The sequence below is a fragment of the Lycium ferocissimum genome, chromosome 3 (assembly GCF_029784015.1).
Source record: "Lycium ferocissimum isolate CSIRO_LF1 chromosome 3, AGI_CSIRO_Lferr_CH_V1, whole genome shotgun sequence".
Taxonomy (NCBI): domain Eukaryota; kingdom Viridiplantae; phylum Streptophyta; class Magnoliopsida; order Solanales; family Solanaceae; genus Lycium; species Lycium ferocissimum.
In genome coordinates, this window is record NC_081344.1 from 71,341,320 (window position 1) to 71,412,775 (window position 71,456).

General features: G+C 35.6%; 6 protein-coding genes across 11 annotated transcripts in view; 3 read left to right on the forward strand and 3 right to left on the reverse strand.

The window, feature by feature from the left end:
* The first annotated feature begins 1,707 nt into the window (after positions 1-1,707).
* On the forward strand, positions 1,708-13,154 carry LOC132050671 (elongation factor Tu, mitochondrial-like). 2 transcript variants are annotated; one of them, XM_059442038.1, is made up of 13 exons: positions 1,708-1,800; positions 4,291-4,393; positions 6,581-6,656; positions 6,780-6,872; positions 6,944-7,018; positions 9,550-9,654; positions 9,750-9,840; positions 9,946-10,151; positions 10,413-10,496; positions 11,008-11,070; positions 11,163-11,225; positions 11,627-11,867; positions 12,787-13,154. In XM_059442038.1, the coding sequence occupies exons 1-13, from the start codon at positions 1,752-1,754 to the stop codon at positions 12,855-12,857; spliced, it is 1,320 nt and encodes a 439-aa protein (XP_059298021.1). In that variant the 5' UTR covers positions 1,708-1,751; the 3' UTR covers positions 12,858-13,154. The 2 variants fall into 2 exon arrangements, with proteins under 2 accessions (XP_059298021.1, XP_059298020.1); XM_059442037.1 differs by lacking the exon at positions 1,708-1,800 and having other exon boundaries at positions 4,202-4,393.
* Positions 13,155-13,806: 652 nt separating this feature from the next.
* On the forward strand, positions 13,807-16,402 carry LOC132051252 (heavy metal-associated isoprenylated plant protein 32-like). The gene is made up of 3 exons (XM_059442494.1): positions 13,807-14,973; positions 15,237-15,312; positions 15,764-16,402. The coding sequence occupies exons 1-3, from the start codon at positions 14,953-14,955 to the stop codon at positions 16,198-16,200; spliced, it is 534 nt and encodes a 177-aa protein (XP_059298477.1). The 5' UTR covers positions 13,807-14,952; the 3' UTR covers positions 16,201-16,402.
* Positions 16,403-20,443: 4,041 nt separating this feature from the next.
* Positions 20,444-33,443, forward strand: LOC132050672 (mediator of RNA polymerase II transcription subunit 33A-like). Of its 5 annotated transcripts, none has more exons than XM_059442039.1 (12): positions 20,444-20,836; positions 24,085-24,195; positions 25,307-25,654; positions 25,785-26,104; positions 26,179-26,270; positions 26,635-26,971; positions 27,342-27,552; positions 28,356-28,470; positions 29,445-29,606; positions 30,203-30,860; positions 31,430-31,636; positions 32,148-33,443. In XM_059442039.1, the coding sequence occupies exons 1-12, from the start codon at positions 20,559-20,561 to the stop codon at positions 33,281-33,283; spliced, it is 3,975 nt and encodes a 1,324-aa protein (XP_059298022.1). In that variant the 5' UTR covers positions 20,444-20,558; the 3' UTR covers positions 33,284-33,443. The 5 variants fall into 5 exon arrangements, with proteins under 5 accessions (XP_059298022.1, XP_059298023.1, XP_059298024.1 ...); XM_059442040.1 differs by lacking the exon at positions 20,444-20,836 and adding an exon at positions 22,822-23,102; XM_059442041.1 differs by lacking the exon at positions 20,444-20,836 and adding an exon at positions 23,286-23,484.
* A 7,466-nt stretch (positions 33,444-40,909) lies between these two features.
* LOC132049068 (probable aspartic proteinase GIP1) lies at positions 40,910-47,422 on the reverse strand. Its single transcript, XM_059439727.1, has 7 exons — positions 47,397-47,422; positions 45,223-45,442; positions 44,911-45,071; positions 44,175-44,540; positions 43,119-43,305; positions 42,336-42,568; positions 40,910-41,048 (listed from the first exon to the last, which is right to left on the reverse strand). The coding sequence occupies exons 1-7, from the start codon at positions 47,420-47,422 to the stop codon at positions 40,910-40,912; spliced, it is 1,332 nt and encodes a 443-aa protein (XP_059295710.1).
* LOC132049069 (probable 6-phosphogluconolactonase 4, chloroplastic) lies at positions 47,358-59,930 on the reverse strand. Its single transcript, XM_059439728.1, is given in 6 exon segments — positions 47,358-47,725; positions 47,918-48,185; positions 48,187-48,249; positions 58,661-58,796; positions 58,885-59,006; positions 59,832-59,930. Coding segments are annotated over 6 exon segments (822 nt in total). The 3' UTR covers positions 47,358-47,591.
* A 4,006-nt stretch (positions 59,931-63,936) lies between these two features.
* The window catches only part of LOC132050673 (general transcription and DNA repair factor IIH helicase subunit XPD), a 9,119-nt gene continuing 1,599 nt past the window's right edge, over positions 63,937-71,456 (reverse strand). The window contains exons 2-12 of the mRNA XM_059442044.1: positions 70,145-70,425; positions 69,619-69,695; positions 69,130-69,533; positions 68,146-68,339; positions 67,805-67,985; positions 67,566-67,690; positions 66,909-66,998; positions 66,454-66,532; positions 66,296-66,372; positions 65,275-65,383; positions 63,937-64,638 (exon numbers count right to left, since the gene is read on the reverse strand). Of these exons, the coding sequence (XP_059298027.1) occupies positions 64,519-64,638; positions 65,275-65,383; positions 66,296-66,372; positions 66,454-66,532; positions 66,909-66,998; positions 67,566-67,690; positions 67,805-67,985; positions 68,146-68,339; positions 69,130-69,533; positions 69,619-69,695; positions 70,145-70,425 (1,737 nt within the window). The 3' untranslated portion in view covers positions 63,937-64,518. The remainder of the gene's footprint in view (positions 64,639-65,274; positions 65,384-66,295; positions 66,373-66,453; positions 66,533-66,908; positions 66,999-67,565; positions 67,691-67,804; positions 67,986-68,145; positions 68,340-69,129; positions 69,534-69,618; positions 69,696-70,144; positions 70,426-71,456) is intronic.

The window sequence follows — 71,456 nt, forward strand, 5'->3', positions numbered from 1 at the left end:
TTAAGGGTGTGCTAAATTACATATATACTAATAATAGCTAACATTTAACCTATGTAAACCTCGTAATTTCAGGCGAAGAGTGTGCACTGGACCACCCTTCGCCTAAGGTGGCTCGGTCCATGGTTGAACTCGAGACTTCTGATTAAGGAAGGAGCAACCCCATCCTTACACCACATCCTTAGGTGGGACAACTGAGTTAATATACGAGTTTGGATTTAATTGTATATATCATTTGAGTTATTTTGTATCAGAATAACAACATTTTAAATAATGTGTTGTTGAAATAACTTTAACTATTAAGCAATGAGAGAAAAACATTTGTCTTCATTGATAAATTACAATGTTTCAATTGCCTGACATTGTGGGATTGGTCAAGTGAAATTCAAGAAGAGTTCCTTTTTTTTTTTTTTTTTGAACCAAGAAGAGTTTGGATAGAAGTTAAAATATATTCATTTTTTTTACTACTATCTAAAAAAGTGCAATCCAAAAGTTTTTTTTTTAAGTTACCCTATGTTTGAAGTGGTCTAAAATGGCGAAAACTTAAAAAGTGGTCCGAAGTGGTATTTGTGAACTTAGCCACCACGGGGTCATTCGCACAAATGCCTTATTCGGGGTGGTCTTTAATTTTTGTCCCTTATATTGTTAGTCTTTAATTTTCTTTCGGCTCTTTAAGACTTTGCTGCCTAAAATATATTTTCCCCGCTTTTTTAGGCCTATTTGAAAAAAGTTAGGCATTAAAAATTGTAAAGACCAACAATTATGAAGGCATAAAAAATTAAGACCAGTTATGCCTTATGAAGGCACAATCCTTGTTCGACATAAAAAAAGTTATGCCTTATAAGGCCTAATGTACATAACTAAGTTAGACCTTATATAAGGCCTAACTTTCGTGAAATCCTTAAATTATTTTTAGATCGAACCCGAACCTCGGGATATTTCTTTTTAGTGAAAAAAATTTAAAGACGCGAATTTGAGGGAAAAAAATTCCTTCAAAAAAATGGCCAACATGGACCTATTAAACTAAATACGGTTCAAAAAATTCGGATTGTTAATTTTGCCCCTCAAATTGCTGGTCTTTAATTTTTGTCCCTATTTCTCATTTAATAAAAAAATGTGGGCAAAAGTACCCTTATTCGCAAGTCTATGAAACCAGAGATTATGGGTTCAAACCCAGCAGAGTAAAAAAAAAAAAAAAAATTTGCAAGACAAGGTTTTCATAGAAACTATATCTTAAGGCATAATTATGTAGGATAGCTTAAATCTACAGAACTGTGCCGGACAAGGCATAGTTTCTATGTAACTACATAGACTATGCTTTGTTCGGCTAGTTTGTAAAATTAAGTTATGCTACAAAATTATCTTTGGAAAAAGCATATTACAGAACTATGCCTTAAGGCATAATTTTGCCTGAATAGACATATTTTCTATGAAAACTTTGCCTTACGAAATTGTTTTTTTTTTTTTTTTACTCTGCTGGAGTTCGAATCCAAAATTTCAAAGGTATTTTTGGCCATTTTTTTATTACTTAAAGTGCCGAGGGTCAAAATTAAAAACCAACGATTTGAGGGACCAAAATTAAAGACCACCCCGAAATAGGAAATTTGTGCGAAGGCTCCATTTAACTAAACCCAGCCCAAAATCTCAAACGCCGTCGTTTTCGTCCTCCCCTAAAACCCTAAACCCCTGTAAAAAATTGCAAAACATTTTCCACTTTCTGTTCTTCATTTTTCTCAGTTCTGTGTCTTTCTTCAATGGCGTCAGTTGTTTCTAGAAACTCAAATTCAAAGCGATTGCTTGCAGGTGCACCAAAATTATACCATGGACCTCATAGAAAATCCCCGAGTTAATTCCCTGGATGGTCACTTAAGTTTAGGGAATTTCCTATAAAAATCATTTTTGTTTCATTTAGGATAATAAAGTCACTCAAGTATCACTACTTTCCTCTAAAAGTACCTAAACACCTCAAAGTCTCATTCTCTCCTAGTTGGCATGCCATGTCATTAGAGCCCCATATTTTTTAAATAATAGACTTGTTTAACTCATCAAACTCATTTAATCAAATTCATATTTTATATCCAATCTAACATGAACCAGATTAAAAACGGCCAAGGAACAAACTAGCATGCAATCCAAATGAATTAGAATTAAAAGATGAATTCTTTAAATCTATAAATAAGTTTTAGAAATGAAAATGAAAATTAAAAAAATTGAATTTGAGTTACTCTAGAGCTTTAGTTTATATACTCTAGAGCTTTAGTTTATATATTGCTAGACATTAACATGACAAGTCGGAATATCTATATCATAACATGTAATAAATTAAGAATATATTATATTTCATATAAGACTAATAATATAATATTTCAAAATAAAAAATAAGAATAATAATATAATATTTTAAAACAAGTATTATAGTAATGAAAATTCTGAGAAATAAAAAGATCTCGAGGTATGGAAGGGAGATGCCAAAAATTATACACTACATACATAAAAATAAATAACTAAAAATAAAGAGGAAAAATTTGCATTGGATTTATTTTTAAAAATATACGATTTTATTAGATTTTTTAAAAGTTAAACCGATACGAATGTAATCTTTGTGTTATCTGTGTAATTCTATTTTAGTCTGGAAAGAATTTGTTGTTTAATGTGGAAAAACTATGCTATTTAAAAAAACTTGAATTTGAATAGAAAAATTAAATTACTTGCATTTTAATTTAAATTGAAAGATAATATATTTGAATCGGAATTTAAAGAAAACTTAGATTTGAAAAAGTGGCTTAATAGAAGTATAGTTTGATTCTTTTGCCGCTTTTTAACCAGGTCATATTTAATTGGGTATAAAATATAAATTTGATTGAATGAGTTTGATGAGTTAAATATGTCTATTATTAAAAAAAAATGGGGCTTTAGTGATATGGCATGCCAACTAGGAGAGAAGGAGACTTTTGAGGTGTTTAGGTACTTTTTAGGGAAAGTAGTGATACATGAGTGACCTTATTGTCCTAAATGAAACAAAAGTGACTTTTGTAGGAAATTTTCTAAACTTGAATGACCATCCAAGGAATTAACTCGAAATTCCCATTTTTTAATTTTTAAATATAAGGAAAACTTAAGCGACTTGGCAAATATTCAGACTGTATTTACATACATATCTATAATTTAAAAAAATTACGAAATGTAGCTTCATTTTGGATTCTATAGTAAATAAACAATACACGCATAAACAATCATGAAATAAGAATTTCATCCCTTGTTTGGTTACTAATCTCGAGATAAGTTATATAAGGATTAGAAATGGTGCCATGACAAGCTATTCCTGTCAGATAGTGGAATAATAGTATCAAGATCATTTGTTATACCCGGATAAATAAACAAGATGACAAAAATACCACGAGGTCTTTCAAACCCTTTTTCTACTAAATTAGGTGGAACATCTTCTTGCAAACGAACAATTCCTTCTTAGAAATTATGCAATACATGTCACTATTTTTTAATACAACAAACGAAATAGTCAATAAGATATAATACTAGGATGACTAATCCCATCATAACTAATCTCAATATAACTACCCTCAGCATGACCAATCCCAAACTTAACTTGTTTTCAAACCAAACAACCCCTGACAATGATCCCAAAATCGAATATTTTTAAAAAGGGAAAAGGGTCAAAAATGTCCCTCTACTTTGGGAAAAGGGCTAAAAATATCTTCCGTTACAAATTTGGGTCAAAAATACCCCTTTCATCATTAAAGTTTTCAAATATATCCCTATCTTAATGGAAATCCCCAAATTCCCCAAAATAACCCGATTTCATTTTTAAATCCGCTCCATTTAAACCCGACCCAACTACATAAAAAACCTATATGCGACCAACTTGTTCCCGAGTCCTACATCTATAGCCACTAGGCATAGAAGCGGTTAACCCATATGGGTTTTTTATCTAGTTGAGTCTGATTTAAATGAAGCGGGTTTGAAAATGAAATCAGGTTAGTTAGTGATTTCTGTTAACACAAGGGTATATTTGAAAACTTTAATAATGGGAGCGATATTTTTGATCTAAATTTGTAATGGAAGATATAAAACAAAAACAAATGCAGCCCAATTTAACTAAACCCGGCCCACAAGCTCCAATTAAGGTCATCCAAAACGCTGTCGTTCCTGTACTCACCTAAAACCCTAAACCTCAGTAAAATCCAAAACATTTTCCACTTTGCATTCTTCATTTTAGTCTTTCATCAATGGCGTCAGTTGTTTTAAGAAACTCAAATTCTAAGAGATTGTTTGCAGGTGCACCACAATTATACTACTCCTGTTGTAGAGGATCAGTGCCCCAAACCATAAATGGAAATGATCATCCGTGGTGGAGATCCATGGCTACATTCACTCGAACGTAAGATTAATGTTTTTTTTATTGTTTAGTGATTTGTAATTATTTAAGAATATATAGAAATTGTAGTTTAAGGGTGTGTTTGGGATGACGAGAAAATGTTTTCTCGGAAAATAAGTGATTTTACTACTCATTTTCTTGTGTTTGGTACGCAAGTTGAAAAATGTCATTTTAAGAGCATTTGCATATAAAGAAAAACAACTATGAGATTTTTGAATTCGGTGAGTAACTTCTGGTGGTGGAGTAGCCGGGGGGGGGGGTAGGCGGGGTGGGTGTAGGTGGGAATGGGGGCAGTCAGGTGGTGTGGTAAGGGGTGGGGTAGGTGGTGTGGTAAGGGGTGGGGGTAGGTAGTGGTAGGCGGGGGAATGGGGGGTGGGTGGGGTATGATAGTGCGGGGTGGGTTGCGGATGCGATGGTGTGTTTTTATTGATGCAAAAAATGTTTTCCCTCAAACTTTTAAGGAAATTTTTTCTCATATTTGGAGGAAAATACTTTCCTGCCTACAAAAAGCAGGGGATTTGCCTTCTGGGTCGAGCTCGTCGCACGGGGCTTGCCTAGTGCGGGTTATCTCTTCTGTGTGGTTTGCTAGCTATTGCACAGAAGCGGGGTTTACCCTGTGCGCACCCGAAAGGTAGCGGCTGCGGGTTCCCTTGTCATAAAAAAAAGGATATTTAGTGCAACCAAACAAGGGTAAATAGGAAAATATTTTCCGTCATACCAAACACACCCTAAAAGGCAACATTATGTTGTGTTAGGATGAAAGGAAGTTCGAATAGAGGAGAAGGAGAATGTATATAGATGATTGATATGCCCAACCTTGGCTAGCTTCGAATTGAGTAGATGCACAAGGGATAAACCGTTGCCCAAGTATTTGAGACCATTGTGGTCTCAAATACTTGGGCAATTGTTTATCCCTTGTGTTACAGGTGCCTTCACTCGGATGTAAGATTAGATTTTTATTATTGCAATGATATGCATTTATAAAAAACCAACAATAACAACCACATACACAGTGTAATCGCACAAGTGGAGTCTGGGGAGGGTAGTGTGTACACAGATCTTGCCCCTACCTTGGGAGGTAGAAAGGTTGTTTCCGATAGAGTAAAAGCATTTCAAAGCAGTTCGAAAAAAGAAAACAAGGGCAGTGAGGGAGCTATATACATTTATAAAAAACACTTTTTAAAGGCAAAACTTGTGTTAGAATAAAATGAAGTCTGAATAGAGGAGAATGTATATAGATGATTGATATGCCCAATCTTGGCTCGCTTCGAGTTGACGTGTAGTTGATTGATTGATCAGAGTATGCGAGCACTCATTTTAATAGTTTGCTTGTTGGTCCATGGCTACTTTCAGTTGAATGTAAGATTGAAATTTTATTGTTTAGAGATTTGTAACTGTTGTGGAAACAGCCTCTTGCAGAAATGCAGGTTAAGGCTGCGTACAATAGACCCTTGTGGTCCGGCTCTTCCCTGGACCCTCCCGCATAGCGATAGCTTAGAAACTTGTGGCTTGACCTCTTTGCAGAAATGCGGAGTTCTGCGTACAATCAGGACCCTTGTGGTCCTGGCTCCCCGGACCGCATAGCGATAGCTTAGGGCTGCCCTTTTTTTTAATTTTATTTTTTATAGAGATTTGTAAGTTGTAACAGTTAGGATCGGGCTACTCAGCAATAACGATACACATTTATGAAAACCGCCTTTGTAAAGGCAAAGCTATGTTGGTTAATAAAAAAAACTATCTTGTGTTAGAATAAAATGAAATTCGAATAGAGCAGAATGTATATAGATGATTGGTTGGCTAGCTTTGGATTGAGGTGTAGTTGATTGATTGATTAAAGTATGCAAGAAGTCGTTTTAATAATTCAGTTTGTTGAAAGGATTCTTCTTTAATTCCATTTAAATGATATATATTGTTCATGAAATATGGAGATTTGTGGGTTTCTCTTTTCTGGTTCGATAGAAATATGAATATCAAGGAGAAATGCCAAGTCGTCACGTAAACAATTAACAAATTACGTATCAATCCTTAAGTAGGTGGGGTTCAGCTATATGAGTCCGTGATACCTGTTCTGCTCTACTTGGGCCCATATTTCTGTTCCATCTGTTTTCAGTTGACTATGCCAAACTGAGATTGAAAATTGCACCAGGCGATTTCTGTTCTCATCTAATAACATCTTTTGGATTCCTGCAGAAAACCTCATGTTAATGTGGGAACTATCGGCCATGTTGATCATGGAAAGACTACTTTAACAGCCGCAATTACAAAGGTAAGGTTGGTTAGTCTTGGTATTTGTTATTTTGCCCTCCCTCTGTTTGCGACAATTTTCCTTTTCTCCTCATTCAGTTATCTAATCAATCCGTGACACGAGAAGAACCTGTCCCTTGTCTAGGTCCTAGCAGAAGAAGGAAAAGCAAAGGCTGTTGCTTTTGATGAAATTGATAAAGCTCCTGAAGAGAAAAAGAGAGGAATCACTATTGCTACGGTAGGGATGTTACACCATTTTATTGACATCCTCTCTTTAATTCTTTCTTTTGACACTGGAACTGATTGTAGGCCCATGTGGAGTATGAGACGGCTAAAAGGCACTATGCTCATGTCGATTGCCCCGGACACGCTGACTATGTTAAAGTAAGATGCATTACCTACCTATTTTGATGCGATTCTCTCATTTATTGTACTTTGTAATTTTAATTGCATATTGCATAGATCTTTTTGTTACTTATTAAAGTTAGTGCTTATTATGTAGGGAATACTTAGTAATGGCAATCTAGGAAATACTTAATATCAAGCTTATCTAAGCTTAAAAAAAACAATGTGTATGCAATTAATTCTGTATCACGGGTCGTTTCTTTTAACGGATTATGATGGTCTATAACAATAATCATTAAAGGAAGACTGTAATTGGTTTCCCAAGATTTAAGTTGTAAGGTTTGAGCAGAAAGATAGCACTCGTAGATTCAAATTAGTTAACACATTGAAAGTGGTCATTTTCTCTATCTGCGGTGGAAAACTAGTATAGAAGGTATAATCCTTAGATCTTCTTTGTCTAGAAAACTACTTTTAAAAGCACTTTTTATTGTTGCTCCCCTACCCGACACTAGCTGTAGGGTAATCCCCTTTTAAATGCTCTTACACAATGGAGTTAGTGGTACATTCTTTACCATTAGAAGATAAAAAGTAGTAACTACAACAACAACAACAAACCCAGTGTGGTCCTACAAGTGGGGTCTGGGGAGGATAGGATGTACACAGACCTTATCTCTACCTTTGTGAGGTAGAGAGGCTATTTCCAGTAGACCCTCGGCTCAGAAAAAGTACCTGGAACAATAATATCAGAAAGAGATAGCAAAATAACAAGATATAGAGAGACATATGGCAACATATAGTAATGCACATCCAGGAATAAGAGATTGCGTGATACTGATATATTACTACTAAAAGGAAAAGAGGAGAGGAGGAGACCCGCCCCCTCTCTCCCCACACAGAAGTCGACAACACTTAGCTACCTTCTAACCTTCTACCCTAATCTTCGACCTCCATACCTTCCTATCTTGGGTCATGTCCTCAATCAGCTGAAGTTGTGCCATGTCCTGTCTAATCACCTCCCCCAGTTCTTCTTCGGCCTACCTCTACCTCTCCTAACTCCTGCTACCTCCAACCTCTTGCACCTCCTTTTCACATGCCCGAACCACCTCAGCCTCGCTTCCCTCATCTTGTCTACCACTCCCACTTTGTCCCGTATAACTTTATTTCCAATCAAACCTCTCTGAGTATGACCACACATCCATCTGAGCATCCTCATCTCAGCTACCTTCATCTTCTGGATGTGGGCATTCTTGACTGGCCAGCACTCTGCCCCATACAACAATCTTTGGTCTAACCTCCGCTTTGTATATTTTGATATTGGTATGCTTTTCAAGATAGTTTCAATTTGATTGAAAAGGTTTGGTTTGATGTGATTAACTTTTAAGCACATACATGGAGCTTACTTTGTATAAACAATTACTACTAGTGTTTAAATGTGGCATGTTATTCTTAGTGTGCAGATTTCAAAAGCAATTATCCATTTGTTTCTATGTATTAATTTGACCAACTTTTGAAATAAAATTCTATGATGTTTGATTCTCTTAAAGATAAAACTTGTAGGTTTTGGAAGTATATGAAAAGTACAAGTTGAGAACTTCTGCAGTTCGAATCATAAAGGGATCTTAACTAGTCCTTAGTCAAGAGAAGGGGTGGTCTAGTAGAAGACACCCTCCATTGTTATCTATAAGATCGAGAGTTCCAGTCACGAAGAGGAAAAAGGGGCAATCCATTGTTGGATCCTGGGGAGGTTTTTTTTGGAGGGGTGGGATTTACCGTATCCCCTTAAAAGTAGTAAAAAATCAGAAAATGGAATTAGTTTGGCTCTTAAGAAGCTAAAAGTCACATTTTTTTGGAGTCTTAGGCTGTCCTGACTCAACAGAATTTACAAAGGTGACGGATGAGTCTTTGCAGTAGATGCCTGCTGTGTGAAAAGAGCGAAAAGGAAACTAGTGTTGTTTTTCCTCTGTAGCTTTGCTACTCAGATATGGAACCTGTTCCTTAATCTCTTCCAGGTCAGTTGGGTTATGCCGAGAACCATTAAACAACTGCTACAGATCTGGACTGGAAGGGCATAGGGAACGGGAAGAGGAAGATATGGGAGACCATCCCTGCATGTGTTTGGCGGGTGATTTGGAATGAGAGGAAGCAAATATGATAATATTTACACTCTGAAATACTGATTTGTTTCCTTTTTGGGGTTTTGGTGTAGACTAGAAGATGTTAATACAGTCGATAGGATGATATATTTTGTCAGCTTCCTCCAGTAATTGTAAAGGATCTAGTCTTTACGTAATTTTTGACACAATCTTTGTGCTTCATTTATACAACCTTACCATTCTAAAAAAAGTAACTATCTTTTGGGACAGTGTGTGATAGTTAAAGCATGCCAGCTAGTAATGCATCCGTTTGAACTACCTCTTTAGATAATTTTGTCCGATATTGTGGGTTATGCTTGTCAATGTAAAAAACTTGATTTCCAATACAAGATAATAATTCCCTTTTTCCTAATACAAACTCCCATTTTATCCTCTCATAATTTCTTTTCCACCCTCTCATAATTTCTTTTTCCACAGAATATGATTACTGGAGCTGCCCAGATGGATGGTGGTATTCTAGTCGTATCTGCTCCTGATGGACCCATGCCACAAACAAAAGAGCATATTCTGCTTGCACGCCAGGTGGATATGTGTCAGCTTGTGGATGGATAGACTAGTCAAATAACTGAAAGCTCCATGCCGTGATTCTAATTTTACTCTGTGCCTACATTTCACAGGTAGGTGTACCATCACTTGTGTGCTTCTTAAACAAGTGTGATGCTGTTGACGATCCAGAACTCCTGGAACTTGTGGAATTGGAACTCCGAGGTAATCAGCTTTGACGACACTTGTGAATTTTATTGCATTTTGAAATCTTGTAACTGCCTTAATATCTTTGCTAAATTTCCTTACAAGAGTTTTCCTTTTCTGCAGAGCTGCTTAGTTTTTACAAATTTCCTGGTGATGACATCCCTATCATTCGTGGCTCAGCTCTGTCTGCACTACAGAGTACAAATGAAGAACTTGGGAAAAAAGCTATTCTGAAGTTGATGGAGGCTGTAGATGAATATATCCCTGATCCAGTGCGTCAGCTTGATAAACCATTCTTAATGCCAATAGAAGATGTATTTTCGATTCAGGTATTTAGATGTTCTTTAACTTTGTGGTTTTCAAGAGTTCTTTTTCAGAACCATCTTTTAAACTTCAACTTCGCTTTCAAGTTTCTAATTTTCTTATTTTATGTTTTCAAAGCTTAAACAAATTCTTTGCTGCAAAACTAAGGGGAGAAAAAGAAAAAATATCTGCTGGAATCAGAAAAGCAAATTAATGCTTCTTCAGTGCTTGGCTCTGGTATTCATTATTAGTATTTTTTTTGTTGATTGTTTCCTCTTTATGTTTAGGGACGTGGAACTGTTGCTACTGGCCGTGTGGAACAAGGAACCATAAAAGTTGGAGAGGATGTGGAGATTTTAGGGCTGATGCAGGTAACATGTAATCCTTTTGTTTTTATGTTTCATCTGGGATGGGAGGCAATGGCTATTTCATAATTTGACTATTATTTTCCAGGGGCAGTTATCTGGATTATATCTGCTTGTTCTCCCTGTTTGGGTTGAAATTGTCGAGGACAAAAATAACATGATTGTCATCACCTGATTAATAACCAAATAACTTTTGCTTTATCTCATTGGCATTATGGGCTATTGGATAGGATTCTACGCATCTTACTGTTAAAACTTAAAAGTAAAAGCCAATGGATTAGATAGGTTGTACTATATAATTATCAGGTTTGACGACCTGCTCTAGTCATGGGTTTGGCAGTTTGGCTGAGGTTGTCTGCTTTTCTGATGGTTAAGATGCTTGACCCAAATGGCAATCTTAGCTGGCTTTGAAGTTTTAACAGCTCTGATTCCTTTGTTAAATATCTGGTACATGATAAAGTATGTAATTCTGCTCTTTGTAACACATGCTCCTAATACCATTTTTTTTTTTTTGTAGGGAAATTTAAAATCTACAGTTACAGGTGTTGAAATGTTCAAGAAGAGCTTGGATCATGGACAAGTAAAAATCTGAACTGATCTTTATCACTTTTCTAAGAGTTTCTTACCGCATTAATTGATCTTTCTTCCTATTTTTTAAAATATTCTTATTAGGCTGGTGATAATGTTGGCCTTCTTCTTCGTGGCTTGAAAAGAGACGACATTATGCGAGGAATGGTACGTTTGAAATTCCATTTCCACTAGTTGGACTTTTTGTGGCCAGTTTGTGGCGAGCTGCTGTGACTTTCTTCATAGAACTTCTTACCTGTCTTCATCTTTATTTTCCATTTATTCTAGCCCTACAGTTGTAGAATTCATGTTATATTCCTATCGTTTGAAATTTATTAATATCAGTCTGGAATCGGGTTCCTTTTTGCAATTTTAGTTGCAATTTCTTGGCTCAGTTTTCCACCTTAACGACAGAAAGTGGGAGTAATCAAATTCTATTTAATCTTGTGGTGATTGTTTCAAGTATGTACTGTAATTTATGATGAAGTTGGAGTCTGAAGTCCTACAAAAATAATGACTTACTTTTACGTACATATTTTGCAAAAGTTTATAGGCCTTTTGCTTTATAGGTGATTGCAAAGCCTGGAAGTGTGAAAACATGCAAGAGATTTGAGGCAGAGATATATGTACTTACAAAGGATGAAGGCGGCCGACACACTGCCTTCTTCTCAAATTATATGCCTCAGTTTTACATGAGGACGGCTGACATCACTGGAAAAGTAGAGTTGCCTGAAAATGTCAAGATGGTTATGCCCGGGGATAATGTTACTGCTACTTTTGAGCTCATGTCTCCAGTTCCCCTTGATGCAGGTGAGTAAATTCTTCAGGCTTTTGGTTTTCTATTGAAGCAATTATTTTGTAGAATTTTCTGATTATACTAGACTTATTTTGCCCCTTTGAAACAATGATATATTCAAAAAGTCCATTATGATTAGAGAATTACAATTCGTTCTAGTGGCAGAAGAGATAATCTTTACAAATCACCTTGCTTGGGCTGATGGTGTTGCTTTTACAAGGGATTTGCCTTCACCGATTGTTACGGTCTCACTACTGATTTGATAATCATATTCTCAAATTAATTGGATTCATGATTTTCACAAACTTCGTGCCCACCGTTATGCTTCTATTACATCTAGATTAACATGGTACCGCCTCACTGGCCCAATACCGTGCAAGATAACGGGGTTGATGAATTTGATTATCTGATAATTTGGGGACTTGGGGATTCTTTGATGCACTTGTGACTGACTGATGACTAGGTCAGGCAAGAAATAGTTTTCTGCATTGTAAAGCCAATTTTTTAATGTTAACCATGGTGTAACTCAGTTTGCTTGCGCCTCGAATAATTCGACGGGGTACCCGCTACTTCCACCAGAATAGTACTGAGTAACTCTGTCCAACAAGGCTGGACAGATGGAAAGAGATAGCCTATTGTTTCTCCGGTGTTTGCATTTGAAAAGAATGAAATAGGTGTTGGGTGTTCAATGTCTCTGATGTTACGGGGTATATATGATACTTTTAGGCAGCTTACAAAATGTTTTTCTTTCTGTCAATTGTATCCTAACATGCTCTTGGAAAGTAGTATGAATATATGCTTCTCAATTAGGCTGTGTTATCCCAGTCTAGTGATTTATATTTTAGACATGATACTCAGTTTACGTGTTTTTTTAATCTCGTATCATGGAACAATTCTGATTGTTTCGATGCTATTTTATGCACAAATTTGCAGGACAAAGATTTGCTTTGAGAGAAGGAGGCAGAACAGTTGGCGCCGGGGTTGTTTCAAAAGTTCTAAGCTGAGGATTCATGATTTAGGTGATTTTAGGTTCACTCTGGTTTTCTCCCTAGACAGATTGATGAAGGAAGACTTAATTGGTTAATTGTGGAAATACAAGACTTGAAAATTGCTGATGTAGTATTTCATTTGATGCAAATATTTTTTATTGAAGTGTCAAAAGAATCCAAGTTTTGTCAATTGAATATACCAGAAAAGGAGTCCACCTTGTCTTACCTCATAAGTCATCAGATTAAACTTGTGCTTATAAATCAGATTTTTTGGTATTAATAATAATATAAGCTCTTTGCATTTATTTGGAATTCCTTGCTAATTTCTTGAAGGAGTTAATTTGCTTTTTGTTATTCAACTGTGTTGTATATGATCTGATTAATTAGTGCAAGGGGTGATTTCAATACTTTTCCTTCACATTTACTCATGATAGCACTCTCTTACAATTATTAGTTGTTTACGTGCACTTCGACTAATCTGCCCAGTACTTGTTACTACTTCTCACCAGAACAAGTATGAAATAACTGTCTACCAAAACTCATATGACAAGAAATCAGCTAGTTGGTTTTTCCTTTTTTTGCTTTTGCTGAGACTTGAATTGTGATTTTGACCTTTGACTGCTAAGATGCCTAGGCCACACCCTTGGGTGCTTCTATAAATTAAGCAATAGATATGTATTAGACCGTCTTTTGGATGTGCTAATATTGAGAATTGAACGTTTCTTTTTGATAGTATATCATAACGTTTTCAATTTGTTAAATCAAGAGTCATCGAGACATGAATTATTTACACTGACAAAAGGGTAAGATATGAATGCCCAAGTGTTCCGTATAAGTGATAACATCGTGCACACCCGGGATTTTCGCTGGCTCAAAATTCCTTAAGGGGGTTCAAGGCGCATATATAAAAAAATTTAAAAAACAATTTTTTTTCCTTCGGATGAACATGAGCCCGACTTATAAGGTTCTTATCACTAAACACGTTATACTGTACTTTTAAAGTTATTAGTTTTTAAATAATATTTGTTGAAATTTTAATTGTTTTCACATATAGATCTGTTTTCAAATGAATCTATAATCAGCATGTTGCATTTGCCCTAATCATCGGGCATCTTCTATTATGTACTTAAATGAGAAAAACAAACTTATGACAAAATCGGCCTGAGACACGTCCTGGTTGGTATGTATTGATAGTGTAAAAGAATTTTCGCAATTAGTATAATTTAATCTATTTTTAGTATCTTTTGCCTTAAATATATACTTATAAAAGGTAATTACCTATAACTATCTTTAAAATAATTTGATAGCATAATTTATTAGGGATATCGTGAGTGCATAGAATCTTAATTTCGCATAGGATATCACACGTCTTATTTGTTCCCCTTGACACAATTCTATTTAAGTTAACAATATCTCCTAAGTAACTCTTTAATGAGTAGAAACTCTCATGTAAGAAACAAATTTGAAAAGTAATAAACGTAATATACTGATAAGATATTTGATTTCTTCTTTTAATTTCCACATTAATGAATTTCCATTGTGAAATGATCTCTAAAAGGACCAAATCTTCACTTACCATTACTTACCATAGATAAAATCTTTGAAATTATATTCATGGGTTTGCATAATCTCATTATAAAAAAACCTAGCACTCCTCTTCATCATAATCTCTCTTTAATTTCTTCCTTTCTTCCATTTGCAATTTCAATATATTCTGAGGTTAGTTTTCTCCACATATATTCGAATATCCCCTTGATTCCTTTAGAAAGGTGAGCCAGAATTTGAAGTTTATGGATTAGGGATTTTAGTGTTTTTAAGTTGCTGAGTTTTAAATTAATAATTTGTACATATTTAATGATTTCTTAAGACATACGGGACAAAAGTTACAGAGTCCGATTGACCTGCAAACAATACTCTAGCTCCGCCCCTATTCCCATGCATTTTTTAATTGTGAACTAATTGTAAATCCATTTTACATAATCATTATGCATGCAGCAAGCAAGAAAAAGATTCTTGAATGTTTTAATTATTAATAGTATGTATATATCGTTATTCTCGCTGATCTTGTTTTTATACTTACCAGTTGTTTAGACACCAGCAAATAATTTCAATGGAGCCCTTTGCAGACGTGGTAAGAAAAGAAACTTTTCTAATCTTTAGTTTTTTCTCTTGTATATTTGTAGTTAATTGTAAACCGTCTATACTATCTAAATGTACCGTTCTTAAACTCCATTTCACGAAAAATATTTTTCTAAATAAGGAGATTTTGGAAGTTTGGTCCAACAGACTCTAATATTGAAGGGTGCCAATGTACACCCTCCAAGAGTCTACGTGCTTTCATTGATTTTTTATTTCTATTTTATGTTTGGCATTTATTTTCATTTTTGTATGTAGAGTTGCAATTTGAAAGTCAACATCCATTGCGATTCCTGCAAGATGAAGATGATGGAAGTGCTACACTCTATACGAGGTAATTAGTGTAAATTTGTTTAATGTAGTCTACCATGTTAATGTTATATAGGTTGGTTATCAATTTTATTATGTTTTCGAGTTACTAATTAGACTAGGTTCCCAATCTATCATAGAGATTTACATGTTTTATGTTGTAAATGACCTAATTATATATTAACGCATAAAACTTAAACTCTTTACAAATATGTTTGACATGAAAGAATGGAGTTGATTCTAGCGATTTAGATCGAGGTTTTGAAATATCATGAAGAATATTAAGAACAGAGGTGAATGCACGCATTTGTCATGACAAGTGCCTTCATGAGTTATATATGTAAAGTATAAAATCTCTTTAAAATATTTATTCACGCTTTTTACTAAGTATTCACTTAATGTCACAAAATAAGTTAAAGTATAATCATATTTCGTACCCGATTGGCTCTTGATTCTGAATTCGCCTCTGTTTACAGGAGTGTATGCATTGACAATAGATGCAGAAACAGGAATAGCAAATGTTTGTGGAGAGGTGGATCCAAACAGATTGTTAGCAGCATTGGCAAGGTCAGGGCAACATGCAGAACTAATAAATGTGAAATTGAAGCATCCTGCTCTTAGTAATCCAAGAAGTCAATATGGACACAATAATTATGACCATGGCCATGGCTATAATAACTACAATAATGCACTTGATGGACCCTATGGCTCCAACCATTCAAATGCATTGGATGAGCCAAGCTCTTACTATCCTACTAGAAGAGCCATGGTTGATCAACCTTACTATGGTTCGAGCTATCGCAACTCTTCTCCTCATGCTGAGTACTATGGATCGTCGTCGTACCTGAACCAACCTCTGATCGTGGATCATGTCATAAGAGAAGAACCGATGAACTGGTGCAGTATTATGTGATGAGGAGGTGGATCTTAGATGTAGACTTAACGAGTTTAACATTTAAGGTTTTAGCACTGAACTCGTTGTACTTTTAAAAAGACGGTTCAGAATCTACTGTTTATTGAAATTTTAGCACTGAACTCATTGTATTTTTGAAATGTTGGTTCAGAATCTATTGTTTGTTGAAATTTTGGTGTTTTTTCATATGTATATCTATGTTATGTGTCTGAAATAATGTGTCAGTCGGACCCAATGCCTGGTTTATTTAATGTTTGCACATATGGTCTTTGAGGGGTTTAACATTTAAGTTTTTTAGCATTGCACTCATTGTACTTTTGGAATTATGAATTCAGAATCCGTTGGTTGTTGAAATTTTAGCGATTTTTTCATATGTATATCTATGTTATGTGTCCGAAATAATGTGTTCGGTTGGACGCGATGAACCGTTTATTTAACAATTTGCAGCGGCCTTCTCTTATGCTAGTTCTTCTAATTTCCGTTTTATTAAATATATCTTTCAAGAACTGATCAATCGGATGATTTGAAAGATTTAAAACATTGCACACATGGCTATCTCTTGAGAATATATATGAACTTCTCACATTCTTCTTTTTGGTACTTTGATGAGCAGCTCCGGTGCTCGATCTTGTGTTTGAGGTATGAGTAGAATCATGATAAAAAAAGGTATGGTGGTTGTATAATTTTCAAGCGGAAAGTCTACCATTTTTAAAATAGATTGAGGTACAGAAGCCACTGAAATCACTGACCATTTGAATTACAAGGTTCGAATTTGTATTTGTACATATTTAGGGAGAATTTTAAAAATATAAAATTACTGAATTCAGCCGAATCCGTAAGCGCATCCGTCCCTGTTCTTCTTAAGTCAAAAGAAAACCAAACAAGAATCTCATGGATGTATTATTTTGTATGTCGGTGTTATCTCTATAGAGTCATTTTCAGTTTGCTCGGATGTAATTCATTGCAAGTTTTTAAGTTTGCACGCAATTGACAATTTAGCCTCTTTATTTCTAGATAAATCTAAAATGAGATAGGCAATTGATCTATTTAAGTACTACTCCTAGCATTATCACTAGTATTATCTTAGTCAAGTAGTAGTTGCATATCTGATTTTAATATGCGTCTAATTCATCAAAGGTCAAAGGTTATGCGTAGTACACACGCTTAAATAGGACGTGTTTATAAGAATAACTTTTTAAGTATAATAGTTATGCGATGGATACTCTAATCTATTTTATACTTATAAAAGATAAAGTGATGAGGTCCATAGAACTTCCACTAAAGTATACATTTATAACCAACTAATACGTTGGTAATTTTTCCCATTAATTTGTGTTTCATATAGAGCAATATAATAATTGTGCATTAATCCGAAGCAAAACGGAGTTGGTTATATAAATCCTCATATTCTGTGACGTACCATTTAAAGCATGTCTTTTGTTCAATCTTCTTTATAAAAAAGAGCACATCCTAAATATATTTTAAGGATTCACCATAAGTTGATTAGTTGTATACTAGTTGCCAACTATCGCAACTCTCTCTTGCTTAAACTCATCGCATTTTATTTTCCTCTAATTTAATTGAAGCTACATGCATCTTATCTATTTACGAGGTCAGTAATATGAAGTTCACACAAATAAATTTTTGTTTCATATAGCCAAACATTAAAATAGAGTAAAAGAAAGAGATAAGGGTGAAAAACACACCTAAACTATCACTATATAGTTAGCAAAACACACCTAGACGGCACAGGGGCGGCTTAAGAATATTAGGGGCCTAAAGCTAAACTTCAATAAAATGGCTTATTAAAAAAAAATAAAAAATTGAGTAACTTGATTCATATTGACATACTTGAATTTTGATACTGATTAAAAAATAATATTGCTATACTATTATGAGGTAAAAATTTAAATTTTTTAAAATTTAAAGAAAACGATAGTAGTAAGTTGATAACTTGATATCAAAATAAAATTCTATTGTTTCAGTTTAAACTTTAAACTATTATTTTATCTTTACCGAGATGATTTATAACAACACAAATATTTACGGCTTGTTTTATATCACAATTTTTTTTAAAAAAAATCTTTCTTAAATTTCATATCAAGTTAAATTATATCACATAAAATAAAACGTAGAGGATATTAACTTAAAAAGGGGCCCTAAAAAATTGGGGGCCTCAAGCCATGGCTTGACTTGCTTGGTCCTTGAGCCGGCACTAGCTGACTGTGACTAAATGTTCGAACTCAATCTCCAAAACGCGAGTGAAGCTTATTTTTCCCCAAAAAATTCGTCCATTTGGCATATGTAATGGATATATGAGCTGACTCATTATTTTTTCTATTTTTTTTTAATTTTTCAATTAATTATCTAAAACCCTAAGCTCTCCCCCTTCTTCTTCTTCTTCTTCTTCTTCTTCTTCTTCATCATCATTTCAACTATTTTTCTTCATTTTTTTTATCTGGTGTAGATGTTCTCGTTTATTTCTTCTTCATTTATCAGCCTTCTTCTTCATTTTCTTCTTTTGTAAGGGCGAATCAAAAGAACCCTAACTTTTCTTTTTTAGAAAATTGGCAACTAATATGGAATTCATGACGAAATTAGAGCTTAATGGGGGAAAGCAAGACACCAACCATGGCTGAGACGAGACCACTGTCGGAGAAGAAGAGAATCTCCTGCGAGAATTTTACAAACAACTGAGACCCATTAATTTTTACAATGACCCGTGTTTTTTAATTTTACCCAAATATATTACCCCTTAACTTTTAACCTTTATTTATCCATGTGGAATTAACTTCTGCCACAGTGGGATTATTTATCCACGTGGAGTGCCACATGGCACGATTTTTAAAACACAAAAAGAGAGTGCAGTACACGCACCAACATATATAAGTCCAGGTATCACTACAAAAAATTGGGTAATTTGCGGAGGTTAAAAGTTACAATTTGCGGAGGTTTTAGCCTCCACTATTTGCTAGCGGAAGTTAAAAACTCCACGAATTGCAATTTTCAACCTCCGCAAATTACCCATTTTTTTGTTGTGTATGTTTTGCTAACTATATAGTGATAGTTTCGGTGTGTTTTGCTCACTTTAGATAGTTCAACTCCTGTGTTTTCTCCGTAAGTTACTTATGCTCACTTATCTTTAAAAACTCAGAATTTCCATTTTTAATAAACATTTGGTGTTCGAAATTCATTAACTTAATTAATTCAAAATTTTCGCTATGACTTTGCTCCGTATGAGGAGCTTTTCACAATAGGCTTAACACATAGGTAGCCTCTTAAAATTAGATATTTCATTAAGACATTCACTCTGTTCTAATTGAACACCTCAACACCTAATAAAATGTTTCAATTAGATATTTTGGTTTAAATTTTAATTGTTTTTACGTGTGTTTTGATTCGTTTATTAGGTAGTTAAGTTAACCACATAAAATATTTAGTCTCTTTTAATTATTCGCATTCGCCTCAATAAGCCGTAGAATTTTAAATATTTTCTACTTGAGGTTGATGCGTATAACTAAAGGAGATGAAATATTTTATGTGGTTAACTCCGCTATTTAATAGACGAATGAAAATACATGCAAACGTTCTTTTAATATTTGAACCGGAAGTGCCAAATTGGAACACTTTATTAAATGTTGAATTGTTCAATTGAAACAAAGCTTAGTTCGAGTATTTAATGAATTATTCTGTTACGTCTAAGGACTAATTATGTATTAAGCGAAAAAAGTATATATAGACCCGCCACTATTTTTCTTCAGTGCACACAAGCTCCCACATAAATTGGGAACTTGAGAAGTGTTTATACTACTTATTTTACTAAAATGGGAATTTGGAAAGTGTTTACACTGCTTATTTTCTTACGTTGTTATTATATTTCTCAGAAATTCAATCCTCTTTACCCTCCAAAAGACAAAAAAAATATTAAAAAGAACAACGGCAAAACTGTCTCATTTCGAATAGTTCAAGGACAAAATTGATCTATTTTTCCTTGTCATAGAGCAACCGTTGGTACAAAAGGTATTTTAAAACTATTTTGCTAGCTAGAGGACATTTTTGAGCCGAAAACATAACAACTAGAGCATTTTGAGACAAAAATATTAATAGGAAGGGTATTTTTGACCTACTAGTTGGAAGACATTTTTTAGTCAAAAACTAACGACGACGTTATTTATTTTTAGAAGAAAACGTAATTTGAAAGATTATATTAACCTTATTATAAATAGTTCAGAGGGTATTTAAGTCCTTTTATCTAATAATAAAATTTTGTTTCTATAAACGCTCCACTGTTTTCTTCAGATCATACTCCCAACGTAAACTGCCGGCAGCCGGAATCCAATTTTCCGGCCGGCGAAACCATGGAAACAACAAGCATGCAGTCAATCCAATATGACAAAGTAATAGAGCTAACAAAATTAGCTCAGGAAAGAAACACCGATCCATTAATCTACGCCATGCAACTTTCCTCCAGCCTCAACTCTGCCGGAATCTCTTTACCGTCTATCGAAGTAGGAGAACTTCTCGTATCGCATATTTGTTGGAATAATAATGTTCCTAATGCTTGGAAGCTTCTAGAAAAAGCTTTGACCATTAGAATTGTTCCTCCTCTGTTTGTTCTCTCCCTTCTCTCCACTAGGTATTTTGTGTTTTTACTTTACATTTTGACTTTAGGCCATTAATTTTATTGAGACGCCCTTGTTGTCACCATCAATTACTGTTTCTATGGATTCGGGTGTGCGGTTAATGTTTCCATGGATTTACCGGTTGGAAAAATGGCTGAGGAAAGAAACATTGATCCTTGATATGGGCAATGCAACTTTCCTAGGGTTTCAACTCTGCCGGCGTATCTCTACCGTTTATCGACGTGGCTGAAATTCTCGTATCTCATGTATGTTGGTCGAATAATGTTTCTAATGCTTGGAAGCTTCTAGAGAAAGCTTTCGTTCTCGCCTTTCTCTCCCCTAGGTCAATTTTTTCCCCCCTTCATTTTTCTTAAATTTTGTGCTTTTATTTTACCTGAATTTATTTTAGCTTTAGACCACTAATTTTATTGAGCCGCCATCTGCCGTCTATAATTTTAGCTTTAGGCCACTAATTTTATTGATTCAAGTGTGTGGTTACCGTTTCCATGGATTTGTTGGCTAAGGAAAGAATCATTGATATGGGCAATGCAACTTTCCTCCGGCCTCAACACCACCGGCATATCTCTACCGTCGATTGACGTTGCCGAACTTCTACTATCTCATATATGTTGGTCGAATAGTGTTCCTATTGCTTGGAAGCTTCTAGAGAAAGCTTTGACGGTTAGAATTGTACCTCCTCTGTTTGTTCTCGCCCTTCTCTCCACTAGGTAATTTTCAAATTTTGTGCTTTTATTTCACGAAATTGATATTGGCTTTAGGCCATTAATTTCATCGAGCCATCCTTGATGTCAGTCATCAACCTAATGCAACTATCATTTCCATTGATTCGAGTGTGCGGTTACCGTTTCCATGGAAACTATAACCTTACACTCGAGCCAATGGGACAAAGTGAGAGCTACAAAATTAGCTCAGGAAAGAAACACCGATCCATTAATTTGTGTAGTTATCGTTTTCATGGATTTGCTGGTCGGATATCTTTACTGTCGATCGATGAAAGAAATTCTCGTATCCTTTGATTAGACTAATAACGTTCCTAATGCTTGGAACTTCTAGAGAAAGCTTTGACGGTTAGAATTGTACCTCATATGTTCGTTCTCGCCCTTCTCTCCACTAGTTATGTTTCAAATTTTCTCGTTTTCTATATATGTTGGAATAATTTTAACGTTCCTAATGATGTGGATTATTGCTTCTATGGATTTGAGTGTTTGATCCATTATAGAATTGTACCTCCTCAACTTCATTCTCGGCGCTATCTCTTCCGGTAGACTTGGGAGAACTTTCTTCCTTCAATTTTCAAATTTTAATGCTTTAGTTTACTTTGAAATTGACTTGTTCTCCTTTGTTTTTGTTCCCTTCTTTAGGATCGGTTATTTTCTTCCCCTTCAATTTTTCAATTGATTTTGGCTTTAGGCCACTAATTTTATTAAGCCGCCTCGATGCCTCTCTACCTCAATTGATTTTGGTTTAAGGCCACTAATTTTATTGAGTCACCCATCAACCTAATGCAATTACCGTTTCCATGGATTCGAGTGTGTGGTTATCGTTTTCATGGATTTGCTGGTCGGAAAATTGGCTTAGGAAAGAAACACCTATCCTTTGATTGCAACATTCCTCCAGCCTCAACTCCGACGGCATATCTCTTCCGTCGTCCTACATCGGAGAAATTCTCGTATCTCATATATGTTGGAATAATAACGTTCCTAATGCATGGAAGCTTCTAGAGAAAGCTTTGACATTTAGAATTGTACCTCCTCCGTTCATTCTTGCCCTTCTCTCCACTAGGTCATTTTCTTCCCCTTCAATTTTCAAATTTTGTGCTTTTAGTTTAAGAAATTGATTTTGGCCTGAATTTTAGGCCACTAATTTTTTATTGAGCCGCTGGTGATGCCACCCGGGTTTGTTGTTGTTGATGATGTCGGCCTGAATTGATTTCGACTTCAGGCCACTAATTTTATTGAGCAGCTAGCCATCAACTAATGCAATTACCGTTTCCATGGATTCGGGTGTGCGACTACCGTTTCTATGGATTTTGGAAAATTGGCTTGAGGAAAGAAACATTGATCCTTTGATACGGTCAATGCAACTTTCCTCTAGCCTCAACTCCGCCGGCATCTCTCTTCCATCCACCGACGTTGGAGAACTTCTGGTATCTCATATTTGTTGGTCTAATAATGTTCCTATTGCTTGGAAGCTTCTAGAGAAAGCTTTGACGGTTAGAATTGTTCCTCCTTTGTTCGTTCTCTCCCTTCTCTCCACTAGGTCATTCTCTAACCCTCCAATTTTTTAAATTTTATGCTTTTATTTTACCTAATTGATTTTAGCTTTAGGCCACTAATTTATTGAGCCGCTTTTGATGCCACCCATTTAACTCTCCATGGATTAGTGTTCGAGTGTCATTTTCTTCCATCAATTTTTGGAAAATTGGCTGAGGAAAGAAACATTGATCCTTGATATGGGCCATGCAACTTTCCTCCAACCTCAATTGTGCCGGCATATCTCTGCCGTCAATTGACATCGGAGAAATTCTCGCATCTCATATATGTTGGTCGAATAATGTTCCTAATGCTTGGAAGCTTTTAGAGAAAGCTTTGATGGTTAGAATTGTTCCTCCTCTGTTCGTTCTCGCCCTTCTGTCCACTAGGTATTTTTCAATTCTGTGTTTGAAAGCTTCTAGAGAAAGCTTTGAGGGTTAGAACTGTACCTTCTCTGTTGGTTCTCGCGCTTCTCCCCACTAGGTCATTTTCTTCTCAATTTTTCAAATTTTAGTGCTTTTATTTTACGAAATTGACTTCGGCTTGAATAAAAAAAGGAGAATTGCATTAGGTGGATTTTGCCATTCTGCTGTCGAAATACCTGTTTTCACACCAAATCACTCAAAAAAAAAAAATTTAACATTTTTCCAAGTTGTATTCATGTCCAACCACAACTCCAATTTCCAAATATCATTTTTCAACTCCTTTCCAAATACTATTTGTTTTCCAAATTTCACATTGTTTATGCATAAACATCCACTAAGTTTGATCACCAATTTAAAATTTTGTGCTTCTATTTTACGGAATTGATCTCGGCCTGAATAAGAAAAGGAGAATTGCATTAGGTTGATGGCTGGCATTTGATCACCATTTGAAATGGAGTTGAATAGAGCTGAACAGATATAGGGGGATTTGAGGCATAATTATTTGATTGATTCATTGAGTCTTTTTTATTGCATTAATTGACTTTATCTTTCCTTGTATTACAGAGTAATTCCTGCACGAAGGAGCTATCCGATGGCATACAGGCTGTATATGGAACTTCTAAAAAGATATGCTTTTTCATTACCTTCTCTAGTTAATGGTCCAAATTATCAAAAGTACGTTTCATTCTCCTGTTTTAAGTGGTTTCTTGTATTCTCTTTAGTTTGATCCATAAGAACTTTTTTTTTTCCCTTTTGTTAGCTGCTTTAGGCAAATTATTTGTTGCCAGAATCACTGTTTTGATGTCCTGCAAAAGCCTTATTTTCTCGTTTTCCTGTTCAGAAAAAAAAAAAAACCCTTCTTTTGTACCGAGGATTCATGGTTCATCTCGGTCCTACTATCAAGTGCTATATGATGTCCCAAAAACTAAAAAATGCAGTTTTGTGTAATGCTACTATTCCAACTCAACACCATCGAGTGGAAGGAACTGATGGATTGCATTTCACTACTCAACTGGATTACAAAGGAAATAGAGAATCAATGGAACAGTAAAGAAGGGGGATAAGAGGAACAAATTGAGAAGGGGGATGAGGAGACATAAGAAAATCACATAAAACTCAGCATACTACATTTTTACTGCTACTTCATATTTATAGCTAGGTCTTGCTTCTTCCAGATCCATATTCACTCTTCACGCACTCCTTATCCAGGTTACCAATATGAAATCAGTTAGAGCTGTTGGAGGTTTGCGTATTCTCGTGCTTCACTTTAAACCTATAACCTGACTGCTGACTGTGTTAGTTGACTGGGACCTCTTTTGCTGAGGTGTTCATAACAGTTTGAATTACTTTGGAAGCAATGGCTCATGTTTTCACTGTGTAATCATTCCCTTGGACACTCATTGAATCTTCAAATTGTAACAGCATAGTCTATGACGTGTCCTAGAGTATTCACTTTTTTGTTATTGAAGTATTAAGTTGGCATAACTCTTTTTTCAATAGTCTCTTTTTGTCAATGGAGGTTCTTTTGTTCCTTATCTTGTATTCTATATCTTCTATTTTTCGTTCGGAATGAGGTCCTTTAAATTTATGCCTCAATCTGTTGTGCGAATGATACCTTAAGTGAAATTTCATCCGGTGAATGTTTGTCCTCCTATCTGGGAGGTAAACAGATGTCCATGTGGATGAAGACTAATATTAATTTTCATGATTAATTCAAGGTTCCCAAATTAATTTTTGTGGATGAATTTCAGTAGAAGAGTTAACATGGCTGGAGGTGCTATTGCAGGATTATGGAGTCGATAAATGATACTCTTCATCTTTCCCAGATATTTGAACTCCAGGGGTCTGAAAGTGGAATGCATATGGTTGAATATGTTTTCACGGTTGTATGGCAGTTACTTGATGCTTCACTTGACGATGAGGGGTTGCTGGAACTGACTGCTGAAAAGAAGTCTAGGTGGCCAGTTGCAACTAAAGAAATCGAAATCAGCAATCAGGATGGCTTTTCTGGGAAAAGAGTTGAACATCATGAAGCATTATGTAGAATGAACACTGTACTGGCTATTGAAATAATTGGCGAACTTTTTGGGGACAGGCTGACATCCATGATTCTTTATTTGGCATGTAGGAACATGTAAGATCACAGAGCTTCCTTCATTAAGTTCTGTGCTGTATCAAATATCAACATGTCTATTACTAATGCGCACTATGCTAGCCTAAGTGATATAATTGGTAGCTAAACATACATCTTTTTCTTTCTTTAGGCCCACACATTGGGATTCTTTCATGCAGCACTTACAACTTCTAGTGTCAAACTCGTCAGCTCTAAGAAACTCGAAGAATATCTCTCCGGAGGCTTTGATACTGTTGATATCAAAAAACCGTGGAGTCCTCTCCAGAGAATGCAAAACAAGCTCTCGTAAATTTCTTCATGCTGTTATGGCTTCTGGATCACTTGCGCTTTCTGCTAGTCGGCGTGATGATGCTAGTACATCAGTTCTCTGGCTACCCATTGATCTCTTTCTAGAAGATACCATGGATGGAACACAAGTGACAGCTACAAGTGCTGCTGACACCCTTACTGGTAGATACTGTAGTCAATGGTCTAAGTTATTCAATACACCTGTTCTGGCCTGCTAAACTGGAGTTATCTTGCAGGTCTGGTGAAGGCTCTGCAGGCAGTTAACTGTACATCGTGGCAGAATACATTTTTTGGATTGTGGATTTCAGCCCTAAAGCTTGTTAATAGAGTAAGAATCAGTGAATTTATCCCTTCTTTCATCAGCTTTATTCAGGTTGCTAGATGACAGAAAAATTGTGCTTCCTATCCATCCGCCGTTTTCCATCTTCAGCTCTAGGTCTTCATTTCTAACACGATTTTTCTCAGAAGTGCTTCCAAGTTTCAAAGTTCTGGAAACCAAGCTAATCTATTAGTTAAGGACTAATTATAGGGCTTCCTTCTTACCCTATAATTTCATTTCCTTGTATTAGAAGGTTAAGTGAAACTGTTTATCAGAATTGAAACTGCAGTTCAGTATTTTAGCTAGTAAAGTTTGATGTTAGCTTCATTTTGATAGTGAAAATATACTAAATTACTGCGTTTGGTTAATTTAGGAAAGGGATTCCAGTGAGGGACCAGTACCTCGTCTTGATACTTGCTTATGCTTGTTGTTGTCTATTACAACGCTAGCAATTACCAACATAATTAAAGAGGAGGAAAATGATAGCAGCTCTAGGGATCAAAGAACAGAGTCCACAGGAAAACGTCGTCAGGCCTTGGTTTCTAGCTTACAGCAACTGCATGATTATGAAGGCTTGTTGACCCCACCATTGCCTGCAATTCCTTTGGCAAACCAAGCTGCTTTGAAAGCAATGATGTTCCTTTCAGGGCTAAGTGGGGGGAGTGAATACTTTGATGGGATGAGATTGAACGACATTCCTGTCAATTGTGGTGAGTCCAGTAGATTTCAAGAGAGGTCCGTGTTGTGTCAACCTTGTATCAGTTGCTGCCTGTATTCTATCTTGTATTCTTTTCAATTTGACTAAGTTCTGGAATTTGCTTCCTCTTTGTTCCCACAACCCCATCCATGCGGTTTGTGACCCTTTTGAGAATATTTTTAACTCCCTCAGCTACGCCTCTGTCCTTTACCCTCGCCATTGTTTTTCTTTGTAAATTTTTCACCTTTTTTATTTTTGGGCAGATTGCATTCAGACTGTATGTTGGAAAATCCAATTAATCAATAGTTCGTCTCTTATTTACTCTTATATACTTAAGTATGTTATATTGGTTGTGTTTGCTAATCATCTGTAATTATTTCTAGCTGGAAACTTGTGGCACCTTATTGTTGAGGCTTGCATTGCTAGACACATTTTGGATACATCTGCTTATTTATGGCCGGGATACGTAAAAGGTCAATGCAACAAAGTGCCTCGTAACATGTCAGGCCCATTGCCTAGCTGGTCATCATTGATGAAGGGGGGTCTCCTAGCTCCTCCAATGGTCAGTGCATTGGTTTCAACACCCGCTTCAAGGTATAACTGAAATGGATAATTCGAAAGTTTTTCTTTATTTCTGGTTTGCCCACTTCATGCCATTATCTGCTAAGGTTAGTTGGTCCATGCAGTAGTGGTTGTTTCCCAGAACCACTGCTTAATGTAGCTGTTTTTGAGTTCAATTCAGGAGTTTTCGTACATATTGAGAGTTTTTTTTGAAAAAAAATCTGTTTGCAGCTGGAAACTAGCGGGATTTAAAAGAGCCTCTGTAGATATAAGCAGTAATTATATCCCATGCCACTGGTTAATGTGGTTGCTTTTAAGGTCATATTTGGAGTTCTCAAACATATTCAGAGTTAAAAGATGTATTATAAAAAACAGATTATAATTAGAAAATAATGGGTTTATAGATTTTTCTTAAGAAAACATCTGCAGATTGTAAGTATTCACATTTGGTGTTCTCCGATTGAAAGAAAAACTGACCTGTACATCAAATATTCCCAGTGACTAAGCTGTTGAAACTGCAACTTCTGGGGCTTTGGATCTGCACGATCTGTAGTTAGGTTTTATCGCGCTAGGTTTTATCTCGCTGGCTTAGTGCAAGCATTTTGTATGACGGCTGCTTATGGCCTTGTTTATGAAATGAAATACATTTACTTGATTAAAAAAAAAAAAAAAAAAGGATAGATTAAGTAGAGTTGTTTTGTCCCTAGTTTTTCTTAGCTACAGCCTGGTCTTCAGTTGAAAATCCTTTTCTTTTGAAGCCCGGGCCATATCAAACGCTCTTTCTTGAAATTTATGTTGTATGACAACTGAATATAAGCTCATGGATTTGATGGAAGCTTAGCAGAAATAGAGAAAATATATGAGATTGCTGTCAATGGTCCAGCTGAAGAGAAGATTTCTGCCGCTACTATTCTCTGTGGGGCCTCTCTTGCTCGTGGATGGAATATACAGGTAACACTTGCGACCTTCCTGGTATTGAACTAGTATTTTGTACTATAGTAGAAGTAAAACCTCGAGACTATCCTTAGTTCCGTAAACCTCTTTGAGAGCCTGCATTTTTGCTTGAATTTTTTCTAATAAACCTTGTTTTCTTGTTTCCATTACTACCCTCCCATTAACCCATGTCAAGAAGGAAAATTTTCATGACCTTAGCAGAGGTGTCCTCCCAAACAATACGATTATTGCACAGAGGAAAGAACCTTAACTAAGTGAATAAAAAAGAAAAAGAACCATAGCTAAGTGAATAATGTAATTAGTAAACAAGGCTGAGAAGAACCACCAGATGGATTGGATCCACAATCCCCTGCTAAGGTTAAAAATAAATAAAGATTGTAACAAAAGGTGGAGCGGAAGAATACTCACCTGATCACCATCACTGATCTCGTATATGACAATGAGGAGGCTGAATGAAGGACTTGATGTCCAGTTCGTCTTGGGCTTCCCACTTCTAGCTCATAAGAGTTGTAAATAGAGAGATATAGAAGAAGGGAGCAGCGGCGATTAAGTGTTTGCTGGTAGAGGTGAATGGTGGATGATGAAGATTGAAAAAGAGAATAAAGCAACATTTTCTATTGAGACAAAGTAATACATCTCTTTCATTAATCGTTGTCCTGTTTCTGAAGGAAACCTCCTTTTAGACGTTGTGAAAAATGGTTCCTTTTGGGAAGCTCTAGCTGCAAACAGGAATGCTGTAACTTATTTGGATCTGAAAGCTACACAATATACTCTGTGCCTCAGGGATGAGATCATTTTCCATATATCTATAGTATATTTGGTCTTACTTTGCGAACAAATTCAGATGAAGCTACCCTGTTTAGAAAACTGGTTTCCTAAAGTCAATCTCAATTTCAAAACTGTTGTCTTGTATGTTTCATTTTTTGTCTTGCACACTCATTTCCACTGTATTTTCATCTACATCCTTGCAGGAACATACGGTTCTATTCATCACCAGGCTACTTTCACCTTGTGTTCCTTCTGATTATTGTGGAACTGATAGCCATTTGATTGGCTATGCTCCATTTCTGAATGTTCTTCTTGTTGGTATATCATCTATCGACGGTATCCAGATATTTTCTTTACATGGATTGGTAGGTAATACTTCAGCTGTACTTTTCTTGTTCTGAATTATGTTTGATGTCATTTATATGTTAATGTCGGTGAAAATCACTTCGAGACAAATCAGATACTAGCATATAGTTGCACTACTGATCTCTCTGGTTGACAGATGTGCAGAAGCAATTTGTCTTCCGTGCACCAATTCAATGTTATATTGTTGGTTTCACTAACCAATCGATCTGTGCACCATTCAACTTTTATTTTTGGTTTAACTTATGAATTGATACATATCCATTAGTTAGTTCATGTGGTGGGCCTGTTCTACATGTTGGAATCTGCGTGTGGAAGACCCCTATACAACATGTTGGAAACTACACTCATGTCAAAGCCTGGACATATTGGTAGCATTTCTTATTTCTTATTGAGGCTGGGCTAGAAATGGTTGTTAGAAGTGTCTTCCTGTTAAATCTTGATGCTTGCCTCTTTAATGTACTTTAGCTAGTTCTATGGGCAATTTAAATTCTGTTGAAAATAGATTTTGAAAAAAGTATGTCGGGTAGCAACTGGGCTTAAGATAGAGATGGAGAAACCAACCTCTGTGCTGATGTTGTATTTAAATTTCTTTCAGGTTCCACAGCTTGTTGGTGCATTGATGCCAATTTGTGAAGCCTTCGGTTCTTGTGCACCCAATGTGTCATGGACTCTAATGTCAGAAAAAATTACTTCACATGCCGTTTTCTCGAATGCATTCACACTTCTGCTGAAATTGTGGAGGTTTGATCAGCCGCCGCTTGAGCATGTCACGAGAGATGTTCCTGTGGGATCCCATCTAACTCCTGAATACCTATTGCTGGTTCGCAACTCCCAGTTGGCATTCTCTGAAGATTTGCCGATAGATCAAAGCAAAAGCAAGCAATTGCCTAGAGTTCCAAATCGATTATTTAGAGAACCCATATTTATGGATTCTTTCCCTAAACTAAAATGTTGGTACCGGCAACATCAAGCATGTATTGCGTCACCTCTCTCAGGTCTCGTCCCTGGAACTCTTGTTCATCAGATAGTTGAAGCACTGCTGAACTTCATGTTCAGAAAAATAAATAGTGCTGGTCAGTCCCTTATACCTCCAACTTCAAGTGGTAGTAACTCATCTGTGTCTGGAAATGAAGAGATATCTCCTCATCTTAAGTTGCCGGCATGGGATATTTTGGAAGCTGTTCCTTTTGTGCTTAATGCTGCTCTCACAGCCTGTGCTCACGGGACCTTGTCACCACGTGAACTAGCCACTGGTTAGTCATTTACATAATGTCTACAGTTAGGCTTCAAGAGAAATCTTTGTTTATGCTTGATGGGCACACATCCAAAAATGGTAGACACTTTTAGAACACGCACACACACACACACAGATGAAGAACTTAAGCCAGATGTCAGAGCTACAGACTACAAGGCACATTGCATAATGCCTGAATGCTAACCCCCCACCCCTCCAAAAAGATAAAAACAAAAAAGAAAAGAGTTGAGTCTTGAACTTCCTTTTAATTAGAGAGGAGTTTTGATGTGAGATATATTGTCTCCTTTTTACACGTTCCCACCACTTGATAGATCCTATCTATTCGCCACGCACACACATGCTACACGGTGAAAGAAGATAGAAAGAGGAGGAAAGTTCAAATGGCACAGTTTAACTTATCTCGTAGCAGAGGTCTAACTTGTTTCCTCTCCAAAAGCTTACTTTTTTTTTTTTTCCCAAGCTTTTTTTTTAATGAGTTGCCTTTTATGGCTCTCATCAAAAAAAAAAAACTTATCTCATAGAGTTAGCATAGTTAGCATATTGAGCGCGGCACTTTCTCCATTTCAGGTCTTAAGGATCTAGCTGACTTTCTTCCTGCGTCTTTGCCAACAATTGCAAGTTACTTTTCAGCTGAAGTGACACGGGGTATTTGGAAGCCTGCTTCTATGAATGGAACTGATTGGCCAAGTCCTGCTGCGAATTTAGCAACAGTGGAACAACAAATTAAGAAAATCCTAGCTGCCACTGGTGTTGATGTGCCAAGTCTCTCTGTAGGTGTGCACTCATCTGATTTCATCTGATCCCCTGTTTTTTTTTTTTTTTTTTTTTTAAAGACGAGGAACTATGGCATAAGAGACATACTTCCCCTCCTCTTGTCTTCTAACCTATGGACTAAGTTACCACAGTGACAAGTTGATCACCCCTTGTAAATTTTTCAAATAAATGGTGAGGAATCAGACAGTAGTAGACTGAACGTGAACCTACTCCCAGCCCCTTCTCTTTCCATTCCTTTTGTCATGGTATTGAAGTTGGGTTTTGGGGGAGTAGATCCCTAATCTCCTTTCTTGAGATATTGAATTACATTGCCTGAGCTAAATAGCTGACAAGGGTTGTCTGTCGATTCTAACATTGATACATCAGTTAAAAGAACCATTCTGGCTTGTTATGTGATAGACCTGGACTACCATATCTATCTAATACATCTGTGCGTAGGAGGAAGTAGGTGAAGGGAATGTAACTACTCGTTCATTTATCTCCATTTTTAGCTAATGCTTTGTGTTTGTAGGTGGAAGTTCTCCAGCTATTCTTCCTTTGCCCCTGGCAATCCTTGTGAGCCTCACCATTACATATAAACTTGATAGAGATACTGACCGCTTTCTGAACTTCATGGGCGCAGCAGTGAGTAACCTGGCTACAAATTGTCCTTGGCCATGTATGCCTGTGATGGCTTCCCTATGGGCTCAAAAGGTTAGACGCTGGAGTGACTTTCTTGTTTTCTCTTCATCCCGAACTGTTTTCCACCACAGCAGTGATGCAGTGGTTCAACTTCTTCGGGTCTGCTTTACAGCTACACTAGGTTTGGGTACATCTTCTATAGAAAGCAATGGGGGAGTTGGTTCACTTCTTGGTCATGGATTTGGTTCGCATTTTTCTGGTGGCATTTCTCCTGTTGCCCCCGGTATACTCTACTTGCGTGTTCATAGAGCTGTCAGAAATGTCATGTTTATGGCAGAAGAGATCGTCTCCCTTCTGATGCATTTCGTCAGAGATATTGCGGATAGTGGAGGCCCTGCTAGGGAATTGGAGAAACTCAAGAAAACCAGAAGTGGATTCCCTGCATCTTGTCATGTCTCTCTTGCTGCAGCAATGGCCCGTGTCAAGGTTGCAGCTTCATTGGGTGCTTCATTAGTTTGGATCACAGGTGGTTTAAGTTTAGTCCAATCTTTGTTAAAAGAAACTTTGCCATCTTGGTTTATATCAGCACATGGATCAGAGCCCAACGGTGGGGTCTCAGAAGGGATGGTTGCAAGGCTAAGGGGTTATGCCCTTGCATACTTGGCAGTTCTGTCTGGAACATTTGCTTGGGGGGTGGATTCATTGTCAACCACATCCAAATATCGACCAAGTATGCTTGGAGCACACTTGGAGTTTCTTGCGAGTGCACTAGATGGCAAAATATCACTTGGTTGTAACAAGGCTACATGGAAAGCATACGTGTCAGGATTCGTAAGCTTGGTGGTGGGATGCACACCAAGCTGGCTTTTGGAGGTGAATCTTGAGGTTTTGAAGAGGTTGAGCAAGGGATTGAAACGGTGGGGCGACGAAGTACTAGCTTTGGCGCTTTTGGAAACTAGTGGTGTTGGTGCTATGGGCATTGCTGCTGAAATGATAATAGAAGGGGATTTGAACTTTGCTACATGAGGACTCAAGGAGGACTGGTTTTGTAACATAGACTCTTAGATTATCAGTAGCTTTGGTACTATTTTTTTATTGTATATAGAAGTTTTGGAAACCTGCAGGTACCGTGCAATTTTGACTTGTTTCGTAACGTTTCTGGAATCAGTTAGCAACCTTCTCTGGATCGGTTGAGTTTTGATTATGATTATCTAACGTCTCTTTCTTTTTCAGTTCTGAAGAATCAAGCATATTAGCAACCTTCTGTGTATTTGTCAATATCCTAACAGGGTTGAGTTTCTTTGATTATGATTATCTCTGATGACGAATAGAAAGCTTGTTTGTCTTCACTGCCATGGATGTTATCTGACACATACATTTGAAAGGACTTACTTGACCGGTCTATTACTGTAGTTCAAGAAAATTTCTCCCCTTGATTGTTTGTGTGTATTACTCTTTGTTCTTCGATTGGAATAGACAAAGACAAAATTGATTGGACTAGGTCTTTGTTTAAGAAAATCCAATCAAGACTCACTTCCTAAGATTTCATTCAATAGGTCCACCCCAGTTTCTCGTGTAAATACCAAGTTCACATCTTTAATTTCTTTTATTGAAGTTGGGCCAAATCACCCTGAATAAAGAGTGGCTCAAAGAAACACCATTTCAAAGCATGTCTTTTGTATGCTTCAATAGTGAAACACACAGCCTTAATTGACTACACGATTGAACACTTTCATTAGGTAAGTAAAGAGAAGACAAATGCCATATTTACTTAGCTGAAATGGTATGTGAATAGTTGAATCTTCAAAAGGATGATATAAAGTATGCAGCAGGTCAAGCACCAGTGACTCCTTCGCCGAAGCGATAGCTTTGTGGGTTCTCATGTCATAAAGAGGGCATCCCAAGATAACACATAACTCATCCCCACAACTTCAAGTATCATAGAAAACAACCAAATTGGGAAAACGTAAATTTACATGATAACTAGCTCTTGCTACTAGTGAAATCGAAATTTGCACAATGAAACAACAAAGTCTTTGATCAAACTGAACCAAATTATCCTCTATCTGATGCCCACCAATCACAATAGACGTCCAGGGCTCAAGCCCACCATCCACAAAGCCCAAACACCAGGCATCCACATTTTGGGCCTTCGAATATCCTCCAAAAAACATCCGGTTTATGCATAACCAAATCAATAGTAGGCACCGGTCCAACACGCGTGGTTGTTCTGCCTTAAAATCACCGTCAAATTCATCGCCTTCAAAGTTGTAGAAAATGGTGGGTTAATTCATAATCAAATTTATATGCGTTCCGTAATATTATAAAGAAAAATTAAGCTCCATGTCATGCATACTTTGTTTTACAACATATTTGTGTAAATTAATATTATGCACTTTATATAAGGTTGATACATATGTATGACGCTTTCCCCCCGATTTTCAACATATTTGTGTATAAACATCTTTTATACACTATTATTATGCACTTTATATAAGGTTGATACATTATGTAATGCCAAACAAATCATTATGTACTACTCCCACCTCCCCCCTCTCACCTCAAGGTATAGTGGTGTATAATTTTGTATATTAATGGCATACATCGTATCTTAGTGCTAGATATATATTTTATATTATTTGAGTTTATGAATAGAATATTTTCCTTCACCTTTGCTTCCACCACAAACTTCTCCGTCACCACCTTGAACATCTCTGTTTGCAACACCGTGTATGGCGTCAAATATTTTCCTTTTAATTTTCAGCAACGTTTGAATTTGATTTTCATCGCATGAAATCATTAAGTATTTTAAAAGAAAAAATTGGAGTGTAAACCAACGATTTTGAAACATCAGTTCCTGGTTTGAGGAAATAAGGTCCGGCTGTGTTGAAAAATGCGACACCGTTATTGGTGGTGGAACTAGGCAAACACACAGTGAACACTGCCAGAGAAGAGAAAGCTTTACTTAGCTGAAATGGTAGTGAATAGTTAATAATGAGCTACACCAGTATATAAAAGTTTTGTATTAGCACATGAAAGAACAAAGTCTTTGATGAGCTCGAGTTTACTCGGGTTCTGGCCGTTGGTGGTGGGTAATGCAAGTCTGCATGCAATTTTTACGTCAAATTAATAAATGCATAACATAAGGCGAACAAAATGATAAACATTAAAGAGAATAATGCCAAACAAATCGAGATAAATGGCATCGTACTCTCTTTGTTCCAATTTATATGGCATAGTTTGGATTTCGAAAGTCAAATATTTTAATTGAGAGCTTGGATTAGAGTTATAATAATTGATAATTCAAACTATATAAAAGATATATATATTCTGCTTTGTGCAAATTCGGATTGGAGAGAGTATATATTTTCATTCTGCTTTGTGCTTCATCGTTTCAATTTTCTGATTTGATTTGGAGTATGAAAGTTAAACATACTAGTGTTAAGGATGAATTTGTATATAAAATCTTTAATTTCTTAGACCAAAGGAGTAACACTTGAATAGTAAGGAATAAAAACTATTTGTCTCCCCAGATAGTAATACTTTCTCATAAAATTAGACAAAGAGAGTAATTCTTACGACTAAATTGCTTACATGTCGAGGAGAATCTTGCCTTTGTAAAACTCACGTGTGACCGAGTTTTCGGGGAAATAGTTACACGAATCATTGGAACAACCCGGACCAGGTTTCTTGCAACAATCTTCAGAGACACTAGTTGCAAGACCAATGCAGAGGGTGTCATTATAGAGAGGGTGTTTGTAGGAGGAAGATTTGTAACGACGAGTACAGTCAACCCAACTCATAGAAGCACCAAGGTCAAGATGTAAATTTGTGACTTGCAATGGAGTTTTGAGATAGAGTGATAGTGAGTATAGATTTGTGGAGTTGTCTTTGGTTATAGGAGTTAGAAATGCTTTTTGTGAAGAAACTAGAGAAGAAGAATGAAGAATAGTAAAGAGAAAGATGAAGGAAGTAATGAGTGTTAAAGATTTTGGCTTCTGCATGGCTAATTGCTTGGAGTTTTGCTAATTGGCTAGTTTAGTTCTATAGTAGAATGGTGTACTGTTCTTGCTTCATTTCACCTATATATATAGAATGAGATTTAAGTATTATCTACCTACCCACCTGTGTTGGTTTAGGGTACAGTATCCTTTTGCTCAAAAATTGTTTGAGCATTTCCTAAGTTTATGGCATGGGTTTCTTTAATTTCACCTTATTTAGTTGTACACATGAGTCTCATTGGAACATGTAAGAGGTTTTATGTCCTAATTATTTAGAATGATGTGTATTATTAAGGGAAGTGATATATTTTAAGTGGTTCATTCATCTATGTCATGGACACTTGCGAACACACGCAAAACCTTTTCAAATTAGAGTTGCAAGTGTCTAATAGAGACTAATTTATCATGTGTTTAGATGCTAAATCGAAACAAGTCGTAATTCAAGTATCAAAATAAAATTTACTGACATGATTAAGAAATTGTCGAGTATTCAACATAATCTTTTGTGACAACAAATGTATATATATTTTTTAAGAAATTAAGTATATAATGAAGTCAGATAGTAGTAATGTATTCACATGTGGATCTAGATGGAACGACACTTATCAAAAGTTCACGCATCCCCATAATATTTTCTTTTAAAAATCAATGTTTAGATGTATATTAGATAGACACAAAGTGAAAACAATGTAAAAGTAAACATTAATTTGAAAAGATATTTGCAGTTCTTTACAACTGTTATTTCAGTCATGTAACTTATTTTCATATGAGATTTACAAAAAGTAATGTATATTAGATAGACACAAAGTGAAAACAATGCAAAGTAAACATTAATTTGAAAAGATATTTGCAGTTTTTTACAAATGTTATTTTAGTTATGTAACTTATTTTCATATGAGATTTACAAAAAGTAACCTATGACATTTGTAAATAAAATACTGGAGATTGTTATAGATTATTATTTTCTATTTAATTGTAAGTGAGCGTATCCTTAAAACATCTACAACTCTAGAACTAAACCTCTATATGAGTTGAGTTGTGATAATAAACAAGTGAGCGTACTCATAATGTAAATTCTTGAAACCTCTATAGCTCTAGAACCAAACCTCTGTTAAGATGAGTTGTGATAATAAACCGGTACTACTTGTGCAGGGAGGTGGATGTACTGTTAGAGTTGTGGGGCATCCGAACCTAATATAATGAGCTTAGACCCTGTATACTTGTTAAACATTTTAATAAATAAGTAGAAATGATAGATTTTGAAACAGTAAATCAAATAGACTTAGAATTTTGAACTCAAATTTGCATACTTCATATTCTGAATCTGTAATAATTTTATTTTAGGAAGATGCCATTCGTGTGTGAACTAATGAGCTGTAATCTACTCGATCATATTGTAAATTGCAGTAAACAATGATGTGAGGCCACAATTAGCATCATCAAATATCTTTCTTTAAAATAAAAATAAAAGGCCATGGAATTCATCACGTTGGCATTCATCCATTATGTCTGATTTCGAATAAACAATTGAAATATTATAAAGTGTAGATTCCCCTCTTAACTTTTCTATATCAGATTGAGAAAGTTGTCTTCACAAAAGAAGTATGAGCTAAATTTCATCATGTACGATCGAAATATAAAAATGGTACGAGTTGAGTATAAATATAAAGGAATAGGACAAATGTAATAAAGAATTAATATAATTAGAATTAGAACATACTTGGCAACCCTTATTCGTACAAGTTAGAACTGAGAATTGCCTCAGATTCCTTTGAGAGCAACGACTGAGACAAGCTCCAAGTTTCACTCTACCATATCTGACTTTCCATCAAAATTAATCCCTCTTATATCCCCTTTAATTTCCTTTTAGTAGTAGACAAGATGATATTCGATAACTGAGAAATCCCAATGAGCCAGTAGGCGCATGCAGTGGCGGATCGAGAATTTTTACTTAGGGATTCGAAGAAAAGCTATAAAAGTTAAACATGAAAAAAAAGGTTGTCCCTAGGAATCAAACCTTGGACGTTGAAGAGTATTTTGAACACCTTGGACCACTTAAACTATCCTTTTGTATTTGTTCTGGGTATTCAAAACTTATATGTGTACATAAACACATAAAATCTTCCCTATATATATAGAAATTTTTTGCTAAGCTCACTCCCCTTTAAATCCGCCCTTGGACGCATGGCGTGAAACTCGGCAAATGATGGTCCCTTTCCACTACCCTTCTCCACATAAATATCAGGCTTTTATTTGCAACAATGTTTGAGCTCGTGACATGCGCTGAACCCACACATCACATTTTGCATTCTTACCACTAGACAAAATCTCTTGGGCCCAATCTTTGAACTATATTAACATAGTTGTGTGAGTTCAATGGTAAAAGAGTTGTCTTTGGGAGAAAGACAAACTCCTTTATAGTAGGCACTTGCTGCCTTATGCTTTTCTACTCGAATAATAAACAAAATTGAAGAAACTATAAAGCACGCGCATAGACATAAAATACTAGATTGCACCCAGAACTGGAAATAGGCAACCTAAAAACATAGTGGAGCCAAATTTCTAGGAGTATTAGATATACAAAGTTCTTTTTTCTTGAGAACCTAAATATACAACAATATGCATGCATAAAAAGAGGTGCATCATATTGACAGCACTACACATGCTTATAAAGATTGGAACTTGGGCTTATCCTCAAGCAATGAGAGTAACTTTTGGCACCCCTTATTCTTACAAGCGGGAAATAGCCTCAAATTCCTTAGGCAACATCTCAGACTATAACCTAACATGGAACAACTCTATCACACATACTGACTTCTCAATTTATTATCAACATTGATACGTTTTACACAGGCCGTCTCAACAAATTAGGGGCATAAAGCCAACTTCAAATAGAGGGCCTAATTTTTTTTAAAGGAAAAATCGTCATATATATTTTTATTTAAAGTCTACTTTTCTAGCTTTTTTAGATGCGAAGTTATTAATTACGGTTTTATAATCGATTTTTTCTAACAATTCCCTTTCAATTGATAATATAGCTAATCCATTCAATCTCTCTTGAGACGTTGTTAATCTTAGATAAGATTTTATTAATTTTAATTTTGAAAAACTTATTTCAATTGATGCAACAGTTTATATATAAAATAAATCTTTAAGGAATAAATAGGGGCCCAAAAAAACTAGAGCCCCAAGCGATTGCTTTATTGGCATTATAATCGAGCCACCCCTGATTTTACAGATACTCACCTTCTCTGCTTGTATTCCAAAGACATCAGAAACCTCTCCACCACATAGTATCTTTCTGATTTCATTTTCATAGTAAACAAGATAATCTTTGAATTATATATAATAACATGAGTGTACATGTGAGTTCAAGGGTAACAAACAATATATGAACAACAACAAACCCAGGGTAATATCACAAGTGGAGTCTGGGAGGCGGGTAGAGTGTACGCAGCTCTTACACCCCTACCGTGGAAGGTAGAGAGGTGGTTTCAAATAGACCCTCGGCTTAGGATAAAGCAAAAATATAGCAGGTCGAAAAGGAAAAAAGAACACTTAACTACAACAAAACAGTATGCTAAACGAATAAGAAGAGACACATATATATATATATATATATATATATATATATATATATATATATATATATATATATATATAATTTGCAATTAACTCAAAGTTCAATCTCAGTGTCATCACACCACCCATTGACTCAAACTACTGCATAGCAAAACTAAATACATCCCAATATTATAACAACATCAATGAACCCAAACTACAAGTATTATTGGATTGAAACATTATTATAAATTGTAGTACTACTTATAAAGATTAGAACTTGACCTCATCATATTGAAGCAAGGGGAAAATCTTGGCACCCCTCAAGATTTTAGAAATTTCTCGCCTTTTTTGTGTGTATTACTATTTGTTCTTCAATTGGAATAGACAAAGACAAAATTTGATTGGACCAGGTCTTTGTTTAAGAAAATCCAATCAAGACCAATTCCAAAGATTTCATTCTATAGGTCCACCCAATTTCTAGTGTAAATAGACAAGTTCACATCTTTAATCTCTTTTATTGGAGTTAGGCCAAATCCCTGAATAAAGAGTGGCTCAAAGAAAGCATTTCAAAGCAGGTTTGATTATTGCCATTTTTTTTGCGCTTCAAGAGTGAATCAACTACTAAAAGGGCAAGTCTGAAAGCCTTATTTAAGGCTACTAAAAAGACTGTTGAATACTTTCATTAGGTAAGTAACGAAGGCCCTAAGAAAGACAAATGCCATATACTTGAGTGGCACAAGAAAGTGAAATCTTGAGCCTGCTTTGAAATGTTTTCTTTGAGATGAGGGTCTTTTAGAAACCACCTCTCTACCTTCAGAAAAGGAAGGGGTAAGGCTGCTTACCCTCCCCCCCCCCCCCCCTCTCCTTCTTATTTTGGGTATGTTGTTGTAATAATCAAACAGGATGTTACAAGCTCTTTGCGCCATGTATCTAACCAGCTCGCATGGTTTACCGATATCAGAAGGATGATACAAAGTATAGAAAAGAGAGACATGCATCCCAAGATAACATATAACTCATCGTCACACAACTTTAGGTTTAAACACTCATAGAAACGACCAAATTGGGAAAATGTAAAACATCATAACTAGTTCTTGCTACTACTGAAATTGAAATTTGCACAATTGGTGCTCCTGAACAACAGTGAAGAACTAAACCCAACTCTCTTTTTAGCCAAATCAAATTGAAGCAAATTATCCTCTATTTGATGCCCACCAATCACAATACATTTTTTTGCGCGGAGTGCCCTTCTTTTGGGGTGGTCTTTAAATTTTGCCCCTCATATTTGTGGTCTTTAAATTATGCCCCTCCTATTGCTGGTCTTTAATTTTTGCCCTTTGCATTGCAACTTTGAGCTTTCGCGCCGAAATCATGAGGTTCTGAGTTCGAACCCCCGCTCAAGCATAAATTAAAAAAAAAAATCGCAAGACAAGGTTTGGGTCCCGTGTATGCCGGACCCGGCATACTTTTGTTAAGGAATTACAAATTTTATGCCGGACCCGGCATACTCATGCCTTATGGGGCGACTTGGCATAAGATATCGGTCAAGCATAACTTTGATAATTCCTTCACAAAGTTATGCCGGTGGGGCATACTTTAATGGGCAAACTTTATGCCGGACACTGCATAACTTTGTGAAGGAATTATCAAAGTTATGCCGACCCGGATATGCGATGCTGTCCGCCTAAGGCATAAGTATTCAAGAAAAAGTCGATTCTTCACATAATTTTTAACTACATGCCCATCTTAATTAAAATAAACGAGAATCCAAACTTAACAATAATATTAACACATCTCCGCCACGATTGACAACCTCATCATGAATTGCATTTGCACCAAAGATTCCGTACCATTTCCACCGAGCACAAGAGCATGTTTATTCGTCAAGAAGTAAATCTTAGATAAAGCCAAAGACAATAATTAAGTGTGTAAGTAAGCTAGCTATAGATAGTTAGTCAAGCACTCGAATGCTATCCACAATGTCGAAACTTTAGGTCCTCCACGTGATACACCTAGCAAGCTTCCACAAGAATGATGAATATTTTGAACCACTTTCTCGGGAAACTGGTAACAAAACATGCTATGACTTATCACTCAAATATTTATTTCTGTTAGGACCCGGCATAACTTTGATAATTCCTTCACAAAGTTATGCCGGTGGGGGCATACTTTTAATGGGCAAACTTTTATGCCGGATCCGGCATAACTTTGTGAAGGAATTATCAAAGTTATGCCGGACCCGGCATACTTATGCCAAGTCTGCCCACAAGGCATAAGTATGCCGGGTCCGGCATAACTTTGGTAATTCCTTCACAAGTGTATGCCGTTGGCGGCATAGCGAAATTTAAACTCTGCCTTGCGAATTTTTTTTAAAATTTTGACTGCGCGTGGGTTCGAACCTGGAACCTATGGGTGTTAGCCGAAGGGCAAAATTTAAACATTTCAAATATGAGGGGCAAAATTTAAAGACCACCCCAAAAGAAGGGCAATTCTGCGAGTTGCCGATCACAATAGATGTCCTGGGCTCAAGCCCACCATCCACAAAGCCCAAACACCAAACATCCACATTTTGGGCCTTAACCCGAACCATCGAATTCGACCCGAATATCCTCCAAAACACATCCTGTTTATGCAAAACCAAATCAATAGTGGGAACCGCCGGTCCAACGCGCGTGGTCGCAATCAGCTTGGCCGGAAAACACACGTCGAACGGCTTCACCGGAGTTGTCACTGTCAAATTCATCGCCTTCAAAGTTGTAGAAAATCAAAATTCGTTAGGATTTGATATTTTAATAATGTCAGGATATGATTTATAGTCAAATTTATATAGTAATACTTTTTCCAGTTTACAGTCAAAATAGGTGTTGTTCTATTATAAATAGAGGTACTGCTAGTTATTTTCATAGAGTGGAGATTGCGGAGAGCATTTAAATATTTAATGAGTTTACGAATACAATATTGGGAGAATATAATTACGCTCTATGTGTATTTTTATTGTAAATGTTTACGCCACGTAGCCCATACTTTGTGTATAAACACCCCATTTTCAACATATTTGTGTATGAACACCTTTTATACACTATTATGCACTTTATACGAGGTTAATACATTATGTATAATGATTCCCCCCGCCCCCAGAGTATAATGTTGTATAATATTGTATATTGAGCTACGTGGCGTAAATATTTTCAAAAGCTGTATATTTTTTAAAATTTCCCTAAATAAGCATGCTGCTAGATATATATTTTAAAAGTGTGCGAATCATTTGAGTTTATGAATAGAATATTTTCCTTCACCTTTGCTTCCGCCACAAACTTCTCTGTCACCACCTTGAACATCTCCGTCCACAACACCGTGTGTGGTGTCGACGTGCTAATCTTCGTCCCGCCGTACCCATTCTCCTTGTTGATTTTCAGCAGCGTTTGATTTAACGGCACGGATTTACCATTGATTTTCATCGAACTCACTCCAATGAAGTACTCACTGGACGGATACCTATAAGAATGTGTATCTAAGTATTCACTAACCACTTTTCTTACATTATAACTTTAGTATCCCAATCAATGAAATATCATGTTTATTTATTAAGTAAAATAAAGAACCCACAAAACTTCTTATAGTTTACCTAGGAAGTATGAAATTCATCTGTCACCTTTAAAATAACTCGCCTACAAAATCCATTAATGAAGACCTTTTATATATCTTTTAATAAAAGACCGCCTAGTGGACTGTTCACTTTGGAGAAATAATAAAGGAATTTTTACATAATCCATGAGGTGTTTAACTATAATAACTATATTTAAGAGGTGTTTAACTATAACAACTATATTTAACAAGGTGTTTAACTATAATAACTATATTTAAATTTTATTACAAACCGTCGCTATAAGGTATTTGTATTTACAGCTCGTAGCTATAAGGTATATGTGTTTGGCTGACTGTATTTTTTTGGGCAAACTAGATGTATTGGACTGTATGTGTTATTTGACTGATCTATATACATATGTATTTGGTTTACTGTATTTTGGAAAAGTAGAGTATGACTGTATGTGTTATTTGACTGATCTATATACATATATATTTGACTTATTGTATTTTGGAAAAGTAGAGTATGACTGTATGTGTTGTTTGACTGATCTATATACATATGTATTTGGCTTACTTGGAACTTTGAATACACATGAATCCACGCGAAACCGGTAAAACATAGCTACGAATTGTAATTACAAAATCAGTAGCTACGATTGGTTAAAAAACTAATAGTAGTTTATGTAAGTTACCCAATCACAAATGTTAGAAAAATGGAGTTTAATAAAGAATTGAGTAAACCATATAAATATCAGGAATACTACTCGTTGGACGAATACCTGTACGATAATATCACAGTTCCAACGTATGGATTTAACAGCATTGGAGTGTAAATCAATGATTTTGAAACATCAATTCTTGGTTGGAGGTAGTAAGGTCCGGCTGTGTTGAAAAATGCGACGCCGTTACTGTTGGTGGAACTAGGCAAGCAAACTGCGAATATTGCCAGAGAAGAGAAAGCTCTGCTTAGCTGAAATGGTAATGAATAGTTGAATCTTCCTAATGCGGCTACTCCGGTGACTCCTTTAGGGAGTCCCCTGAGTAGTTTTGTATTAGCACATGAAAGAACAAAATCTTTGATGAGCTCGAGTTTACAAGGATTCTGGCCGTCTGTGGTTGGTAATGCCAATCTGCACACGATGTTTATATCAAATTAATAAATACATATAACATGAGACAAAAAATAAAAATATAAAATGATAAACATTAAAGAAAATAATGCCAAACAAATCAAGATAAATGATGTAGTATATATTTTCATTATGAGCTGAGGGTCTCCCCGAAACAGCGTTTTTACCTTTTCAAGGTAGAGGTAAGGTGTGTGTACATATTACCCTCCCTAGACCCCACTTGTGGATTACACTAGATATGTTGTTGTTGTTATGATTTGATTTGGAGTTTGAAAGTTAAACATACTGATGTTAAGGATGAATTTGTATATAAAATGTATTTTTTAGACCAAGGGAGTAAGTCTTAAATAGTAAAGAAAAGCTATTTGACTCCTCAGATAGTAGTACTTTCACATAAGGCTCGTGTGTGACCGAGTTTTCAGGGAAATAGTTACACGAGTCATTGGAACAACCGGGACCGGGTTTCTTGTAACAATTGCCATAGATGCCGGTTTCAAGGGCAATGCAAAGGGTGTCGTTATAGAGAAGGTGCTTATAGGAGGTAGTGGCGGAGCCACACTATGCCGAGGGTGTTCATCCGAACCCCCTCGGCGGAAAAAAACACTGTTTTTATAAGGTTAAAATTATTTTTTATGTATATATAATAGATATTGAACCCCCTTAGGCTTCTTCGTATGTTTACTTTTTTATATTTTGAACCCTCTCGGCGGAAATCCTGGCTCCGCCACTGATAGGAGGAAGATTTGTAACGACGAGTACAGTCAGCCCAAGTCAGTGAAGCACCAAGGTCAAGATGTAAATTTGTGACTTGTAATGGAGTTTTGAGATAGAGCGAGAGAGAGTATAGATTTGTGGAGTTGTCTTTCCTTATATAGGAGTTAGAAATGCTTTTTGTGAAGAAACTGGAGAAGAAGAATGAAGAATAGTAAAGAGAAAGATGAAGGAAGTAATGAGTGTTAAAGATTTTGGCCTCTGCATGGCTAATTGCTTGGAGTTTTGCTAATTGGCTAGTTTAGTTCTATAGTAGAATGATGTACTGTTCTTGCTTCATTCACCTATATATAGAATGAGTTTAGGTATTCTCTATCTATCCACATGTGTTGGTTTAGGGTACAAGTACCCTCTTGCTAAACATTGTTCGAGCTTTTCGTGAGTTTATGACATGGGTTACTTTAATTTCGCCTTATTTAGTTATACACATCAGTTTCATTGAAATATCTACGAGATTTTATGGCTTATTTAGATTGATATGTATTATTAAAGGAAGTGACATATTTTTAGTGGTTCATTTATCTACGTAATGACGGCCACTTGCGAACATGCAAAAGCCTTTCCAAAATTAGAGTTGGAAGTGTCTGATAGAAACACTTTATCATGTATTCGTAGTGTTAAATCGAAACAAACCGTATTTCGAGTGTCTAAATGAAATTTACAGTTAAGATTAAGAGATTGTCGATGTATCCAACACAGTTTTGTGACAATAATTTTTTAAAGAAATTAAATATACAATTCAAGTCAGATAGTAGTAATGTGGATCTAGAGGCAACAGACACTTTATGCAAAAGTTCACACACCCGCATAATATTTTTTTTAAAAAAAAAAAATCAATGTTTAGATGTATAATAGATGGACACAAAGTGAAAACAATGTAAAGTAAACATTAATTTGAGCATCCTAGTTTTATTGAGGAAATAATTTGTTTAGTTGTTTCAAGCTTATCGCTAAACATAAAGTTCTTCCCTTTTGAATTGTTCTTGGAGGATCTTGTGCATAATGATGTTAGTACTAAGTCACTATCATGAATATTATATCACCCAAAGTACCCGCAAGGCCGAAAATAAAAAAAAAAGCAGAGGAAAAGAATTTACTTTTCGGAACCACCTGCTAGAAACTAACAAAACAAATGACATCAGGGCAAATCATTTTTCAAATGAACTATGAACCTCTAAAAAAAAAAAAAAAAGACTACTCGAAATTGAATTAAAATGCTAATTAGCTTTATTTATCGAGAAAAGCCGGATTTTAGTTCATCAAATATCCAAAACCATATAGGTAGGAACCACTTGCTAAGAAACTAACAAAACAAATGGCATCAGGGCAAATCATTTTTCAAATGAACTATGAACCTCGAAACAAAGAGAAAATAAAGAAAAGAAAAGAAGACCACTCGAAATTGAATAAAAATGCTAATTAGATTTAATTATCGAGAAAAGCCGGATTTTAGTTCATCAAATATCCAAAACCATATAGGTATCCATTTCTTTTTTCAAACAATGTACAAATCAGATACAATGCTGATATGATCACCTAAAAATCCAAAGAAGAACGAAAATAGCTACCATTGTAGTTCCATTTCCAAGAATTGGACATATTGAAGAAGAGAGAGTGGAGAAAGTCACAAAAAGAAGAAGAAAAACTTACCGTAACTCAAAAGTCAGAAATACAGCAACATTGAAGACAAACTCCAACCAAAGCAAAAATTTAAAACAATGATCAGAATTGAGGAGCAGTAACAACAGCCAGAAGCAGAGAGCGAGAAACGAGAAAGAAAATAGATATATTAATTGAGTAGATTCTAGAATCTGTGTGAAAATGGAAGAATCGTATATACCTAACCGAGTGACTTTAGTTCCAAATTTGCCCCAAATGAAACATGAAAATTACAATTGTTCCCCCGTTCGTCCTTCCCAACTCCCATTTCTATATATTAGTAATAAAATTAGTAAAATAAGCATTGCTGTGCACCATAAATGGATGTTGGCATTTCACACCCTGTTCATGACACAAAAGAATCTAGCCACATGCCTAACAGGTAGATGAAAAGAAAGTAGACAGCACAAACTGTACTATTATTACCGACTTCCTGGTAGCCAAAGATACATTACAGAAACAACTGCGGAAAAACTGCCAGAAATTGGATTATGGCATATGAAGCCTCAACATTCTACTGGCAATACTGGGAAAAAACATCCCTACTCGAGAATGTATTGAAAATTACAAAATACACACTGCAGTGAAGCACTAATTCACAACTCACATATTTCATCATCCCTACAGCTTTGAAGCTGCAGCGTCGTCTAAAAACCAAACCAATTCTCCTTCAGGTGAAACCATCTGCACAGGCAGCAAATCAGAACCGTCACTATCACCTAGCGATTTATGCACTACATCTGCCTTTCCAGCACCTGCTACTACAACAACAACAACAACAACAACCCAGTGAAATCCCACAACGTGGGGTCTGGGGAGGGTAGAGTGTACGCAGACCTTACTCCTACCAAGTTAGGACGGCTGTTTCCAAAAGACCCTCGGCTCAATAAAAAGCATAAAAAGAGGTCAGATAAGGCTAAGAGATTCAAAGCGATATGGACCAGCACCTGCTACTACAAGTGCGATATTTGCAGACGAGTTTATTACAGGAAATGTAAATGTAATCCTGTCCGATGGAGGTTTTGGAGAGTCCTTGATGAAGGTGACCCACTTCTCTTTCTCATGGACAAGAGGATGCCCAGGAAACAAGGATTCTACATGTCCATCTGGACCCATACCCAATAGCATCACATCAAATTTTGGAAATCCACTCTCTTTAGAGGTGTCTACAATATTGCTGTTAACTAAGTGCTTTAGACAAGTCTCATAATCATCTTGCTGCACCCTCTGCTGATAATGCCTCATTAATGGCATACACATGACCAGCAGGAATAGGTATCTGTCCAAGAGAAGTAAAGGCAGTAGACAGAGAGTTAAAGATGCGAAATGAGAATAATGATGATGTAGCCGCTATCATCATTCATAATAAGATCAAATAACGAAGGCAGTTCACATGTGAAGCAAGTATCTATCTATCTATATAGAAAAGGAGAGGCAAAAGAACGGTAGGATGACAAGTGTCATCACCACAAAAATCAGAATTTAAAAATAGAAAATGAAAAAATAAAAAATAAAACTGCAAGTGAACTAGATAATTATTTAAAAAAAGAAAGTAGATAATTTTTTTTCTTAAAAAAAAAAAAGTCACTGTAACCGTCTGTAACTCTTTTAATCAGACATCTCCTGTAGTAGTCACACCGCAAACTTCCTTTTTCCCCCTACAATTAGATCATCGTAATATTCTTTTGCGAATTTCCTCATCTTCCAATATAAGTGCTTTATGAATTCAGACGTTTTAGGAGAAGCAATTGGCTCGTTTGCAAATACTAATTTTTATTTGCATTGATAGTCTCTTTGAAGCAAAATTGATAAATATCACTATCAAAGGAGGCATTTGTAGTTTCTTTTCAGCAAAATTACAAAAAAGAATTTCATCTCTTCATCCTTGGAAGGTTTAGAGACTCTCAGTGGCAGCAACCACACAGAGACAAAAAGACAATGCTTACTTGAGGTATCCTCAACATGTTTTCCACCAGCATATATAGCTTTTCTTAAAAGATTAATTTAGTCATTTTATGCTTATACTTTTAGTTTGTTGTTGGTTACTACATCAAGGTTGTATTTTGTTTTATGATTTCTTGAGTTAGTACATTTGGATAAGAGTATGAAATCTAAGCAAAGGAAATGGAATGTTTAATCTGGAGTAATAGTTTACTCTTTCAGTTACGAAATTTTAGGTCTTCAAGCATTACTTGGAAGCTTTCTAGCCAAAAGCCAATTAAATAGAAAGTAGTAACGACGTCAACAACAACATAATGGGATGGACATGATGGATACTACAAAACACTACATGCTTTTGGAGGTGCTGGATGCGATGAAGGTAACTAAAATAGATCAATTACGTTCTTAATATAATTCTCTTTCGTTGTTTTTCACAATTATTTTTCTTAACTAAAATAGATCAATTACGTTCTTAATATAATTTTGCTCGCAACCATCTTCATTTTAGATGCTTTGTGCTTTAGAGCTGGCCGGACTGCCAAATAAGATGTCAAGGCAAGCCCATTGAACTTGCTGGAGTTAGCGAAGAGCACTGAGAGTGAGTAGGTCAAGATTGAGGGTGCAATTCAAACCAACTTATAAGGGAATTCAGCAAAGTCAATATTAAGTTCAAGTGGCCAATTGATATTACCAGCAGCTCTATGAGGTAGTGAGTTGGCCAATTGCGCTCATTAAATTTTACAACATGCACAATTGACAATTGTGCTTAAGCTATGTTGAACTACTTCTCAATTGATCCTCTTAACACTTAACCCCACTAAACTCCTCTAGCTACAAAAGCTCTCCAAATCATTCTCATCAAGAAATCTTTACAATTTTAGATGTTTGAAGTATTTTTCTAATAAACAACAACATGCCCTAATCCCACAAGTGGGACCTTACCCCTACCTTTGTGGCTTGTTTCTGATAGATCCTCGGCTCAAAGGAAGTAATCCAAACGATAATGAAAGGAAAATAACAACAGCTAAAGGCAGACACACAAAGCAAATAAAGTAATAATAGTAGTAAGAAATGGAGTTTGCTAATACTTGATCATTATTCATAATACTAGTTTCATGAGGCCCGGGCTTCTTTAACATTTTAACTTTCAATGTTAACGAAATTATTTACTTCAACTCATATGTAGAGCCAACATATGAAATTTATGGGTTCTGAATTCTTATTTTTAAGTTATTCATAACTAAATTAATAACTTATCGTTTAAATACAAAGTTTGTGGACCAAAGCTACTGGGTTCGATCGAAACCGTTGTCGACACTCTAGCTCCGCGGAGCTTCAAATTCATTTTGTGCTTATCTTAAACTCATTTAAGATTTTAACCCCACAAGTGGGGTTATTTTGAGATAAAGGAGTAAAAATAAGTTAATAAGGAGCAAAAAAATAAATTCATAAAAAGTTACTATAACATTAACCAATGACAAAGGCCCAAGTGAAATGTCATTTAAAAAAAAAAATTGTAAAAGTAAGAATATGCAATAAGAAAAAAAAAGACACAAAAATAAAATCATAAAAAGTTACTATTACATTAACCAATCACAAAGGCCCAAGTGAAATGTCATAAAAAAAAGAAAAAAGAAAAAAGAAATAATTGTAAAAGTAAGAATATGCAATAAGGAAAAAGACATAAAAGCCACATGTAAAAGCTTCATTAGATTAAAGTTCAATGTGAGGACTACAACACTTTTGATTCCCACTTATATATAGTAGTAATAAATCCCCCACAAAAATAAAAGGGGACATGCTCCATTATTTAAAATCATTTATACACGCGTATTCATTTAACTGCGATGTACGGATAAGTCCGATGTGAAATACACTTGCATTAAATAAGTCAATCTTTGTTGTTCATTATGAAAAAAAAAAAAAAAAAATCTATTTATTAAAGTTCATGCATAATTCGAGTGTGAAATAACTGTGCCATATGGTTTGGATTGTTAAAAGGTGAATTTTCAACACAGTAAATCAAATTAAAAGGGATCTTAATGAACTCAGAGCAGAAGTTATCAGTGAATGTACTTAATAAAAGAGATTCTTGAGAGACCTCCCCTCATACACACAAAAGTCTAAAGTCCACTTCCAACTGTGGACTTACAACACTTACTTGCAAGGATGTATTAGTGATCATAGAAGTATAAAATTCAATCTAGGTAACTAGTGTTGCTTTTCTATCAAATAACAAGAGAGGGGATTAAGGTGCGAGCAAGCTGCCCCGACACCACGGTTATCAATTAGAAAAAAAAAAAAAAAACAAGAGAGGCGATCAGCTTTTTGTGGGAACAGAAGATGGGCTGAGTTTCATTTCCAAAGTGAAAAAGCTAAAACTGATAAATGGTTAATTTTGCACATATGTATTTGACTTGCTGTCACCTGTATCCTCACGAAACCGATAAATACAGCTACCAATTCTAATTACAAAAACAATAGCTAGGATTTATTAGAAACCTAAAAACTATAGTAGTTTATGTAAGTTACCCCATAATAAATGTTAGAAAAATGGAGTTTAATAAAGAATTGATATTACTCGTTGGACGAATACCTGTACGATAATATCACCGTTCCAACGTATGGATTTAACAGCATTGGAGTGTAAATCAATGATTTTGAAACATCAATTCCTGGTTGGAGGTAGTAAGATCCGGCTGTATTGAAAAATGCGACGCCGTTGCTGGTGGTGGAACTAGGCAAGCAAACTGCGAATATTGCCGGAGAAGAGAAAGCTCTGCTTAGCTGAAATGGTAATGAATAGTTGAATCTTCCTAATGCGGCTACTCCGGTGACTCCTTTAGGGAGTCTCCTGGGTAGTTTTGTATTAGCACATGAAAGAACAAAATCTTTGATGAGCTCGAGTTTACTAGATATACTGATTGAGTAGATTCTAGAATCTGTGTGAAAATGGAAGAATCGTATATACCTAGCAGAGTGACTTTAGTTCCAAATTTGCCCCAAATGAAACATGAAAATTACAATTGTTCCCCTGTTCGTCCTTCCCAACTCTCATTTCTATATATTAGTAATAAAATTAGTAAAATAAGCATTGCTGTGCACCATAAATGGATGTTGGCATTTCACACCCTGTTCATGACACAAAAGAATCTAGCCACATGCCTAACAGGTAGATGAAAAAGAAAGTAGACAGCACAAACTGTACTATTATTACCGACTTCCTGGTAGCCAAAGATACATTACAGAAACAACTGGAAAACTGCCAGAAATTGGATTATGGCATATGAAGCCTCAACATTCTACTGGCTATACTGGGAAAAACATCCCTACTCGAGAATGTATTGTCTCAAAATACACACTGCAGTGAAGGACTAATTCACAACTCACATATTTCATCATCCCTACAGCTTTGAAGCTGCAGCTCTAAAAACCAAACCAATTCTCCTTCAGGTGAAACCATCTGCACAGGCAGCAAATCAGAACCGTCACTATCACCTAGCGATTTATGAATATCTGCCTTCAGCACCTGCTACTACAAGTGCGATATTTGCAGACGAGTTTATTACAGGAAATGTAAATGTAATCCTGTCCAATGGAGGTTTTGGAGAGTCCTTGATGAAGGTGACCTACTTCTCTTTCTCATGGACAAGAAGGAAACAAGGATGCTACATGTCCATCTGGACTCATACCCAATAGCATCACATCAAATTTTGGAAATCCACTCTCTTAGAGATGTCTACAATATTGCTGTTAACTAAGTGCTTTAGGCAAGTCTCATAATCATCTGCTGCACCCTCTGCTGATAATGCCTCATTAATGGCATACACATGACCAGCAGGAATAGGTATCTGTCCAAGAGAAGTAAAGGCGGTAGACAGAGTTAAAGATGTGAAATGAGAATAATGATGATGTAACAGCTATCATCATTCATAATAAGATCAAATAACGAAGGCGCGCAGTTCACATGTGAAGCAAGTATCTATCTATCTATATAGAAAAGGAGAGGCAAAAGAATGGTAGGATGACACGTGTCATCACCACAAAAATCAGAATTTAAAAATAGAAAATAAAAAAATAAAAAATAAAACTGCAAGTGAACTAGATAATTATTTAAAAAAAGAACGTCTCCTGTAGTAGTTACACTGCAAACTTCCTTTTCCCCCCTACAATTAGATCATCGTAATATTCTTTTGCGAATTTCCTCATCTTCCAATATAAGTGCTTTATGAATTCAGACGTTTTAGGAGAAGCAATTGGCTCGTTTGCAAATACTAATTTTTATTTGCATTGATAGTCTCTTTGAAGCAAAATTGATAAATATCACTATCAAAGGAGGCATTTTGTAGTTTCTTTTCAGCAAAATTACAAAAAAATTTCATCTCTTCATCCTTGGAAGGTTTAGAGACTCTCAGTGGCAGCAACCACACAGAGACAAAAAGACAATGCTTACTTGAGGATCCTCAACATGTTTTCCACCAGCATATATAGCTTTTCTTAAAAGATTAATTTAGTCATTTTATGCTTATACTTTTAGTTTGTTGTTGGTTACTACATCAAGGTTGTATTTTGTTTTATGATTTCTTGAGTTAGTACATTTGGATTTGAAATCTAAGCAAAGGAAATGGAATGTTTAACCTGGAGTAATAGTTTACTCTTTCAGTTACGAAATTTTAGGTCTTCAAGCATTACTTGGAAGCTTTCTGCCAAAAGCCAATTAAATAGAAAGTAGTAACGACGTCAACAACAACATAATGGGATGAACATGATGGATACTACGAAACACTACATGCTTTTGGAGGTGCTGGATGCGATGAAGGTAACTAAAATAGATCAATTACGTTCTTAATATAATTCTCTTTCGTTGTTTTTCACAATTATTTTCCTTAACTAAAATAGATCAATTACGTTCTTAATATAATTTTGCTCGCAACCATCTTCATTTTAGATGCTTTGTGCTTTAGAGCTGGCCGGACTGCCAAATAAGATGTTAAGGCAAGCCCATTGAACTTGCTGGAGGTAGCAAAGAGCACTGAGCGTGAGTAGGTCAAGATTGAGGGTGCAATTCAAACCCACTTAGAAGGGAATTCAGCAAAGTCAATATTAAGTTCAAGTGGCCAATTGATATTACCAGCAGCTCTATGAGGTAGTGAGTTGGCCAATTGCGCTCATTAAATTTTACAACATGCACAATTGACAATTGTTTAAGCTATGTTGAACTACTTCTCAATTGATCCTCTTAACACTTAACCCCACTAAACTCCTCTAGCTAGAAAAGCTCTCCAAATCATTCTCATCAAGAAATCTTTACAATTTTAGATGTTTGAAGTATTTTTCTAATAAACAACAACATGCCCTAATCCCACAAGTGGGACCTTACCCCCCCTACCTTTGTGTATTTAGATTGAATTATTGAAAATCCTCGGAAAGGTAATCCAAACGATAATGAAAGGAAAATTGGATTAAAAAATTACACACAAAGCAAATAAAGCAATAATAGTAGTAAGAAATGGAGTTTGCTAATACTTGATCATTATTCATAATACTAGTTTCATGAGGCCCGGGCTTCTTAAACATTTTAACTTTCAATGTTAACGAAATTATTTACTTCAATTCAGATGTAGAGCCAACATATGAAATTTACGGAATTCTTATTTTTAAGTTAGAACTAAATTAATAACTTATCGTTTAAATACAAAGTTTGTGAAGCTACGGGTTCGATCGAAAGTTGTCGATACTCTATGGGGCTTCAAATTCATTTTGCGCTTATCTTAAACTCATTTAAGATTTTAATAATGTATTTTATTTTCACATGTATTAACAAAACTCATGTTTTCATCTTCTAAAATCATCTAACACAACAACAAAAATCCCACAAGTGGGGTTATTTTGAGATAAAGGAGTAAAAATAAGTTAATAAGGAGCAAAAAAATAAATTCATAAAAAGTTATTATAACATTAACCACAAGTGAAATGTCATTTAAAAAAAAAAAAAAATGTAAAAGTAAGAATATGCAATAAGAAAAAAAAAGACACAAAAATAAAATCATAAAAAGTTACTATTACATTAACCAATTACAAAGGCCCAAGTGAAATGTCATAAAAAAAAAAAAGAAAAAAAAAAGGGGAATAATTGTAAAAGTAAGAATATGCAATAAGGAAAAAGACACAAAAGCCACATGTAAAAGCTTCATTAGATTAAAGTTCAATGTGAGGACTACAAAACTTTTGATTCCCACTTATATAGTAATAACATCCAAATCCCCCACAAAAATAAAAGGGACCTGCTCCATTGTTTAAAATCATTTATACACGCGTATTCATTTAACTTAACGGAGAAGTCCGATGTGAAATACACTTGCATTAAATAAGTCAATCTTTGTTGTTCATTATGAAAAAAAAAATCTATTTATTAAAGTTCATGTATAATTCGAGTGTGAAATAACTGTGCCATATGGTTTGGATTGTTAAAAGGTGAATTTTCAACACAGTAAATCAAATTAAAAGGGATCTTAATGAACTCAGAGCAGAAGTTATCAGTGAATGTACTTAATAAAAGAGATTCTTGAGAGACCTCCCCCTCATACACACACAAAAGTCTAAAGTCCACTTCCAACTGTGGACTTACAACACTTGCAAGGATGTATTAGTGATCATAGAAGTATAAAATTCAATCTAAGGTAACTAGTGTTGCTTTTCTATCAAATAACAAGAGGGGATTGTGCGAGCAATGCCCCGACACCAAGTTATCAATTAGAATAATAAAAAAAAACAAGAGAGGCGATCAGCTTTTTGTGGGAACAGAAGATGGGCTGAGTTTCATTTCCAAAGTGAAAAAGCTAAAACTGATAAATGGTTAATTTTGCACAATAGCTTTGCACATGATTAACCGAGAGCGCCCAAAAATAGGGTCAAACTATAAGGAGCTAAAGCCAAATGCCACACCCAAGGGGTGAATAGGGGTATCGGTTGCACGGCTCAAGGTTTTTCAGTACACCAAATGCTTCACCCCTACACTTCAGTGGTAGGTTCCGCTTCCCACTAATTTACCAGAAAGCTTTTGGCGAGCACTAGTTTTTCCTCGTATGACAGTTAGTTTTTTCCTTGCTCCAACTTCTGCACTATAAGTACTACTGAAGGTGTCTACAGTCATTTTAGCCCCTTGCAAAGCATATGTTGATCTGTAAATCACAGTAGAAATTGTGTAATTCTCAAACGTAAACGTGAGAAAGCAAACAGCCCACACCTCCACTCCTGTCCCAAGTACATAGAAGGAGAAAGGGGAAGACTGTCTTTGTTTCTGCATTTCCATCTTCTACAATGTCAAATACCAACCAACAATTTGCGTCACCACATGTTCAATCAAACAACATTGGCTGCATTGCTCTATCTAAGAACAGGCATCTGGCTCTGGTTGCACCTTAGCAAAAGGATATTTACTTCCCTTTAGTTTTTTGAATATTAAAAGTCCGTAGATCATTAAATTGAATCTTCAGAGGTCAGAAACTCAAAAATATCCTGACTGACCAGATGGTGCAACAGATCACTAAGATCAAAATTTTCTCTAATAAGAAAGATTATCCTATCTGGTTAGCTGATGAGAGTGGGGATTTCACTTGCAAATCGGCTTCAAGGGTTACTAGAAGCCAAAGGAGCATGTCTCTTACCACTAAGAAGATATGGCATCCTAAACTCCCCTTTAAAGTTTCCTTCTTTATGCTAAGGGCTCTTAATAATAGACTCCCTACTGAACATCTTATTTCATAAAAAAAAATAATAATAATAGACTCCCTACTGATGGTAAGATCCAAAAATCTGGGGTTCAAGGCCCTTCAATATGTGACTGTTGCAGCAATAATCAAAAGCAGGAAAATGTTGATCACTTGTTCTGTCAAGGGGAAATGAAGCAGTTGTGGCAAATTTTTTGTAACGGGGCTGGAATTCCTTGCCATAGGAATTCCAGCCCCATGGCAAGGAATTCCTTGCCATACCCTCCCCAGACCCCACATTGTGGGATTCATTGGGTATGTTGTTGTTTTTGTTTGGCTGGAATTCCTTGTCATCACCAAACTGTTAGGACCATGGCTATACAGTGGTGGCTCACCAAGCCTAAAAATATGATCCATGATCTCCTCCTGTAGTGCACTCCTCCAATCATTCGTTGGGACATTTGGAAGAGTAGATGCTCTAAAAAGTTTGCAGACTGGTTAACTTGGTTTTGAGAAGCAAATTTCCTCAAATGGAAGCCTATTCCAAGTGCGAAGATATTTATGATAAAGTGGAAGGGGTTCAACCTCAACTGGACATCAAGATCATCAAATTGTACAGACCAATCTCTTAACACTCTGAAGCTTAACACTGACTGTTAGGTAATCCGGAAGAAGCAGCACGTGGTGGTATCCTCAGAGACTACAGGGACAGGATAATCATGGCTTTCTTTTCTTTCTTTGGCACTTGCAGTAACAACAAGTCTTAGACCCTTCTCTTTTAAAAGGACTCCGATTGTGCATAGATAATGGGTACAACAACATTACTCTTGAAACTGACTCCAAACTACTGGTTAATATGATCCAGGGAAGCAATAAAGCCCAGAATTACCTCAAAGACGATATGGAGAAAATTCAAAATATTATGAAGCAGAGACAGACTCAAGTTCATCACTGCTATCGGGAAGCAAACTTTGTGGCTGACACACTTGCCAACATTGGAATTGAGCCTAAGCTAGAGAGGTTCTTAACACAAGCTATAGATTTTCCAAGGAAAGCTAAAGCTTCATTAAAGAATGATCAAAGCGGTTATGTCCACTTCATGCTCAAAACTAAGAAAGGCTACTTCACTTTTTTTTTTAATGACGAGAATCCGCAGCCGCTACCCTTCGGGTACACACAAGGTAAATCCTGCTCCTGTGCAATAGCCCGCAAACCACACAGAAGATATTACCCACACTAGGCGAGAGCCCCGCGCGAGCTCGAACTCGATAAAGCAAATAATTGTAGGAGGTAAGGGTTTTCGAACCTGAGACCTCCACTATGGAAGCCCCATGCTCAACCAACTGAGCCACCCTTGCGGGTAAGGCTGCTTCACTTTTGTTAATGACTAAGTTCCTTTTCAGTTACTCTAAGCTAGTTCTCTTTTGCTTATTCAAATCATTTGTAAGAGAGGAGTCCTCTCACTTTACCTTATGGTCAGAACATCTTCACTCAAGAGTTAGCCTCCTTACTCTACATGTAATTTTGTAGGCTAAGGTTTATGTCCTCGGAGGTATTCTTTTGGGTTATTGAATAGACGGGTAGAGGTCATGCCAAAACCCCAATACCACATGGGAGTGTAACCCGGGTTGTGGCTTGAATTAAAACCAAAAAAAAAAAAAAAAGAGGTGCTTCTCTTAACGACGAGAAATCTAATGTAAATATAATTCCATTTTAACGAGACCATCAGATCATTTTAATCCTCACTGATGCATTGGCAGGCTTTAACTTAGCTTCTCTTTTTAAATTGTTGTGTCCGGGCTAGCTTGCTCACTTGCATATACTATGGGGACCTGATTGAACAGATGAAAAGAAATCACTACTGCAATAAACCTACTGCGTCTCACATTTTTGACCAGCCAAATAAGTAAAAGATCACAATAGCTGGGATGAACAATAAATATTCAGATGACAGTTGAAAAATAAGAGGTAGAAAACTAATGAAGATACCACACACTGTGAGGGCATTAAAATCAATACATTGTAGAAAATCAAATATACCTTGGATAGAAAAGCATCATAAGCAAGCAAATAATTGCTGTCAGTATGATCCTTTGGTACAACTCTCTCATCCACCCAGAAAACATACCACTTCGACCAATCTATCGAATCAATATACGGTGGCTCCACCAATTTCCTGTACTCCAAAAAAACATAAGTAATTAATCAAACATCCAAACCATCCCCGAAAACCTTAAAAAACGAAAAGAGAATTAATAATTTACCTAAGAGACTTACTAAGAGAACCACCGGAAACAACCACAGTAAAAGCATCTCTCTCTTTGCAAAATTTCTCGGATAAATCAGTTGTGTACTTGGCTAAAGACACAGCAAGTTCATAAAGAGGCTAGGCGCAGTGCGCACTCTGTCATGTTTTGTTATTATACTAGATGGAGGTTGCCCGTGCAAGCACGAGCCCAATATTTTTCGATATGTATCTTGCAAAATTGTTTTTGAATAAAGTTTCAGTTATGGTTACTTATGCACTGGTGTGAATTTGTGTGTGAATGTAGTTTTAAGCTTATCAACACATATATAAGTAACTGGTGTGAATTTGTTTGTGAATGTAGTTTTAAGCTTATCAACACATATATAAGTAACTGGTGTGAATTTGTGTGTGAATGTAGTTTTAAGCTTATCAACACATATGTAAAGGCAGGCAAAGAAGGTATTTCGTAGCTAAAGCATATTGTTTAAGCTGTTTGATATATACACACACATCCAGGATTACACCGTTTATATACGCATTATTTACATATTGAAAGAAGTTGGTATCGGCAGTTGCTATCGTTGTAGCTGTGGTGCTGTGGTTGATAGAATACTTGTAGAGACAAAAAAAAAACCTGCACAATTGGTGAGTAATGTTAACAATAAACATTTGCCTAAGTGCTCGGTGAAGGAAAAAAGAAGCATATAGACATTAACATGTTCTTTCATGTTAAATCCTTAGGGAAGTTCTTAGAAGCTGACAAAGCTAGTAATAAAATGCATTCCGTGTATCTGTATGTATATCAATATTACTGAAGTAATTCTGATATCATGGGAATTAAAGTAGTATTAATGAATCTTTATTACATCAAGTTTTGCTATTGAAAAAAGCAAGAACATTTCAATAGGAAATCCAACAGTGAGAATTATCACTTAAAAGAAAAGTTTTTCATTTTGGGTTTACCGAATTATCACTCAAAATATATAGTCCAGTACTGTAAAATAATTGCTCAAATTCGTTAGCACTCAGTTGTGAATGAAACACAGTAGCTCTGTACGCCATTCGGATATAAACAGTTTCTGTGGTAATGTAAGCTCTAAATTCGTCACCAATGCTCAAAGTAACTAAACTTCCCTTTACAAAACTCTAAAATACAGAAAGTTAGCTTTAAAATGTATTTTCTTTCCATAACTAAAATTTAGTTCTGTAATACGATGAGATGGAATGAAGTAGAACCTTCTGTGTGTCTTGAAAAAATAAGAGAAGGAATGGAAGATGCAATGACAAAATTGTCCTCTAAGTAACCTTTACAAAATATACTTCATATAGACAACCATAAAGGTGGGTGTTAAATATGCAACTATTTGTTAGAATTTGCAACTGGCCAAGTAATATGGTACGGAGAGGGTAAGATGGAAAAGATTTAATTAATTTTATCTTAATTTTATGAATGAATAAGTAATTTGAAAATATTTTTAGTAATGTGACCAAGTAATATGGGATATTGAAAGACTTCATTTATTAATTTTAAAGAACGTAAAAGTTAAAAGTGAATAAGTAAAAGTGCACGGAGGAAATAAATATGTGTCGGAGAATTAAAATTGAAGTGCGTACGTGTATACGTGAGAAGAGAATAAATATTCGATACTATCACATATGTCCACGTGGGATAAAAAAATAGTTTAGTAATGTGGCCAAGTGATATGGGACGGAGGGAGTACTTCATTTATTAATTCTTAAAGAACTTGAAAAGTCAAAAGTGAACAAATAAAAGTGCACGGAGGAAATAAATGTGTCGGAGAATTAAAATTTAAGTACATACGTATATACATGAGAAAAGAATAAATATTCAGTACTACGACATATGTTCACGTGAGATAAAAAAAAAATAGTTGGTTAAAGTGTACAATTTATATAGCCTTTGGTAGAAGCATTCATTGTTGTGTTGATAATTTTTTTTTCTTGTTTTACCCTTAACATTAATTACTCATTTTCTAATCATTCTCCAAGTCCAATAAGATTAATACACCAATTAATATGTGTGTTATAATAAAATACATACTTCATTTATTAATTCTTAAAAGGTGTGCAAAGTGAAAAGTAGACAAGTAAAAGAAAACAATATAGCAGAGGACAAATTCAATGACCAACCAATAAGATATGTCCAAATTTAGTTCAGCAAGTGGACACGTGCTTAGATAATGCAATACACACGTTGAAGCACACATGTTCAGTGATGCACAAATTAATAATGTGATACCTCCAAATTGCCCCTGTTCGTCCCTCCCTTATGTACAATTTATACTACTTTTGGTACAACTGCTAGTGCAGTATTCGTACTCACTAACTCTCACTTCTATAATATAGAAAATAGAATAGAAAATATATATACTAGTCCGTAGAAGTCTGTGCTGAGCCCGGGCCTAAGATCAAGATAATAAAATATTCCCTAAATTTCAATTTATGTGGCACAGTTTAAATTTTGAGAGTCAAATAGTTTAATTTTGACAGTGAAGTCAGGCATAGAATCGTTAAGTCTTTTAAAAAATTTACATATGTGAAAATTATGAAAAGAATAATGATCTTTCTTAATTAAATTTTTTTTTTCATTTCAAGAAATGCATGAGAGGAAATGATATTTCTTTTCTTTTTTCTTAAGCAAAGTGGAATATTTTCTAAATTTGCGTTATAATAATATTATTACTATGATAAAACCCCAAATAAATTAGGATTGACTAAATTTAAATAATTAAATCATGTCTCGATACAACGACGTATCTAATAATTTTGTTCCTTCTCATTTTTATTTTCTTGAAGGATTGATTTTGAAATTTATTTTCTATTGCATAAATGTGTTATATCATTAAACCTATTTATATAATCAAAATAATATTTTTTATTCAAATTTAGATCAAGAGAAATTTAATGGCAATTTTAGAATTACTAAGAAAATATGATCAACACTCCGCTAGTACCAAATGAGTTCTCCAAATTTATTATTATCACCTTTTTAGATTATTTTTGTACATAGCTATTTTTATTAGATGACATCATCACCATGCACAAATTTTCAGCATTTTCAAAGGGCTCAAATTATGTGTAATATTTGATGTGGCAACCTAAGTAAAAAAGAAATAAAATAGGGGTAAAAATAAGACATAAAAAAAAAGGTCTTGGTACATACATCACCTCCAAAAAGTTAGTCCAAAGGGCCATGTATTACCAAAAAAGGGTTTGTAAATCTCTTGATTTATTAGAAAATTACTTTGGTATATGAAGTAATAAATCGCAAATACAAGGACAAATATTTGAAAGAACAAATCCTTTTTAGTTGGCAAGCTAACCAAATAGTTAAAATGTAACTAAGTACTACAAAACTCTTTGAATTGCCTCTTGATTTATTAGAAAATTACTTTGGTATATGAAGTAAAAAATAGCAAATACAAGGACAAATATTTGAAAGAGCAAATCCTTTTTAATTGGCAAGCTAACCAAATAGTTAAAATGTAACTAAGTACTACAAAACTCTTTGAATTGCCTCTTCTATATAATACTAGTTATGTGAGGCAAAACCCGTTTACCAAACCCGCCCAAACTCAAGCATTAAAGAGATATGTTAATAATAGTAGATATTTTAATTAAAGAAATATAATTTGCGTTAGTACAAGTGTACAACAACAACAAAAAACCATCTACCCATGTAGTCCCACAAGTGGGTAATTACGTTAGTAATAATTTAATTTCATATAAGTATATTTTAAATATATGAAAGCAAAACTTTCATTCCACTCCTTTAATATTTCAACTTCCATTTTGATGAAATTATTTACTTCAAATCAAATGCGGAGCCAGAATTTGACATTTATAAGTTATGTATCCTAATTTTACGAAGTTATTTAGTTCTATATATATATATATATATATATATATATATATATATATATATATATATATATATATTTAAGACAAATACATAATTTAACTTGTCCAGAGGATGGAGTTGTTCCTGCCTTAACTAAAATAGGCATAATTAGGGATTAGGGGGTTCGAACATGGATATGGAAAAAATCTTTGGAGGGAGCGCTTCCCTTAAAGAATGGGCGCAAAAAACCCTCAAAACGAGTCCGCGCAAAAAAAATGAATATAATTTGTGTTAGTAAGGTACAACAACAACAACAACAACCATCTGCGAGTATATTATCCACTCCTTTAATATTTGGATTAATTGGGCTCAAATGCGGATATCAACCACCAATTTAGTTCTAAATAAAAACCAAAGAACATGAAAAATGAGGTAGGAGGTTCGATAGCTTTTCAAAAGTAGACCTTAAAAACAAAAAACAAAAAAAATTGACTTAAATAAATAAGATTAGGACCTAAAAGTAATTAATTAAAAAGTTCAAAAAAAAATTTGAAAATAATCTTGTGAAAAGTTTAAAAAAAAAGTCCTAAATTTGCTCTAATATATAGCAGTAATAATATATAGTATATAATAGTCGAACAATGCTTGAAAAATAAGACTAAAGTAAACATCAATTTGGGATCATGAGTAAAGTCCAAGGGCACTTCAACTCCGGATTAAAATCATTATACAAGTAAAATGTGACAATAGATCGATACTGCTTGAAAAACAATGTTTTGTTTTAGGGAAAAAAAAAAAGGGAAGACATGTCAACATAAACAATAGTGAATAGGTTAACACCGCTTGAAAAATATAGTCCAAAATATCGTTTTGGAAGTAAGAAACAAAGCCCAAGAACACCACAACTCCACATCAAAATTATTATACAAGTTTTGAATTGTGACAATAGATCGACACTTACTTTGAAAGAAAAACCTTTTTTTTCTAAAAGAAAGAAAACAATATGTATATATATACAACAGATTGACGGCGTTGAAAAAATAATGTGAAGTAAACATCAATTTGGGATCAAAAGTAACGCCCAAGAACACCATAACACCAGAACTCCATATAGGAACCATTATACAAGCAGAATTGTGACAATAGATCGACACTGCTTGCCTAAATAGACGCATAAACCACCGCATAACAAGCATAAAATGGTAATAAGATGGCCAAAAACCAAAGAAGATATCTATGATTCGTTGTATTGGCACGAAGCAGTATGTCTATTGTCCACACATTGTTTGTTTATATGCATTACACATATTTTCAAACTGGTTTCATCAAGTTGATCACTTCAGATACATCCACATATCATGTTATCAACAAAATTTTCATTTGGCTACAACTGAGTCAAACCGTTAAGTTACACAGTTACATTTCTGCACGAGCAGACTTCGCACAACCAGCTTATGTAGAAAATAAATACACCTACGCCAATATACACGCAGCATCCATGTTAGGTCAACATAACATGCTATTCTGACTTTCTAAGAACCAAGAAAGTTGCAGTGATCTGGAATAGTACAAAATTTGCATCAAATTCCAATAAATTCTGATCTGCTCTAAACGTATCGAAGTAGCCCAAAACTGAAAGTTGCTGTAAACCTGTAAGAAGAATCAGCTTTATTTTCGGCAAAGCTTTCAAACTCTAACCAACGTAGTAACCTTTCTGTTCAGCATATAAGACACTGAAAATTCGAGGAAACAGACGGGAGAAAATGATTTCTCACTAAGTACTGGCACTTAAAGCAACATCTCCCCATCAGGGCCAGTGACCATATTCTCCAGGTCTTCTTGTGACAGTAGAGTTCTCTTGCCCAGCGCGCCGTTCTTATCATATGGCTGAGCCATTTTTCTCAAAAACTGCATTCAGGGAGGGGAAAATACTGAAAATTAGAAGTGCCAGCATCTACTAATGCAATCTGAGGCTCCTGTCATAATCAAAACAACTACTCCTCGGTCCCAAGCAAGTTGGGCTCGACTATATAAATCGTCACTGATCCATGTCGACCAATTTAAGCTCAATCAGTCCAATATTATGCAAAATAAAAAGAAAAAGCACTAGAAGTTATCTATATTTTCTACTGGTTGAGGCTTCTGTCGTAGAATGTACAGAAATTTAAACCTATTATGCTATCTTCACTAGAATAGTCCAACCTAACAACTTTCCGAACCCCAGCCCGCTCCACCGTGCAACCAAAGATAAGGACAAAACAGAACTATTTTTTTATTTATTTTTTTAAATTAAGGAGGACCAAAAAGAAGATCCTCCTAAAGATGCACAACACATTTGATCTATGTTGCTTGGACTCTCCAAAAATGTTGCCGCACCCGTCGGCATCTTTGAAGAGTTTGAGCAACATAACATTTGATGATTCTTATAAACTGCAGAAGTTGAACGCTCCCAGTAACAACACAGAATGGTTCTCTGATGCATCTGACTATTAACAGCATGCAGGGAACAGGATAACAGCAAAACATAAAACTAATACCACTCACCTCTTTTGCTATATACACGGCCATGTCTGTACTTAAGTTCAAGTGAGCATCCCGTAAATGTGAAAGTATCCATCCAGGTAACTTAGACCGCTTATCATGACGGCTATATCTGATCACAAGATACAAGGCCTCATAAGCATCTCAATCCAATATTTTTATTGGGTGGGTTAGGTGGGTGGGTGGTTTGGGGGAGTGGGGGGTGGCTAGTACATATTCGAGAAATGAAAATCACAAAGCAGGCCAGCTTCTTGAACCCATTTGACCATAATAAGTATTCACTTTTTTCAGATTTTTTTTCACTTTATTTGAAAATAAATGTTTGGCCATGAAAATTTCAAATTCAACTTGAAGTTGTATTTCGAATTTGGAAAACAACTTATAACTTGTTCTCCAACACACTTTTCACTTTAGAAGTTGTATTTAAGTACATTCAAGCATGAACGCTATTCCAAATATTCTTTGCAGAAAGTACAACCAAACACAACTCCACAAATTTCAAATAAAGTGAGAATTATTTGGAATCTATGGCCAAACACCTACTTGATTATATAGTCTTCTCAATGTGTCACAATGATAAAGCGTCTATATAGCTTGCCTTGTAAATAAGAGAAAATGACAAAATGGTCCCTTATATTTGAGGGTAGGTTTAAAATAGCTCCTTAAGCATCATGCACTGAAGGGTTTTGGTCCTTTAAGTTTGTCAGCAGTTAAACAGTTTTAGTCTCCGTCACATATTTAAAGGACCAAAACTGTTCAGTGCATACTTAAGGGACTACTTTGACCCTACCCTCAAACTTAAGGGACCATTTTTGTCATTTTCTCTCTATATAACACATTTAATAGCTGTTGGCTTCTTGAGTACTTAACTGCATAGTATCACTTAGAAGCTCTTCAGCATTGTTATAAAACCCACATTCAGCAATACAAAGAGTGTAGTTTGTGCATCTTTTCTAGATATTATTCCACTTCCAAGTTGTTTTTCTATTGATATTATACAACTGACTCAGACAAAGAAGCAAACCTTTTGTCAGCAAAAATCATCATGCCATAATCTGCCTTTGAACGGATAACTCGACCCACACATTGAGCAGCTTGCCTCTGAAAATATATGGTAAATAGTTATATCAGGAAAAAGTCCCAAATACGTATTATAAGGACTTTGACCGAGTCTGGAAGTACCAAAGCATCAAAAGTTAGAAAATCGCCCTCTTTTATCTGGAAAGTCTCCCTCAGATACTCCAACCGTGCAAGCAATATTCTGCAATTTTTAACACAGATCAGATAGATTCTCTGATTATAAATAGAGACAACATCATTTTGTTATATTACTCCCTCCGTCCCAATTTATGTGACACTCTTTTCCTTTTTAGTTAGTCCTAAAAAGAATGACACCTTTCTATATTTAGTAACAATTTAACTTTAAAATGACCATTTTACTCTTAATGAGATGATTTATAGCCACACAAATATCTATGGCTTATTTAGACCACAGGTTTTAAAAATGTTCCTTTGTTTCCTAAACTTCGTGTTCAGTCAAACACCATCACATAAATTCGGACAGAGGGAGTAAAGAGAAACATTATTTCATTATTAGATCATACGGAAAGTGAAGCACAGGTCATAGTGATACTAACCTGCTTAGCGTGTACTGGAATGGAACGCCAAACATGATAACAAGCCTGCCATAGTGTCTATCAAAGTCTATACCTTCAGCCACTTTTCCCCTGCATAGTAACACAAGGACATCGTAAAGGCCAATGTCAATAGATATACCAAATCAATTTTACACTTCCTTTCACACCTCATTGCCGATAAGAATGATGTTTACACTGTAAACACAAATCCTGTATTAACTATTCGCGAGAAAACCTTGTAAAGTTTTCTTTCAAAACAACATTTCTCTCATAATTTCCTGAATTTACCTTACAGAGAGAGGATTATTACAGCTCCGTACAAGAAAAGAACTAAAACTACATCAGTAACAGGCATTTTGGCCCTTTAAGGAAACACACTGCGGTGATGGTAAATAACTATGCAACAACAGCATCTTATGTGTATAAGCGTGTGACAATCTGATCTAAAAGCTTAAGTTGTTAGAGAGACCACACTTAATTACTTATATTATAGTAGATCCAAAGAACTAAGTAACATCTTCAAACCTGAGACAACTCACTCACTCGCACATTTGAAAGAAATTAAAGATAGATAATATTTGTTTGGAACAGAAGGAAAATGGCATGGAAACACAAAATTGTTGAATGTAAAGTTAAAAAAAGAAGAGGAAGATTCACCTAGCAACAGAGAAGAAAACTGCACCCCTCCCAGAATCACAAGCCCTGCGATAATTATCCAAAGCCAATGTAGTCTCTACAACATCCTGGGTCTCAATAAATACGAGTTTATGTTGCATTATATCCTGCATGTGTGATAAGGCATTGTTGTTAAGCATTTAACGTTCTCAATTAGTTCATAGAAAAGAGTGGCTTATCTGAAAGTTGAGAGCAGAACAAAATAAAAGGTATAGTGGCACCTTTAATATTCCTGATTCATGCCAACTATTGACGATTCCGTCCATATAAGAGTAACTGACAAAAAAACAGACAACCCCATCTGGAACAACCGAAACCATTTCAAGCAAAAGCTTCCCATAATTTTTCTCGACGCCCGGATCGCTTCTCAGGTCATACTTAGTGCTTACAGGAAGCTGATCACTGCAATTTAAGAGTAAGAAAAAACAGATAAAATGTACCAAATTCTTCAACATAATCAAGCTAAGAAACACTATGCGCTCTCCTTTTCATCCGCATCTTGTGAGTGGGTTGGAGTTGAGATTAGTATAATCATAGGATCAACAGCTCGTCAAAGGTTTACCTTCCCCGCGTAAGGACCATTGGGCATATGCAATCCCTCGTCAATGACATCTTGAAGCTTCGACTCACTACCGGATTAAAATTGAGAAGACGCGGATAAAGATCAATTGGACTGAGGGTCCCGGAGGTAATCACAACAGACTGGAATCGTTCAAAAACGGGCTTTATGGCAAGAGAGGCATCGTGACAAGTAAGCTGGCATGCCAAAATATTTCTGAGGTAAGAAAATTGAACACTAATAGTAAAACAACTAAAAGAATATCAATAGCAACTTAGACATCTTCACAGTAAAATGATTTAGAAATAATATAGCAGTACTCTTAGAGACAGATTTTCATTACAAAACATATGGACTATGATTAGACTAATTAGAGACAATCATTAGAAAATTAAAGCAAGACAAATGGACTCCACACTCAGGGAAAGAGGCATACAAAACCAGTCCACTTAAAAATGCAACATCTGAATGATAAAATGTTCTGAAGAAACTAATACTCCCTCTGTCCCATAAATTAGAAAAAGATTAATTAAAGCAAGATAAATGGACTCCACACTCAGGGAAAGAGGCATACAAAACCAGTGACTTAAAAATGCAACATCTCAATGATAAAATGTTCTGAAGAAACTAATACTCCCTCCGTCCCATTTATGGGAGACTCTTTCCTTTTTAGTCAATCCCAAAAAGAATGGCACATCTATATTTTGTAACAATTTAACTTTAAACTTCCCGTTTTACCCTTAATGAGATGATTTATAACCACACAAATATCTATAGCTTATTTTAGACCACAAGTTTCAAAAGTCTTCCTTTCATTCTTAAACCCCGTGCCCACTCAAACATCACATAATTTGGGACTGAGGGAGTAACAATAATCTTCAAAACAGATTATTTAACTCAAGACATATAAATCGCGAACTTAAGACTAGTAAGAGGTATTATAAGACAAATATGTCCATAGGTGCCCCAGGAGAAGCAAACACGCACCTGCAGGACAGGATCAGGAATATGTGGCATCCTCTCGTCAAATGGTTCAATTATAATGGAAAAGCCCCGAGAGTACGTCCCCACCAACGTGGCAAGGTCACAAACAGTTTGTATATGCAGAAACTCATCTGTATCAGTTATCTCCAGGGTTAACATAAGGGAGTGAAGCCTATCATAACAAAATTTTAACATCTTTTGGTCGATTCCAACTTGTGTATTAATAGAAGCAACAAAGGCAACAGGACCCTCCTTTTCCACATTATCAGTCTCTAGACGCCCTTTAAGATACTGAACAAATCTTCTCAAAACAGACAAGAAGTGCTCTGCTTTCCTTATATTTCCTGGGACTGCTTCTTTCATAATGTCATCAGGCAAGGCAGGATTAGCAAGCCATACATCCTGACCTGTACAAATAAGATAGATGAGCAAAGACCTTCATTTGCACAAGACTAGAATTACATCGTCAACAAACAGTTTAATCGAACATACCAGGCAGTCTTTGTGCTAGACCCTCAACAAGACGACTATATTCTGCTCGCAATCGACCAGCATCAGTGTCCTTCAGCCTTCCTAACATGCAAGATGTTAGTCAAACATGGGTATTTAGCACTCCTCCTCCTTCTCTTTTCCTTTTTTTCTTTTTTACGTGATTTTCATTTTTGGAGCTTGTGGGTAAGGGTTTATAATAAGATGATAACATCATAATATACTAGACTGAACAATCTCCAAGGTATTTTAAATACGCAAAAAAAACTACCCAAAGAACTACAGCATAAAAAAGAACTCGAATGGTATCAGCAAATTTATACTTCTATTTGCATATTGCATTCGTAAGGATATGCAAACCATGGTTCAACACGAAGGGATCACCAAAATCAACATGACAGTATAGAACAAGTTTATTAATGCTGTGGGGGATACAAAACAAACAGCATCAACATGCAAACTTGAGCATTCTAGTTGCAGGATGATACCCAGTAGAACTCATTTGAAGCTTACCTAAAAGAATAATTACCTTTCAATTTCTTGAGACATCCTACTGAGATTCCGTGTTGCTCCTTCAAGTGTCTGTTTTCGCACACTGACGCTAAGTGCTTCGATACACACATTATCTATATTATGGGCCTCATCAAACACTACGACACACTCTCTCTCCATCTCCTTTGATATGATACCAGCAACCTTGGGATCAAGCAGGTATTGGTAGCTGTAAACCACAACATTTGCCTGCTGCACCATATGCCTCGCCAAAAAGTACGGGCACCAACCTTTCTCCTTGCCATACAGCCTTAGCTCCTGCGACAATGCAGTTTAAATTTTTTACAATAACTTATGCAAACCTGAGCATTTCCATTAACGTAGAATAATAATACAAAGAACAAAACTTAACTAGAATAAAAGCTTCCTAGTCAAGAATCAATCTTTTGAGCATACAATGCAATTATTAAACAGGTTATATCTCCTTTTGCCACTGCAAATACAAGCCGTCCTCAAACCAAATACAATCAGATACAACAGATGTCTTTGTATCCCTCCATAAAAGAATCGCCAGACAATAAAGCTCCTGCACGAATGGAGTCCAACCGTCTTACAGGAATATATGCAGACTCAAGCACCCACGTTAACAGAGAAAAATATCAACAACAAAACTTGACTCAAATATAGACAGAGTGTAGTCAAGAATCAGTACACAGAGTGCATGATATATTGAAAAGCCAGTTATATCTCTTCACAACTGCAAATTTAAGCTCTTCTTTATAGCCAATTCTCCTTCTAACCATCTTACAGGAACATATGCAAACACGCACTTCAACAGAAAAATATAAACAAGAAAAGTTGACTCAATAATGACAGTAGAAGTTCTAGTCAAGAATCAATACAATGTCATATCTCTCTTCACCACAGCAAATTCAAGTGTTTCTCTAAAACCCCATCTCAAAACCAAATTAGATTAGATAAAACAGATGTCATTTCATACTCCACACATGCAATGCCAAGAATAACCAATTTATTTCCAACTGTTCAAGAAAAAGAAAAAAAACAATTTATTTCCTAACGGGTGCAAGGAAAAATGTGTCTTTCACCTAACTCTGCCTATTTGAGCTGAAGCATAAACATAGTCTAAATATGAACGGGATTCACATAGCTAATTCCAACTAAATTGGGATGGAGACATAGTTAATTATACATTGACTCAAGAATGACAGCAAAAGGTCTAGTCAAGAATCAATGCAATGAAAAAACTAAGTCATATATCTCTTCACCACTGAAAATTCAAGTGTTTCTCTTAACTATAACCACTTGAAGCGTAAAAATAGTCTAACTAT

Bases quoted from the DNA above. Each gene is read 5' to 3' on its own strand.
- LOC132050672 (XM_059442039.1), top strand. From the start codon at position 20,559: ATGGAAACAACAAGCATGCAGTCAATCCAATATGACAAAGTAATAGAG. The intron at 20,837-24,084 runs GTATTTTGTGTT...CTTGTATTACAG, and splicing joins CTCTCCCTTCTCTCCACTAG to AGTAATTCCTGCACGAAGGA. The intron at 26,972-27,341 runs GTGAGTCCAGTA...AATTATTTCTAG, and splicing joins CGACATTCCTGTCAATTGTG to CTGGAAACTTGTGGCACCTT.
- LOC132049068 (XM_059439727.1), bottom strand. From the start codon at position 47,422: ATGTATCTTTGGCTACCAGGAAGTCG. The intron at 45,443-47,396 runs GTAATAATAGTA...CTTCTTCTCCAG, and splicing joins CTTTGGCTACCAGGAAGTCG to TTTCTTCACAAAAAGCATTT. The intron at 45,072-45,222 runs GTAAACATACGA...ACCTCCTATAAG, and splicing joins AGGGTTCAAAATATAAAAAA to CACCTTCTCTATAACGACAC.
- LOC132050671 (XM_059442038.1), top strand. From the start codon at position 1,752: ATGGCGTCAGTTGTTTCTAGAAACTCAAATTCAAAGCGATTGCTTGCA. The intron at 6,657-6,779 runs GTAAGGTTGGTT...TCCCTTGTCTAG, and splicing joins TAACAGCCGCAATTACAAAG to GTCCTAGCAGAAGAAGGAAA. The intron at 11,071-11,162 runs GTAAAAATCTGA...TATTCTTATTAG, and splicing joins AGAGCTTGGATCATGGACAA to GCTGGTGATAATGTTGGCCT.
- LOC132051252 (XM_059442494.1), top strand. From the start codon at position 14,953: ATGGAGCCCTTTGCAGACGTG. The intron at 14,974-15,236 runs GTAAGAAAAGAA...TTTTGTATGTAG, and splicing joins TGGAGCCCTTTGCAGACGTG to AGTTGCAATTTGAAAGTCAA. The intron at 15,313-15,763 runs GTAATTAGTGTA...CTCTGTTTACAG, and splicing joins AGTGCTACACTCTATACGAG to GAGTGTATGCATTGACAATA.